Source organism: Sciurus carolinensis, chromosome 11, assembly GCF_902686445.1.
Source record: "Sciurus carolinensis chromosome 11, mSciCar1.2, whole genome shotgun sequence".
Classification (NCBI taxonomy): Eukaryota; Metazoa; Chordata; class Mammalia; order Rodentia; family Sciuridae; genus Sciurus; species Sciurus carolinensis.
The window spans coordinates 25,396,289-25,468,377 of record NC_062223.1 but is presented as its reverse complement, the minus strand read 5'-3'; the positions used below and the strand labels follow the sequence as shown (position 1 = coordinate 25,468,377).

General features: G+C 35.9%; 2 protein-coding genes and 2 pseudogenes across 2 annotated transcripts; 2 read left to right on the top strand and 2 right to left on the bottom strand.

Moving 5' to 3' along the window:
- The first annotated feature begins 9,389 nt into the window (after window positions 1–9,389).
- Window positions 9,390–11,257, top strand: LOC124960318 (olfactory receptor 4C16-like; annotated as a pseudogene).
- A 2,431-nt stretch (window positions 11,258–13,688) lies between these two features.
- Window positions 13,689–45,270, top strand: LOC124959262 (olfactory receptor 4S2-like). Its single transcript, XM_047517826.1, is given in 4 exon segments — window positions 13,689–13,740; window positions 14,791–14,972; window positions 44,298–44,855; window positions 44,857–45,270. Coding segments are annotated over 4 exon segments (1,206 nt in total).
- Window positions 45,271–53,126: 7,856 nt separating this feature from the next.
- On the bottom strand, window positions 53,127–54,065 carry LOC124959261 (olfactory receptor 4C16-like). Its single transcript, XM_047517825.1, has one exon. It carries the CDS (start codon window positions 54,063–54,065, stop codon window positions 53,127–53,129), a length of 939 nt encoding a protein of 312 aa, XP_047373781.1.
- A 9,213-nt stretch (window positions 54,066–63,278) lies between these two features.
- Window positions 63,279–64,076, bottom strand: LOC124959260 (olfactory receptor 4C11-like; annotated as a pseudogene).
- Between the last annotated feature and the right edge of the window lie 8,013 nt (window positions 64,077–72,089).

The window sequence follows — 72,089 nt, the reverse complement described above, 5'->3', positions numbered from 1 at the left end:
CTAGTCTCCACCTCCTAAAAGTTCTGCCACCTCCCAGTAGTGCCACAGATTGAGACCAAGTCTTAATACCTGACTTTTGGGGGAGTAACCAGCTCAAAACTATAGCACCCACACAGGTGGGACAGAACTACAAAAGCCCTACAAGGTAATATTATTAGTTTGTTACAGAAGGATAAAACAGGCTTCCATTCTGTATCAATTAGGTGTTAAGTTTAAAAAAGTGAAGGAATAAAAGATTGCACAATTTCATTTTGTGTGTGATACAGTTAATATTTGGTCCTGATGTGATGTACCATCAGTTGCAGCTGTGGCTATCATGCCTGTTTTTGCATTTCAGGAAAGAGGTTCATCTTGTTATTATTCACATTATAAGAGTGTCAATCTGGTTAATGTTTTGTATCCAAAAAGAAACAAAAACAGAAAAATAAAACAAGGGAAATATTCTCTGCAAGTTACAACTGTAATATTTACCAATACTTGAGAGTGAATATTCATGTATTGCCAATTAATCTTACATGAATGACTAGTAATAAGAGTGACATCATGCAGATTAGATATGATGATAACCTACACAGTTGTATTTCTGCATGTCAGGGAAAACAGAAATAACAATCATGTAGGCATTTATCTCTTTGGCCTGTCAAATGTTGAGGTCTAAGTGACACTTTGGAAACAAAGGATGAAATTGAACTTCAGAGTTTCCCTATTCTGTCACCAAGAACTTAAATTTGAGAAACAATTGTCTGCTTCTTATGAAGGTGTTCTCTGATGCTGTATATATAAACAATGGAAAAGTCCAAGGGACATGCAAGTCTTGAGTGAGGATGGAGATGTGAGAAGGGATGAGAGTCATTTCAGGAAGATGCTCTTGCAGAGGCAGAGAATTGGCATGAGAATGGGAGAATGGAAAGAGGTCCTAGAGACAGTTCTTGAAGAGACCAGACACTGGAGGCAGAAATGTCATGCTGGTCACTGATTTAATGACTTCAGAGAATCTTTTCCTTTGTTGAGGGAATTGGAGTCTGCTAGTAGGACCCATTTTTAATAGTTCATTAGTAGGATTCAGCTTCAAAGCTTCTTGCCAGAAATTGTTGGCTGCTAGAAGTTATCACTGGGGAATTGAAAAACAACAGTACCTGTTAGTGTAGAAATGGTTTTGGCAGCAAATATTCTGAATAATTAAAGCATTTCAACAGCTTTGGAGACCAAGGGACCATGTTGGAAGGAGCTATTGACCACAGCTTGACATTCACCTCAGGGAATGCTCCTTTCCCTTACCAGCTTCTCTGGCCAGCAGTCAAAGCTGGTTTCAAGGGATCTGTAAGTTGGACTGATCTAAAGAATGCATCATTGTCATCAGCTCAGAATAGTTTATATCCCTAGGAAATTACACCCTAGAGAACCACTTGGCACATGGCTGCAAGCCTCTAAATATCAGCAAGTTCATCATTTAGGTTTTTTAATTGTGAAACAGTATGAAGATAAATCTTTGATTAGACAACCACTTTGAATATTTACTTTAAGTTGTTTCTTATAGACAAATGTATCTGCATGCAGTCTTCTATTAGAAGGTAGCAGGTAAGACTCAATGTTCTGAAAATTCATCTATTTTATTTTTCAATTGCATAACAAATCAGTAAAACAATAAAGACAGTACATCTCATTATCATTTTTCAAATGGGAGATCTAATTCTATTTGGCTAGACTTTTGATTCTAAGCTCTGCTCAAGAAAGAAAGAATACTAATTTGCCATATGAAATTCTAAGATTCTTCATTGTTATGTCTCTGATAATATGTGCAAGTCATCTTTTATTAATGTAAATATATAGAAGTAGAAGGAAATTTCTTATGAATATGCTTGTCAATAATAGGATAATCACAAACCCTAAATCTAACTTTCGAGGTCACATATTTCAATGTATTTAATAAATAATTGTAAGTCTTCATGACACAAAGGACATCAGTCTAATTCAGTGTTCAAATATTTTCTGCTAAATATGATACATATCAACTGATATTTAAAAATTAACATAAGAAATAAACTCAAGGTTTTTGTGGATTACTGATTTATCCATATATCTAATTAAAGTGACAAAAATTAGAGGAGTTTTAGTAACTTCTAGAGGAGTTTAGTAACTTCTCATAATGCAGAAGTTATTAAGTTGTTTCACAAATATTCTCGGTCTCCCTCCCTCTCTCTCTCTCTCTCTCTCTCTCTCTCTCTCTCTCTCCCCATTTTTGGTACATAAATTACATTTCCTAGACTGTGGAAATGTCTATTATACTGCAAAGCTGAATATTGACATATCCTGCAAGCCATCCATTACATTCCTAGCACTCATGTTTAAAATATTTGCAACTATAGTTCATAGGTGTTAAATACCCACTGACAGGATATTGGATAAACACATGTTAACATGATCACAATGGCATAAGACAACTACAGTGAAAATGATTCTGGAACTACATTCAACAACTGATCCAGAACTTAACAACTTAATGTTGAATGATAAACCAAAAGCAAAAACAAAAGCAATTCCCCCAATTATGTATACTGCATGCTCAATTAGTTAACATTCTAAGTTACATAAAAGTCTAAAGATATAAATACGTTTTAATTTATTTGTAAGAATCAAGATAATTATGCATTAACATCCTGATATTGGTTACTTTTAGGAGGAAGTGGGGGCAGAATAGAAAAAGGAGTAAAAGCAGATATAAGTTTTGGTAATATTTTAGTTTTTAGCATGATACTAAGTTTACAATATCCTTTATATTATTTAAATAAATGTACAAAAATCAACAATAACAAATAAGTGAAGTAAAGATGTTAAAATAGTCTGGAAATGGCTGATTTCTACAGACATTTTAAAGTTAGCATTGTTTCTTCTGATGGTTTGTTGCTCTGCTTCCTCTTGGGGTTCCATATTTGATCAGCCCTTTCTGCTCATCTGGTCTGTCCTCTCAGAAACTCTATTAATGGGGGAGAAAATAATGACTTTCTTGACTTTTCTAATAACAAACCAAGTATTGAGTTTGCTTCTCCTTTGATACTGGATTTATAGTCCTGGGAAAATGTTTTCTGATTGAGTCATAGGAGTCATATTCCCATCCATGGGAGATAATATGACCCAAACCTACATACTGAATATGAAGAAGTTGTGGTTTCTTAGAGGAAAATCAGTTTTCATCCATCGAAGAAGAAACTGGACTTCTATTAGGTGTAAACCATCAGGGTTCATTGAACGAATTTTAACAATTTGTCTTTAGCCATCTCTGTGAAGCAGACTGATTGCATCTACAAAAGTGTTCCAATATTTGAATTCATTATCCTTACTGATTCTGCCTTTCAACTGTACATCATGAAAAATATACTCCATTATAGAAACAACCTAACACCTTCAATATCCCATTTTATATTTTCCAGTTCTGTTCCTTTTGCTTCTAAGACAAATACCTGAAAGAAATTTCTAGAGGAACATTTGTAGGTGTCCCCAAAACCTGCACTTACTTCATGTGCTGTTTTCAAGATTAGTACTTCTACTGCAATTTGGAAAGAATTCGAAGAGTTTATTTCATTTACCTTTAAGGAAGTAGTTTTTCTGAAGGAATAATTATACACTATCATCAAATTTGTTTTAATTTGGTTTATTTGTTTTATTGGTTCTTTCACTTACTAAACAATTGATTATTAATTTCTTACTCTAACATAGTTTATAAATGCATACTATGGTTAATTTGGTGGTGTGAGCAATATGCATTTATACTTTGCAGAATTTCTTAAGAATTTAAGGAATAAAATAAGAATTCTTTCCTTGTTTCCAGCCATTACACAACACTGTCCTGTTTTAAAGTTCTCTAGGTCTTGATCAACTTCAATCAGGACTTGCATGTGTGTTTCAGACAGTAGAACTTATGTGGTGTTATGCAGAAAATTCATTTACTCCCTCCTGGGAGTCTATTTCTCCAGGTTCCATGAGGGTACATGTTCATGATCTTATCATGACTCTTTGATCATGACTCCTAAGCTCCTTCAAGGATTCTTTAAAATGTTGGGGTAACCCTTTATGTTATTATTGACTGACTTCTTGATCTGCTTCCTTTGAGTCACTTCATCTAGTTTATGATTTAAAATATTATTTACAAAGAATGGTTTCCAAATCAGTTTTCTCAGTACTGACTTTAAATTCATACTTTTAAAAATATTGAACTGTCTACTAAACATTTTTGCTCATGTATCCCATGCTAGCTGAGTTTCAATTTGACCTCACAGCCTTACTGTTAATTCTAAGTGCCTCAACCCAAGATACCAGTATTCAGCCATTGGAAAGAGCCTCATCATCATGGCCCTCTAGAACTCTCTGGTTTTCAATTCATCCTAGTAGAAGCAAAATGTGTGGTAAGAGGTAAAAATACAGATTAAGACACTCAATAGCACAGCTCTCAGTACTGAAGTTACTGAACATATGATCTGAGAGAGCTGCTTATCTTATGTGAATTTTAGTTGCTCTTGTAAGAAATGCTATTATTTACACCTACTTCAGGGTAATTATAGTTATATAAATTTATATTTATATACATTAAAAGATGTAATTTTTGTGATAAACATTGTCTATTTTGTAATCATATTTGTTGAAGTAAAATTATTTCAATTAGATTTATTCCTTAAGTTTTTTATCTTTACTGACATGAGTTAGAAAAACAAATGAAATGAATTTTTTTTAAATATGAGTTTCAGTACTAACTTGGTATATATATTAATCCTCAGACCACATGTTATGTATATGCCTAAGAATCATTTGAAAGATGGGTTTGTAGCCTATGGAATAGAGCCTCTGGTTTGAGGGCACCACACTGCTTTCTTTGGGTGACACTTTGCCAATATGCTAAAAGTGCATCACAGGCTCTAGAACAGTTCCCCTGAGGCAGGCAGTGGTAACTTAGGACACTGGAGGGAGCAGACCCATTTCTTGGTGAGTCCATTTCTCTTTTACCAGTGGCACTACTTTTTCTTCTTCCTGTTCTCTATCACCCTCTCTTCCACACACATTCATTATTCTTCTTTCCCTGGTGCCTTTGATGCCTGAGGCACCTCCACACCCTTCTTTCCATCTGGTTCTGGATTATGAGGAGGCTTGACTTGCTTTTCTTACAAGCTAAATGGGCAAACCTAAATTTAATTTATGATAGTGTCCAAGATGCTTTTCAGTAGAAAAATAAGGGAAACTTTAGAAACTTTAAGGAATAATACTTTTTTAAGATGTAATATACTACATTTTTTTGTGCTAATAATTCCCTCTGGAATGCAGAAATAACTTTTTTTTCTTCTTTTAGTATTCTATGGAAAGGCTACTTTCGAAAGGGGACAGATGATGCTAATTTAGAACTCCTCTAATTGGTAAGTGACACATTATTTCTGCTTTTTGAGTTGAGAGAGTTATTACTACAGGATAATTTAATATATTTGCATATGTCTTGTATCACTATCATTCCCACACCCTATGAAAAACATAGAGGATAAACAATGAATAACCTGAGTTTTTAAGATTTAATGATAATGAAGAAAATAAACTTAATGAAAAAAGCATTGGGATAAAAACTATCCTTTGAATGCAACAGATACTTTGTAGGCACCAGGTAGATAAGAAACATCAATGTTGTGTGGAAAGAGAAGGATGTATTCCATGTGCAAAAATTTATCATAACTTTCTGAGATGGCAGAGCATAGAAAAGTGTCCAAATGCTTTTCATGTGAGGCAGCTGGGCAAGATAACCCCTCAGTAAGTGCTTAATAAGGCACCAGAATATTAGAAGAGATTATGCCTGATAAACAAAGAAAAGGTTAACACACAGTAGTGACCTGGTCAAGTTTCTGGAGGATGTGATTTTTTTCATCTTCAACTGATAGTTATACAATGCTGTATTTCACAACAAGAAAATATTACTCCTTGCCTTTTTCTTAAATGACCTCATGAGAACCTAATTTGTAATTGGTTTACATCTAAGATTTAGTTTGAGAGGCTGAATAACTTCTCAGAGAACATTCAGAGCAAACACGAATATAAGATTAAATATAATATACACTATATGAAAAGAATATAATAATATGACTTTAGTATATTATACAATGCAACATATGATAGCATAATACTTCATGGAAATATAAATATATGTTGAGAGTAAAATAAAACATGCCAAAGATGTAATATGGGTGATCCTGAAAATACTTTGGGTAACTTTTCCCTTTTCCTCATTGTTTGTCCCTGCCCAGCTTGTTTTTGTCACTTTATCTACCCTCCCTCCTCCATAATGTTCCTGTTCTCTCTCCGGTAAGACTTGGAAAGAGGAACAATTGAACATTAATTTCATGACAGTTAAGGCAACCAGATCTACAAAGTGTAGGTGATGGCATTGAGTTTTTGATGGCCTCTGCTCCTCAGCTGGGCATCTCTTGACCAGACAGCAGGAATCATGGGACTGAGTTACAGAGAGAGGAGATCGAGGAGGGTAGATTATGTCACTCATTTTGGCTTGGAAGAAGGATCAAACAGTGTTTCCACCCTCATCTGTCTTTTCTTGATTGCTTTGTTTCAGCTCCTGTCCATTAATTATCTCCAACAACAATACACTGTCTGTTGACTATTGCTTTGACCAGTGTATCCATGCTAAAGTTGGCCAATCTTATTTGGTGAACTGAGGTAAGTACAGCAGTTACTAGAAGAATGTTATGTCACTGGTGCTGTTTTCTCTCCAGAAGTTTGTGACCCACTTTGTGTTTGTTTTAAGAATCTGATAGAAGGTATTACCACTCTTTTATGGGGGTGGGGAGGACATAGTGTCATATTCACAGACACCCAAAAAACTGCTCCTCAGTAGCAGAAGGATGTGAAAAATATCACATTGCTCATTGCATCTCTTAGGGTTATGGGTCCATAAAATATAACAACAAATTCTTAGGATGAATGATCATTTAATGGGTGTCAGAGTCCCAGAGACATTCATAAAGGGTGGTACTGTGCAGACCACAAGTTTTACTTAGGTTGTGGGATGATTAAATATGTTATTTGACTCCTTTTAAAAATATTTGAATCATATTTGTTTTTTCTACCACACATAATGGTTAGAAAGTCACTGAAAATTAATGACATGAATCTGTTTTGCAATCAGAAGAGTATTAAAATAATCAGATACATATTATATTTTAAAAGGTAAGACTGTTCAACTTAGAAATGGCACCCACAAACTTAATGGACACCTGCATATGTAAGACATTGGGTAAGGTATTGGGTTTGATACAGTGGAAAAAGTATCCTGAGAACAGTTATATTTCCAATATGCTCATTCCAGGAAGGAGAGTACAAAATGCATATACATAACATGAGTAAGAAAAAAGAGAAAAGAGAAAGATATGAATAAAAGCCATAAAGAGTAGAAATAATTTCCTTTATCATTTAGCAATCATTGAAGGAAGCTTTTATACAGTTGAATCTTAAAGATCCAAGATGGTTGAAATAACTAGAAATAGAGTTCCAGAAATAAAGATGGCTATTGGTTATTGATTAAACTATTGAGTAAATATGTGATAAAGGTCTGCAACCTTTACCAATTAATTAAATCATATGTATTTATTATCTTTAATTAATCTTAAAAATCCATGTCTAACTGTATAACACAAACAAGCTTGTTCTAGCGATTTATAGTCTAATGGGATCGGTAAAAATAAATCAAAATTTAAACACTCAAAGGAGTTGTTAAAATCAAAGACTATTGGAGGTTCAAAAGTCTTTTACATTTTCATGCTCTCAAGGCCTACTGCATTTTCAAGTACAATCATTTCATGATGGAAATCTCTTTCAAACAAGTGAAGGAAAGAATTAGCTTCTTGTGAGGATTAACACATCACAAGTGTGATCCACTCAGATTCTTTATAGTTTAGGATCCTTTCCAAAGATTGCAGAGTTAAAAGTGACTAACTTTTGATTTGATTTTGGACATTTTAAGTGTATTGAGAAGAAGAAAATTCACCAAGATATAGGAAAAATTTACCTAAAGGTAATTTTGTGTCTCTTCTGTCTATCATACCCCATGCTCTGGACAATTCACAACTCTCAACACAACATATGGACAGTATAGTTGGGGATAGGGAGGAACATAATGGACCAAATATGTTTTCCATACTGCATTTAAGTAACTTGCACTTCAGTTTATGGTTTTACTTCCCTATCAGTCTTCTAAGTTCATTTGACAAGAAGGTTCTAGAGAAGAGGTTTTGCTCTTGAAAATGAAACCCATGATAATATTATCACTCATATTAAAATAAATTTTCATTACAAGAAGTGCCATTTCAAAATTGAATAATCATTGATTTTGCAGAACAGAAACAAACCTAAGAAGTCAGGTAGTATCTACTATTCCTCTTCTTTAAAACAACATGACTTCCTTTTTCTGGATTTCTGGTCTGTTCCAAGAACATGGAGTTTTCAGATTGGATAATAAAAATTCTACTTGCGATCTTGTGATTACAAACATGATCTGGTCCTATGCCAGCTGTCTGATGATGTCCTTCCAAACCACTCCAGTTCTAAACATCTTAAGCTAAAAACGTCAATGACAACAATATGAACAACGGATAGTCATATGCTCCAATACCATTTCATTTAAATGTAACCAAGAGACTCCAAAGTCTCTTTATATGGTCACAGTTAGCTTTTGGCTTAATATTTGTATTATGAAACTCTGAGGTAGTCATATATATATAAATATTTAGTCATATGTTTGTAAAAGATGGGTCCTGATATTTACTGACTATCAAAATAACAAAGTTATTATTAAATTGATCCATACCTCTTAATTTTACATTAATTTGGCAAAAAATTGATCAGAATCATGTCAAAACTAAGCATCACTTGTGTATGAAGAAGGTTATGGGAAAGCATTACATATTTAAGAATATTTGATACTCATAATACAATGAATTGGTTAATAAAATTGAGAAATGTGTGCTGAAGTGAGTTATTAAGAAACATAGCTGGGCATGGTAGTTCAAGCCTGTAATCCCAGAGACTCTGGAATCTGAAGCAGGAGGATGGCAAGTTTGAGGCCAAACTTAGCAACTTAGACATTCAACAATTTAATGAGACCCTGTCTCAAAATAAAAAAAAGAACACATAGGATCTAGCTCAGTGGAAAAGTAAGAGAAAGAAAAGAAAAAAGAAAAAGAAAAAAAGAAAGGAAGAAAGAAAACAAAAAGAAACCAAAGACAGAGGGTCCCTGATGATAAATATAAATTTTCCTTAAAACATTCTATTACATAACATAGCACATTATTAATTAATTCCTTTACTTTTACAGATTAACCATCTCACACCTGCCCCTCATTCATGAAACCATGCAGCTGAACAATAATGTGACTGAGTTTGTCCTACTTGGGTTGACACAGGATCTATTTAGGAAGAAAATAGTATTTGTCATATTTTTGCTTTTCTATTTGGGGACTTTGCTGGGTAACTTGCTCATTATCACCACCATCAAGACCAGTCGGGCACTCGGCAGTCCAATGTACTTCTTCCTTTTCCACTTATCCTTATCTGATACCTGCTTCTCTACTTCCATAGCTCCTAGAATGATGGTGGATGCCCTTTCAAAGAAGACCACTATTTCTTTCAGTGAGTGCATGATCCAAGTCTTTACATTCCATTTCTTTGGTTGCCTGGAGATCTTCATCCTTATCCTCATGGCTGTTGACCACTATGTGGCCATCTGTAAGCCCCTGCACTACATGACCATCATGAGCTGCCATGTCTGTAGTGTGTTGGTGGCTGTGGCCTGGGTGGGGTCCTGTGGGGGCATCTGGAATTCCATCCAGTGCTTGACAAAGATCCTCTGGAAGATGATTGCAAAGGCTCATCCTAAAAGGAATTGCCAGATATTTTGCTCCGAAGCATGGTGTTTTTTCTGCTGTTTTTCTGATAATATATTACTCATTTCAGTCTGAACGGATTGCTTAAGGGGACAAGGGGAATACAACAAAAATTCCAGAAAATATTACCTATAATCTGAAAAACAGTGGGTCTTTAGCACTAACAAAATTTAAAAATAATTTTGCAACCATGCAATGAGTCCCTGAAAGCCTCTGGAGAAAATAGTTATAGATCTGCCTTTGTCTCCAACAGGCTGGTTAAATTTTAATGATGGTTTTGTTTATGTGTGGTAGTAAGGTAAAAAAATAAGGTTTCACAACATTCCTTCCTTCCTACAAAGAATATGTCACCCCTATAATAAATGTTGGCACACAGTAACCATTGGGACCGCTGCCCTCCTCTAACCCTTAATGCAGCAATTTAGATATTAACCAGAGGGACCTAATAGAAAAGGTCACGTGAGATTACTTGTCTATCACTTTAACCATGAGAATAATAAGAATAGTCTTAGGTCACATAGAGTTTAGATATTAAGGAAATAAACATTGTATTAGCTCATCGACATAGTTAGATATTCTTAAAACAATTGTGATTAGGTAAGGATGATCTGTGAGGTTGCTGTTTTCTGCCTATGCTTTGGAAACTTCTTTAATATTAACCACAAGACTGCCATTATAGCCTGAAGAAAAATGTATATAAACCCAGCCTTGCCCAGAATAAAGTGGGAGTGATTGCACCAGAACTAGAGTCTGTGTCTTTCATTCTCCATCCATCACTGACGCTGTCTCCCTGCGCCCTGTTTACCAGTGTGGAACCCATGGACTCCTGCTAGGGCTGGACCCCGGCAGGGTCCTGTGTGCACTCTTTAGCTCAGATTTTTCTTGCCTTGCGTTTGCCTTTCTGTGGTCCCAATGCTATCAACCACTATTTTGGTGACTTGCAGCCATTGTTGAAGCTTGCTTGTACAGACACATATGTGACCAACCTACTCCTGGTGTCCAACAGTGGAGCCATTTGTACAGTGAGTTTCATCATGCTAATGTTCTCCTACATCATCATCTTGCATTCTCTGAGAAACCACAGTGCAGAAGGAAGGAGAAAGACCCTCTCCACCTGCATCTCTCACATCATTTTGGTCATCTTGTTTTATGGCCCTTGCATATTTATATACACATGACCTGCAACCACTTTCCCCATGGATAAAATGATAGCTGTGTTTTATACCATTGGAACACCTTTGCTCAACCCTTTGATTTACTCGCTGAGGAATGCAGAAGTGAAAAATGCCATGAGGAAATTGTGGAACAAGAAAAGGATCTACAATGACATGAGATAAATATCATTGTGGTCTATATTGACCTGGAAGAAGAAAATAGAGAATATTATCTTTTTATTGTTTGCTTAGTATGCTAAAACCTTAGCTTCTGTGGATTAGTTCCTTCTGGAAAGAAGGCAGTGTAAACACAGACACTAATTAATGTTGAGTCAGTTGTATTAGAGGGAGGGGCATCTTGAGGTACAGACAGGTATATAAGATTTATTGTTTCTGATGTTACTGATTGCTGTGTCTCTGCCTTTCTAAAATACCTAGCATCACTTGTGGTTTTGGTGTGTGGGTTTTCTGCCCTCCTTTGTGTGGAGTTCTCTGATAGTGCTACCCTTCTATGCAACCTAAGCTTAGATCCAGAGCTTGGCGAGTTATTACTCTCCCAAGCAGTTTCCTTCATTAGATACTTGGGTCTCATCAGGCCTCTTCAACCTTCTTGTTCTACCTGGCTCAGTGAAAAGTACCAAATTCATATAATTGTTGAGGTTTCCTATCATAAGGGATAGTATCTATACTTTAGGTAGACTCTTTTCTGATTTCAGGACACACTCTGAAATCTTATGTGGGTTTACCTAGATCCTTCTAAGACAGTGATGAAAGATGGAGAGAAAAGTCATCATTCTGAAAGAGACCTTCATCTTAGGAGTGCTCTGTTCTCTTTTTGGGGTTGTAGTCATGCAATGATTCCTTTTGTAAAATTTATTTTTGCCCCTAATTTTCTTCCTTTTAATTTTGTTGAAGTATTTCTATTTCTTTTGAATTTTGATGATTATAACAATTTGTTTATAACAAATGGCAATTATGATTGTAGAACATAATAATCCAATTAAAGTAGAAATATGTACTTGGGCTAGAAATGTAGAGTGCAATGAGTTCATGGTAGCAAATTTGGAAATATTAAAGGTTAGTGTCAGGTGTGGTGTCCCACAGCTGTAATCTCAGTGGCTCAGGAGGCTGAGGCAGGAGGATCCCAAGGTCAAAGCAATCTCAACAACTTTGAGAGGCTCTGATAAATTTGGCAACCTCTCTCTCTAAATAAAATATAAAAAAGGGATAGGGATATAGCTCAGTGATTGAGCACCCTTAGATTTAATCCCTTTTATAAAAAAAAGAAAGAAAAATATTTCAACATGAGAGAAATAACTGTGGTAACCCTGGAGAACAATTTTAGGTTTTGAAACAAATAGTTGTATTACATTTATCAAATATTTGAGTGAATTATCAGTACATCCCAAAACAGTGACTTTCCCAGACAAGAAGGAAATATTTAGATGAAAAGTATGTTACTTTAGCAGAGATAGATATATCACCTTTTGTCATTATTCATTAACACCTCATTCTGTAGTAGCATGGACTCTAATAATCTTTGAATTTCAGGTTATTTCATTCGTATATTTACCCATATAGAACATTAAACATATTTTGTATATGCTTTATATTGGGGATTTTCATTGCCATTTATAAATTATAAAATCCTATAAAGATTACAAACATTTTGTCAAATTTTTATTCCAGAAGTTTTAGAATTTCTTTTTTTTATTTTTTTAATGTTGCTTATTTAGTGACTTTGTTTTTAAAATGTTTTTAAGATTGAATTATCATTATATATAATAGCAGGTTCCTTTTGACAAAATCATATGTGCATGAAATATAATTTTCTCCACCTCAGTGCCCAGTGCTTCTTTGTTCACCTTGAGAAAATGATCATCATTTCTGTGTTTGGGAATAGAAAACTAGATTCTTCAATGGACTATAGTGACATGTATACATCCCTGCTTTTTAGATTGTGTGAATTTCAATATGAAATCCATCTCTAGTTTATCATTGCACAGCATCAGAGGCAGTTTGGTTTTGCTGTTGCAGAATTTGTAACATAGTAGATTCCAATTAAGAGTTATGCTTTATAACTTATTTACTTAAGTGATTTCCCAAATATGCTCCATCTAATGTGTTCTGGATTTGCATTCCACACATAGACCACATGTCTACTGTCATATCCTTTGCAAACATATTTTAATACAAACAAGTTCAGTATTTTAAAATAAAGATGCAGAAAAGACTGAATGTGCAACCTCAACAGATAATTTGATTGAAATCAGTGTTCTGATAGGTAAATAATGGGAGTCTGAGAATTAAAACAGAAGCATGATTATGGGGAAGGGTAAGAACCATTAACTGTTAAGGTATCTGCCATTCTCTGGATGAAAGAAGAGTAGACTCTTCTCCCTCAAAGGGAAAAAATAGTCTTCCCTTTCCTAGACAATGTTATTGCCCTATTGGAAGAACTTTTTATGCAGTATTTGCTCTCCTTCCAAGCTTGCTCCAATGCCCCTTATTGATTTCAATCTATCAGAAGAAATCTCAGGAAATTCAAAAAGGAAAGTAAACCTTGCTCTAGGTGGAAATGACACATATAAGAATATTGTAGGAATTAGTCAATATGTCCTGGTGTGAACCAGAAGAGAGCTTCAGCATGGGAGTGGATCTTGAAGGTATTAACACAGGTAGACTGAATATAAGTCTAGAGATTGAAAATTTTTTTTACATTAAGGTACTCACTCATGACTTGAGATTGGTTGTTGACCAAGAAAAAGGGATGTGTTGACACCCTGATCCCCAGTACGTTAGAATGTGACCTCATTTAAAGAGAGGGTACTTATATAGGTAATCAGATTAAAAATGAGATTGTTAGGGTGAGTTCTAATATAATAGGCTGGTGTCATTATAAAAAAGGTAAATTTGGGCATAGGGAGCTCTTTCCATCTTTCAAAGTCTTCTTTAGTGTCTTTCTGTAGTGTTCTGTAGTTTTCATTGTAGACATATTTCACCTCTTTTGAAGGCTGATTCATAAAATTTTTGCAGCTATTGTGAATGGGATTGTTTTCCTAATTTATTTTTAAGTAGATTAATTATTGGAGTAAAAAATGCAATTGATTTTTGAATATTGATCTTGTATCCTGCTATTTTGCTATATTCATTTACGAGTTCTAGAAGCCTATTGGTAGAGTGTTTTGGTCTCCTAATGTAGCGTAATGTCATTAGCAAACAAAGATAATTTGACTTCCTCTTTCTATTTGAATCCCTTTACTTTTTTCTCTTGCCTGATTTTTCTGGTTAGCATTTCAAGAACTATGTTGAATAGGAGAGGTGAAAATGGACATCCTTGTCTTGTTCTTGTTTTCAGAGGAAATGCTTTCAGTTTTTCTCCATTCAATAAAATGTTGGCTTTTTTTTTTTGTCATATATGATGTTCAGGTAAATTCCTTCTACCCCTAGTTTCTCTAGTGTTTCTAAAGTGAATGAGAACTGTACTTTCTCAAATGTTTTCACTGTATCTATAGAGAAAATTATGTGATTGTTGACCTTGACTCTATTCATGTGTTGAATCTCATTTATTGATTTTTCTATGTTGAAACAGCTTTTCAACCCTGGGGTGAAACCCACTTGGTCATGGTGCACTATCTTTTCACAATAGCTAAGCTATGAAACCAACCTAACTGCCCTTCAGTAGATCAATGAATAAAGAAAATATGACGGAGAAGCTGCCCAGCGAGATGCTTGGGCGGGGAGCAAAGGTCCAAGGACCCTAAGTGGCTTCTCAGAGGAGGAGCTGCCTCTCACTCCCAGGACTCGGAGCGATGGTCCCGGGACCCTAGGCAGCTTCTCAGAGGAGGAGCCCCCACTTAGACACTTCGGTGCAGGGCAAGGTTCCCTGGCCCAAGAGGTAGGTCTGGGCCCCTGGGAATGTTGCAGAGGAGGGCTGCTGAGTCCAGGCAGTAGTTCTGGATAGAGGGGAATGTCTAGGAGGGCAGCTAACCAATGGAGACATCACCACTGGGTGAGTCTTCCCTGCCGGGCAAGGCTTTCCCACAAGGGCAGTAGAACAAGATTCACAGGTCCACACTAGCCATGCCTCAGACCACAGTCTAGTTTCTCTTTGGTTGACCATCAGTCAACAAGTGGAGGCATCTTTGCCCACCAGCAGGGAATATACCACACCTGAAGGCCACCACTCCTAGAGGGACAGCTTTCTTGTGGAGCACTGCATTATCAAGTTCCTCCAAGACATCAGGCTATTGAAGGCTAAGAGGTGATACATTGGAATTCTATAGGATACTGTAAGTCAATAGAGGAAATCTGTAAAATCTCATTGTTCCACTGATACCTGAACAATATGAGAAAACAAGGGAAGAAAATATCCCAAAAAACTAGATGTTACATTAATAAAATACAATGACAGCATGGCAGAAGAAATGTCAGAAAGGGAGTTCAGAAGGTACATAATTAAATAATCAGGGAAGCAAATGAGGAGATGAAAGATCAAATGTGGCTTTGAATGATCACACCATTCAACAGTTCAAAGAGCAAATGTGAAGCAAAAGATAATTTCAATAAAGAGTTAGAGATACTGAAAAAACAAAGCAAACAGAAATTCTTGAAATGAAGGAAACAAATTAAGAACTGCATAGAAAGTATTACCAATAGAACACCCAGAAGACAGAAATTCAGACATTGAAGACAAAATATTTAATCTTGAAAACAATATTTAATCTTGAAAACAAGAAACAAACCAAAGGAATAAACAATCTATTCAATGAAATAATATCAGAAAATTTCCCAAATCTGAATAATGAAATGGAAAACCAAGTACAAGAGGCTTATAGGACTCCAAATACACAAAATTACAACAGACACACACTAAGGCATATTATAATGAAAACACCTTACATACAAAATAAAGACAGAATTTTAAAGGCTGTGAGAGAAAAGAATCAAGTTACATTCAGGGAGAAACCAATATGGATATCAGGAGATTTTTCAGTCCAGACCCTAAAAGCTAAAAGGGCCTGAAATATTTTTCAAGCCCTGTAAGAAAATGGATGCCAACCAAGAATCTTATACAAGGCAAAACTTTCCTTTAGATTTGATGACAGAAGAAAATCCTTCCATGACAAACAGAAGCTAAGAGAATTTACAAAAAGAAAGCTGGCATTATAGGACATTCTCAGCAAAATATTTCATGAGGAAGAGATGAAAAACAATGATGCAAATCAGCAAAGGGAGGAACTAGCCTAAAGGAACAGTAAAATAAAGGAGAAACCAAGTTGTGTCTAAAAACAAAAATGAGCCAAAACACAAATTATATCTCAATACAAATCATATCACAATAATGCAAATCATATCTCAATAATAACACTGAATGTTAATGGCCTGAACTCATCAATCAAAAGACATAGACTGGCAGATTGGATTAAAAAGAGAGATCCAGCAATATTCTGCCTGCAAGAGACTCACCTCATAGAAAGAGATAAATTAAAGGTGAAAGGATAGAAAAAAAAAAAAAAAATACCATGCACATGGACTCAAAAAAAAAGCCAGAGTATCATTCCTCATATCAGATAATGTAGACTTCAAGCCAAATAGGCAGAAGGGATAAAGAAGGACATTTCATACTGCTGAAGGGAAGCATAAGTCAACAAGACATAACAATCATAAATATCTATGTCCCAAACAGTGGTTCATCCATGTACATCAAACAAATCCTTCTCAATTCCAGGAATCAAATAGACCACAACACAATAATACTAGGTCTCTTTAACTCACCTCTCTCCCCACTGGACAGATCTTCCAAACAAAAATTGAACAAAGAAACCATAGATCTCAATAACACAAACAGTAGTTCAGACTTAACGGACATATATAGAATATAGCATCCAACAAAGAACGAATACACTTTCTTCTCAGCAGCACATGGATCCTTCTCTAAAATAGACCATATTTAATGTCATAAAGCTAATGTTAGCAAATACAAGAAGATAGAGATACTACTTTGTATTCTATCAGATCATAATGGATTGAAATTAGAAATAAATGACAGAATAAAAAACAGAAAGTAATCCAACACCTGGAGATTAAATAATACACTATTGTATGATGAATGGATAACAGAAGATATCAGGAGGAAAATAAAAAATTCTTAGAGGTAAAAAAGAACAAAGATACATCATATCAAAATCTCTGGGACACTATGAAAGCAGTACTTAGAGGAAGATTTATTTCATGGAGTGCTTTCAATAAAAGAAGAAAAAATCATTAGATGAATGACCTAATACAACAGCTCAAAGCCCTAGAAAAAGAACAGAGCAACACCAAAAGAAGTAGAAGACAGGGAATAGTTAAAATCATAGCTAAAATCAATGAAATTGAAACATAAGAAACAATAGAAAAAATTGACAAAAAAATAGTTGATTCTTTGAAAAAAATAAACAAAATTCATAAACCCTTAGCCACACTAACAAAGAGAAGGAGAGAGAAAACTTAAATTACTAAAATTCAGAATGTACAAGGAAATATCACTACAGACACGAGTGAAATACAAAATATAATTAGAAGCTATTTTGAAAATCTATTCTCCAACAAAATAGAAAATATTGAAGTCATCAACAGGTTTCTAGAGACATATGAATTACCTAAACTGAATCAGGAGAACATACACAATTTAAATAGATCATATTCAGGTAATGAATTAGAAGAAGTCATCAAAAGCCTACCAACAAAGAAAAGTCTGGGACCAGATGGGTTCTCAGCTGAGTTCTACAAAATCTTTAAAGAAGAGCTCACTCCACTACTCCTCAAAGTATTCCATGAAATAGAAGAAGAGGGAACCCTCCCAAACTCATTCTATGTAGCCAATATCACCCTGATACCTAAATCAGACAGAGACACATCAAGGAAAGAAAATTTCAGACCAATATCCTAAATGAACATTGATGAAAAAATTCTCAACACAATTTTAGCAAATGGCATACAAAAATATATTAAAAAGATAGTGCACCACGATCAAGTGGGTTTTATCCCAGGAATGCAAGTTTGGGTCAACATCCTGAAATCAATAGATGTAATCTGCTATATCAATAGACTTAAAGTCAAGAATCACATAATTATTTCGATAGATGCAGAAAAAGCATTCCATAAAATACAGCATCCCTTCATGCTCAAAACATTGGAAAACAATAGGGATAGTGGGAATATTCCTTAAGATTGAAAGACCATCTATGATAAGCCCATGGCCAATATTCTTAATGGTGAAAAACTGAAAGCATTCCCCCTGAAAACTGGAACAAGGCAGGGATGCCCTCTTTCACCACTTCTGTTCAACATTGTCCTTGAAACTCTAACTGAAGCAATTATACAGACCAAAGAAATTAAAGGGATGTGAATAGGAAAAGAAGAACTCAAACTATCTCTATTTGCTGATGACAGGGTTATATATTTAGAGGAACCAGAAAATTGCACCAGAAAACGTTTAGAACTCATAAGTGAATTCAGTAAAGTAGCAGGATATAAGATTAATGCTCATTAATCTAATGCATTTGTATACATAAGTGATGAATCTTTGGAAAGAGAAGTTAGGAAAATTACCCAATTCACAATAGCCTCAAAAAAAATTACTTAGGAATCAATCTAGCAAAAGAGGTAAAAGACATCTACAATGAGAACTACAGAACACTAAAGAAAGAAATTAAAGAAAACCTTAGAAGATGGAAAGATCTCCCATGTTCTTGCATAGGCAGAATTAATATCATCAAAATGGCCATACTACCAAAAGTGCTATACAGATTCAATACAATTCCAATTAAAATCCCAAACATACCTCACAGAAATAGAGTAAGCAATCATGAAATTCATCTGTAAGAATAAGAAACCCAGAATAGCTAAAGCAATCCTTAGCAGGAAGAGTGAAGCAGGGGGTATCGCAATACCAGATCTTCAACTACACTACAAAGCAATAGTAACAAAAACAGCATGGTATTGGCACCAAAATAGTTAGATCAATGATACAGAATAGAGGCCACAGACACAAACCCAAATAAATACAATTTTCTCATACTAGACAAAGGTGCCAAAAATATGCAATGGAGAAATAATAGCCTCTTCAACAAATGGTGCTTGGAAAACTGGAAATCCATGTGCAGTAGCCCCTATCTCTCACACTGCACAAAAATCAACTCAAAATGGATCTAGGATCATGGAATCAGACCAGAGACCCTGCATCTCATAGAAGAAAAAGTAGGTCCAAATCTTCAACATGTAAGCTTAGGATCAGATTTCCTTAACAGGACTCCCAAAGCACAAGAAATAAAAGCAGGAATCAATAACTGGGATAGATTCAAACTAAATAACTTTCTCTCAGCAAAGGAAACTATCAGTAATGTGAAGAGAGAGCTTACAGAGTGGGAGAAAATCTTTGCCACTCATACTTCAGATAGAGCACTAATTTCCAGAATATATAAAGAACTCAAAAAACTCTACACCAATAATACAATTAACTTAATCAACAAATGGGCTAAGGAAATGAACAGATACTTCACAGAAGAAGAACTACAAGTACTCAACAGATATATGAAAAAATGTTCAACATCTCTAATAATAAGAGAAATGCAAATCAAAACTACCCTAAAATTCCATCTCAGGTGATTATCAAGAATACAAACAACAATAGGTGTTGGCAAGGACGTGGGAAAAAAGGTACACTCATACATTGTTGCTTGGTTTGCAAATTAGTGCACCCACTCTGGAAAGCAGTGTGGAGATTTCTTAGAAAACTTGGAATGGAACCACCATTTCACCCAGCTATGCCACTCCTTGGCCTATGTCCAAAGGACTTAAAATCAGCATACTACAGAGATGCAGCTGCATCAATGTTCATAGCGGCTCATTTCACAATAGCCAGATTGTGGAACCAACCTAGATGCCCTTCTATTGATGGATGGATAAAGAAACTGTGGTATATATATATAATGGAATATTACTCAACTATAAAGATTAATAAAATCATGGCATTTGCAAGCAAATGGATGAAATTGGAGAATATCATGATAAGTGAGATAAGCCAATCTCAAAAAACCAAAGGACAAATGATCTCGCTGATAAGTGGATGATGACACATAGTGGGAGGTGGGAGGAGGACAAGAATGGAGGAAGGAGGGACTGTGTAGAGGGAAAAGAGTGTTGGGAGTGGTGGGGGGGAAGGAAAAAATAACAGAATGAATCAAACACTATTACCCTATGTGAATGTATGATGTACAAATGGTATGCCTTTACTTCACGTACAAACCGAGAAACAATATGTATCTCATTTGTGTACAATAAAAATAAATTTAAAAAATAATAAATAAAAAAGAAAAATATGGCATACATACATATTGGAGTATTACTCAACCCTAAAGAAGAATGAAATTATCGCATTTGCAAGTAAATGGATGGAACTGGAGACTGTCATGCTAAGTGACATAAGCCAGTCCCCCAAAAATAAACATGGAATGATTTCTCTGATATAATGACACTAATCAAAATAAGATGTGTGTGGGTGTGAATTATGAAAAAGAAAGAAAGAGTAAAAGAAGGAAAAAGGAAATTTTATTAAATTAAGAGAAAGATCAATAGAGTATATTGATCATGCTTGATCTTGGTGTACAATCTTCTTGTGTTTTTAATTATTTGCTAATATTTTATTAAGGATTTTTGCATTCCTTAAATATAATAAATGCTGGTGAGGATATGTGGAAAACACTATTTACTGTTTTTTAAATTAGTATAGCCACTATGGAAATAAATATGTATGTTTCTTAAAAAATAAAGCTGGACCTACCTTATGATCCATCTCTAAATGACTCCTCATCACTTATCAAGGCAACATTCTTTAAAAAATGCATGTATATTCATCTTTACTGTGGCACAATTCTCAATAGCCAATTTATGGAATCAGCTTAGGTGTATCTATTAACAAATCAATGAGAAAATTACATACACACACACACACACACAAACAGTACAGTTTTAGTAAGTCATAAAGAAGAATAAAATTATGCAATTTGGAGGAAAATGGATGGAACTGGAAAACATCATAATAACTAAAATCAGGCAGATTCAGAAAGACAAAAGTTATATTTTCTGTTTTGGTGAGCCTTTTTTGCCACTGTGACCAAAAGACCTGACAAGAACAATTTTAAAGGGAGAATAGCTCATTTAAGGGTTTATGGTTTCAGAGGTCCCAGTCTGTAGTGAACTCGCTCCATTTTGGGGGTCTCCAGGTGAGACAGAACATCATTGTAGAAGAGTATGCCTGAAGAAAGCAGCTGGTGATGTGGCAACAGGAAGGAGGCAGGGAGGAGAGACAGAGACACAGAGAGAGAGAGGACTCCCTTAATCAGGGACAAAATATATACTCCAAAGGCACATCCCCATGACCCACCTCCTCCAGCCATACTCTACCTCTCATAGTTACTATCACCCAGTTAACTTTCATCAGAAGATTAATGTGCTGATTAAACTAAGGCTCTGATAACCAAATCATGTCACCTCTAAAGTTTCCTGCACTGTCTCACACATGAGCTTCTGGGGGACACCTCATATCACATATTCCACCCCTGGCACCAAAAAGCTCATGGCCATTTTATGATGCAAAATACATTTAGTCCTTTCCAAGAGTCCCCTAGCCTCAACAGTTCCAGTTCAGCTTGTAGGGACTCTGACCCTGATGCACTTTGCCTGATCTCTCAGGCCTTTGAGATCTTGTTGGAAATCCCCATGACCCCCTAACCCAGCAGACAGCAATCCTGAAGAACCAGCACCATGTAGATGATGCCAAGGTCTGCTACCATTTCCACCAGTAGCCAAACTTCCAGGGTCCTTGGCTTCAGTAACCTCCAAGTGCCTGGGTGGATGAGCATGGTGAAAAATCTTTCTAGGTCCCTTTGTGAAAGGAGGATGCCTCATTTGTCTGGTCAGGGGATTTTTTTTTTCTGATTTTTAATTTTAATTAAATGTTTAAAAACTGGTATTTGATTCAATTATTGGAAAATTTAAGCATATTTGAAACATGTATATACATTTCACAACAATAATGATCCACTTTGTAAAAAATAGCTTATTTGAGTATAGAAAAATATCATTTCTCACTTATTTGAATGGCCAACTTTGTTTTAAAGCCTGAGGCAATGTTAATATAGGTATCTCTTCTCACTACCAGGGGAAAAAGTATTCCATTTCATAACTCAAGTCTAATTTAAAGTGTAAATTACATATCCTGTCTTTAAGTAGTCTTCAATCACATATAATAAGCATCTTAACATTTATAGACTACCTAAAGAAATACAATTGAATTCACAGAAGGATGTATTAACTCAAAAGCATATGCCAATACCACCAAAATGGTTTTACTTTTGTCATTGTCAACATGTACAGCATTGGAATTGTATCATTTTTGTTTTATTTCTTAAATATTACTTAAGTATGCATTAAAAATATATGTTTAAAGCCAGGAGCCGTGACACACACCTAATCCCAACTCTCTGGGAGGCGGAGCAACAGGATCACAAGTTCAAGGTCAGCCAGGGCAATATCACCAGACCAAGTCTCAAATATATAAATAAATAAATAAATAAATAAATAAATAAAAAGGGCTGGGGATGTGATTTAGTAGAACACACTGGGGTTCAATCCCCATTATCACCAAAAAATATTTAAGAAACATGACACATTAAGAAGCCCTCTGTAAACATAATCCTTTCTCAATATATTTTTCCATTTTGCTTCATATGTAAATAATTTAATCTATAAAATCACAAATAACATTATGTGTTCTTATGGCCTGGAAGTACTTACATGTTTTGGAGTTTGATAATAAATGTTCTCTTTGATTTATAAAAACTATGCAGTATTTTCAGTGTTTAGTATCATTCAAATACTTATCACAGATTCTTATTGTCTTCCTAACTTGTTCTGCTAATAGACCTTTTCAATTTACTGGTAAAGATGCCATGAATTAAAAGTTATAATGGTCAAGCCAAGATTAATTTAGAAAAAAAAAAGGGGGGGTGCTGGGGATATAGCTCAGTTGGGAGAGTGCTTGCCTTGCAAGCACAAGGCCTTGGGTTCAATCTCCAGCACTGCGAAAGAAAAAAAAAAAAAGTGGGGGCAGAGAAAGTGCCTATCTAAATTCACTAAATCTTATTAAAGCTGCTTCAGCTTGTATGAACAACAAATAACATTAGTGAAGAATGAATACCATTCATTTAAAAGGTATCTAATAAAATCTAAAATTTAATCAACAGAGAGATTAAATTCATATTAGCCTTGCTAAAAAAAATTCCACTAGATTCTGTTACAGTAACAGAACCAATAATAACCTAAATTTTCTAAAATTTATTTTTGAATCATCATTTTGATGAGTTAGAACTTTAAAAGAAAAAATGACACACAAATGATTTTAGAAAGGCCTAAATATAATTCCTGATACAGTTCATCATAGAAATCCTTATTCAGAAAGTATTACACACTCATTGAAACACACCACCTACCTAGTGATTTTTTATACATCCACATCATATTTATTGGGTAAGAATTCCAATTACTTTTATGTAATAAAAGTAAAAAGGAATTTTGCATGTTGCCTATGCTCACTTTATTTTTAGGCCTTTATTTATAGAATACAAAATTAGAAAAACATTCTACATTAATGTTCTTATTAGAAGTAAATGACTCAAAATACAAACAAAACTAAGCTAAGCACTATTATTACTTTTAAAATCTAAGTTTCTAGAAATTTTATTTTTTAGTCAATACAAAATTATGTAGTTCACACTATTAACTGTCCAGAAACTGTTTAAAAAACTAAACATACTCTGTTAAACAGCAGATTACAAGAAATGTTTTCTACGCTCCTATTTTAAAAAACAAGATTCTGGTATGCACAGGGAATTTAAATACAAATTCATACATGGTGGCTAAAATCCTGTCAACTTTTAGCCTGATACAACATAAATCAACAGTTATTATGCATAAACAATTCAAAATTAAAGTTTATAATGGAAATGTCAACAAGTCATAACTACAACACATCAATACTGATGGGTTCCCACTATACTTCAACCAGGCACAGAAGATGTGCACAGCTGATAGACAGACTGCTTAGAAAATTAAAGCTATCAGAGCCATAAATAAGGAATACATAAAAATAAACAGCAATGCCAAAATAAGAGGGCCATTAAAAAAAAGTGAATAAGATGTGATGCAGACACATTTGATAGTACTCTCTGTAAGCCACTTTCCACTGATTTATAAAGCTATGGTTTTATAATTCTTTTTAAATGGAAAATTATTCTACAGTGCTGCATGCAGTAATTTCACTGTACATTCTTGACTACAATGCAATCTTCAAATCCTCTTGAAGAATTTGACATATCTAATTAGGATGTCTCCAGATAGTCAGCTTGTCATATTTTCAGGAGCCTTTAGTGCTTCAGTAGCCTTGCAAAGTTTCTTAATAACAGATGATAAAGCTTCTGGGTTATATCCTTGTTCACAAAGACGTACACAAATAGACAGCATTTCCATATCTAAGCCAGTATTCAAAATTCTTGAAATATCAAGTAGAATGTCCATGGTCTCCCTCACCACATTCAAATTGGCAGCTGACGACGCTCACGCCCCACCACGACGCAGCTGCCACTCGCCATAGCGAAGGCTGAGGGATGCAGGAGAAGGGCCTGACTCAGAACTATAGCGCCTTCCTTTCTCATGGTCAAGGGAATTTTTACTTTTACTTCTTCAAATTTGAGATGGGTGTGTTCTTATAAATTCATGAGATTCCTCAAGTCATCTTTCTTATTGTCTTTGGGCAGTCTTTGGTTTTTCTGTGGTGGCTGTAATGTCATTAACAACCACACATTCCTTAGTCCAATTTTACTTTCAGTTTTCTGGCCAAACTTCGAGGTTTTCAAATCTTCCTGCTTTGCTTCTGCTCCTGATTATCAGTATGAAATTGGCTACAAGCTGCCAATAGTATCGTTCATTGCCACTGTCTGAATACTATACTGCCTAGAAATTGATTTCCACCTGGTTAAGAAGCCCATCACCTTTAAATTCAGCCTTAAACAGAGTCTCAGGACAAGGGGGAAATGTAAATGGTTTATGTGGGGGCTCACAGTTTCAGAGATCTCAGTTCATAGGCAACTGACTCAGATCATCATTTTGGAGGAGTGTGGCAGAGGAAAACAGCTGGAGATGTGGCACCAGGAAGCAGAGAGAAGTGGAGAGGCAGAAAGACAGAGAGAGAGAGAGAGAGAGAGAGAGAGAGAGAGAGAGAGAATCCCCCTCACCAGGGGAAAAATATATAACCTACAGGCATGCCCCAATGACTCACCTCTGTTGAGGACAAGATGTCTTGGACAAGATGGTGCCTGGCAGTTTGCCAAAGGGCACTGGATACCAAAATAAGGAAGTACCCATAAAGGTTGCTTGCCTACTAGTTCCTTGGAGACTTATGACGTGTTCACGCCAGGCTCTAGGATTGGTTATCTAATATCATGCTGTGCGTGGACAGTTCGTGATCCATATAGTACTATACTGACATTCCTCAGCATGCTCTCCTGTGTGAGAGAAAGCTTTGCTATAATTGACTGATAAGCTAGGAGCCTGGGGGAGGAGAGAGGCAGAGGGTAGAAGAAGGGAGATAGTCGAAGAAGAAAGGAGGCAGGAAAACATGGAGGACACAATAAATCTCGTCAACTAAAGATTGGTGGTGTCTCCTTTCTCCGCGCTGGTTCCGCTGGATGGAACAAGTGGTGGCCCATACGGGGAGCTTCTTTCTCCTTCTGTGTCCTCCCAGCTAAGTAACTTAAGGTAAGTTATAGGAAAAGTAAGTAACTTAAAGTAAGCTATAGGAAAATTGTAGGATAACCTCCCGGAAATCTCTGGCCAGAGTGTATAAGGGGGAGGTCACATAGTCCCAGTGAAGGGACCCCACAGTCCTGGTGAAAAGGACCCCACCCTCCCGGTGAAGGGAACCACATAGCTTGGTAAAGGGAGTCTACATTACCCCAGTAAAGGAGGCCACATAACCCTGGTAAAGGGAGGTCTCATAACTCCAGAATGGAGTTACAAGTGTCTAGAAATCAAATGATAAGAATCATACGAGATGTATTTAAGGCTCTTGGGACTGCCATAAAATGATCTTCTGTGACAGCACATGTAACCATGTTGGCCAAGGTTAGTCCTTGGTTTTTGGAAGAGGGAGTCCTACATATTCCACAATGGGAACATCATAAAGAGGATCTTATCAAAGCAGAAAAGCAATCCCCTTTACCAAGAGGTACTTTTCCCATGTGGCAGCTCATTAAGGAATGTCTAATATCTAAAAAAGGTAAAATAATAACTTTAGTAAAAAAAAGGAAATATGTGTCTGGAAGAGATAAAGAAACAAGTAAGTGTAACTTCTCATAAAGAGGAAGCAGAGGAGGAGGGGCTTACTGGGGAGGAATTAGAAAGAGCATCAAGGACACTGTCGCCCCCATCAGTTATATCAGGAAGGAATACCAATCCCTTCCTGGAGGCAGCAGCTCCCCCCCAAGCAGCTTGCTCCCTATATCCCCCAAGGTACCCTTGGGAGGAGTTAGTTCATGCTATAAATCAGATGGGTTTTTCAACGCAAGGAGAAGAAACTCCCCTTAAGGAAACCTCAGCAGTCCCACAATTCTTCCCTGTACTAGAGGACCAAAATAGACAAAGATTCCACCAACCTCTGGATTTCAAAACAGTAAAAAATTTTAAGGAGGCAGTGGCTACATATGGTCCACAGACCCCATTTACAATTAGTATGTTGGAATCTGTATCGGGGCTAAATCTAGTGCCAGAAGATTGGAAAAGGCTATGTGAAGCTGTGCTATCAGGGGGGCAGTACCTAGTGTGGAAAATGGCATGGCAGGAAGCCTCATTAGAAATGGCATGCTGTAACGCTGCCACAGGCTTTCCCCAAAGAAATGTAGAAATGCTAACAGGAGAAGGAAACTATGAAGGTATTCAACAGCAGATTATTTATGATCCTGGGGTGTACACACAAATTGCTGCTGCTGCCACTAAAGCCTGGAAGTTAATTAAAGGGTCAGGAGATTTACAGGGGCAGTTGTCCAAGGTGATTCAGGGAAGTAACGAATCATTTGCAGATTTTGATAGACTAATCCAAATGACTGCTAGAGTATTTGGGGATTCAGAACAAGCTATGCCCTTAATAAAACAATTAGCTTATGAGCAAGCAAATAGATGGTGTAAAGAAGCTATAAGACCACAGAAAAATAAAGATTTAAGTACTTATATAAAAGTCTGTGGGGATTCAATGATACAGTCATTACAGTACAAGTAATAGCTGTTGCTCTTCATGGGCCAAATCAGGGGCAATCAAGAGCTAAAGCAATAATATGCTTTAAGTGTGGTCAAGGAGGGCACTTCAGAAAAGACTGCCCTGAAGGACCCATAGGATTAAAGCCTAGGGGAACACCTAAGACTGGAGAACAACAAGGGACAAATCAACCTGCCCGAGGTCTATGTCCTCAGTGCCGAAAAGGAAGGCACTGGGCGAAGTATTGTACATCAAGATTTGATATAGAGAGATATCCTATGCCAGCCCAGTCAATAAATGATGAGGGGGGCCCAACCCGGGGACCTCAAACATATGGGGCCTTTCAGAATCCCATAGTACAGATCCCCACTCTCAATCCTTTCTGACTATCTCCTCGTAGTCCCGAGGAACATCAGGGAGCGGGAGATTGGACCTCTGTGACTCCACCCGACTCGTTTTAACCCCAGAAATGGGAGTACAAGTGGTCCCCATGGATGTACATGGACCACTCCCTGAGGGCACAGCAGGATTATTGTTAGGGCAGAATTCCACAACTCTGTCAGGATTACTAGTATTGCCAGGAGTCATTGATTCTGATTATACTGGAGAAATAAAGATTATGTTATCTTCCCCTTGAGGGGTATCTGTTGTTTCTCCAGGAGATAAAATAGCACAAATATTGATATTGCCTAGCCATCATGGGACTTTTCCCAGTTCACAAAGACTGGAGGAAACAACGGGTTTGGATCCACAGGTTTGGGTGTCTTTTGGGCACAATCCACAAAAAATAGACCTATGCTTAAATTGAAAGTTAATGGTACTCCCATAGAGGATCTAATAGACATGGGTGCTGACATTTGTATTATAAGACAGAAGAACTGGAACAAATCATGGCCTGTTACAGCATCCAGTACTACCTTACGGGGACTTGGATTTGCCCAAACCCCATTACAAAGTTCAGCTGTATTATCTTGGGAGGACCCTGATGGGAAAAGGGGGACATTCCAACCTTATGTATTAGCTCACCTGCCTGTCACTCTTTGGGGAAGAGACATTTTAACACAGATGAATGTTATCATTTCTTCCTCAGTTGAGCAAAATATGTCCTGTCTAAACCCAACTGTTTTGCCAGTCATGGTGGGACAAGATTATATCCCTGGAACAGGACTAGGCAAAAATTTACAAGGTGTTACCTGCCCCATTCAAGTCGAAGGACAAACAGGGACTGAGGGGCTGGGTTTTCCCGAGAGACCACTGAACCATTAAAGATAACATGGAAATCCAATAATCCTATCTGGGTCCCCCAGTGGCTCCTTTCTAAAGAAAAAATAGAAATAGTATATATGTATGTATATATATATATATATATATATATATATATATATATATATAGTTAATCAACAATTGAAGGAAAATCATATCATTCCTTCCACTTCCCCTTGGAATACACCCATTTTTGTCATAAATAAGAAGTCTGGGAAATGTCGACTTTTGCAAGATCTGAGAGTCATAAATTCCAGTATGCAGATTATGGGCCCGGTGTAACTGGGTCTCCCCTCATTAGCTGCTGTTCCAAAACATTATCATATCGTCTCTATAGATATAAAGGATTGTTTCTTTTCCATTCCTGTTCATCCGAGGATAGCCCTCGATTTGCCTTTTCCGTTCCTTCTTTAAATAATGAAGAGCCTAATACTAGATATCAATGGGTGGTCCTTCCCCAGGGAATGGCAAATAGTACCACTATGTGTCAAATATATGTTGACCAGGCTATATCACAGATTAGACAAAATTATAAAGAACTTTATTGTCTCCATTATATAGATGATATTCTTTTGGTTCACAGAAAACAGGAGACTTTAGGGCATTTGACAATATTATTGATACCTTAGAGAAATGGGGATTACATGTGGCCCCAGTAAAGGTGCACACCCACAGCCCTATTACCTTTCTAGGACATCAAATATTAGATACCTGTGTTAGGCCACAAAAAATTCAATTAGCCACAGGAAAGCTTAAGACTCTAAATGATTTCCAAAAATTATTAGGTGATATAAATTGGATAAGGCCAAATTTGGGAATCACCACTGGCCAACTTAAGCCTCTGTTTGATATTCTCCAAGGAGATTCAGACCCTACATCCCCCAGAAATTTAACTCCTAAATGTAGAAAAGCCTTGAGTTTAGTAGAACAAGCTTTAGAAAATGCTCATAGTGATAGAGTTGATCTATCCTTGCCTTTTAATCTCATAGTACTAGATTCTAAATATACTCCTACAGATCTATTGTGGCAAACTGGACTCCTGATATGGATCCATTTGCCAGTGTCCCCCAAAAATATTGTTTCCCTGTATCCTGTGATGGTAGCAAATCTAGTTACATTAGGACTTAAAACAACCCTTCGAGTTTTTGGAGTTCATCCTCAGACAGTTATTGTCCTGTACACGGCAAAGCAGATTGAAATACTAGTTAACAATAATGAAGATTGGACAATTGTCTATTGTTCCACCTTGGCCACATTTGATAATCACTTGCCAAGTTCACCTATTGTCAGCTTCTTCAAAAGACATCCTGTTATTTTCCCTCAGGTTGTTAAGGCTCAACCTATCCCAGCAGCAAATACAATCTTTACAGATGGCTCCTCCTCTGGTACAGCTACAGTAGTTTCTGATAAAGTACAGACTATCATTACTTCTCATAAGTCTGCTCAAAAACCTGAACTAGAAGCAATAATAACTGCCTTACAAACATTTCCTGGGGAATCATTAAATATTTACATTGATAGTCTCTATATTGCCCAGCTTGTGCCACGGCTCTAAACAGCTGGATCCAATAGTCCTCAATCTACCTTACAACAATGCTTTTATCAAGTACAAACTCTTCTGTGGGCTTGCATAGAACCTTTATATACAGGCCATATCAGAGCACATTCAGGCTTGCCTGGGCCTTTAGCTCAAGGAAATTCTACTGCAGTCTCAACTACTCGTGATCCTCATGTGTTTAATATTGTACAAGAAGCAATTAATTTCCATAAAGATTTTCATGTCAATGCTACTACTCTCAAAATAATATATAACAATACAAAAGAACAAGCCAGAAATATAGTAAAACTGTGTCCTGCCTGTGTGCCTCATTTATCTGTTCCTCATTTTGGAGTCAATCCTAAAGGATTCCTTCCAAATCATCTATGGCAGATGGATGTCACCCATATCCCTGAATTTGGTACTTTAAGATTTGTACATGTAACTGTAGATACCTACTCAGGATATATATTTGCTACCGCCCATACAGGGGAAAAGACAAAAGATGTAATCAGTCATTGCCTTCAAGTCTTTGCTACTATGGGAAGGCCAAAATCATTTAAAACAGATAATGGGCCTGCATATACTTCTTCTTCATTTCAACAGTTTTGCTCAAAGTTTAATATCTATCATTCTACAGGATTGCAATACAATCCACAAGGACAAGCTATTGTGGAAAGGGCTAATCAAACATTGAAAGTCTGCTTAACTAAACAAAAATGGGTAATAGGGGCATTAACCCCTCCCAAGAACAGACTTAACCTTGCTTTTTTCACCCTCAATTTTTTAACTTTGGATGGTATGGACTGTACTTCGGCTGATAGACATTTTAGTGGAAAGTCTGGTGGCCATCCACAAGCAATGTGGAAAGACATCTTGACTGGGTCCTGGAAAGGACCTGACCCAGTATTAATTTGGGGGAGAGGATATGTTTGTTTTTCCTCAGGACCAACAACAACCTATCTGGGTCCTGGAGCGCTTGGTAAGAACTATCCATAAGAAAGAAAATGGCACCGAAACACCGAAATGATGGTGATGGTGGTAAGCCTGCTGTTGTTAGCTCTTCCTAAAATTTTTGGGGATATATCACTCATGGCACACAAGTTTTCCCTCAATTATTTCCTAGTACAGAACTTCTAGGTATCCCTTACCTACCAGCTGGTTCCACTGTATAGGCACTTATTTACTCCTCTAAACTTCAAGTTTAGAGGTAGTCTTTGCTTCCTCTGGTTAGCCACCTCAGAAACTGCCATGATACAGGGAGGCAATCTCTCTCTCATTCAATAAAGGTGCAGTCAAAAGCAAGCCCATATAAAGGGAAGTAATACACCTGTTTATAGTTATACAGGGTGCAAGACCATTTACTCTTCCTTTTATCAGGCTTTCCCCACTACTCCCGTATGTGTCATGTCTCTGTGTTCATTCTGTCTAACAGTTCTAAGTTTAATATTAACATTACTAATAACAATGATAATGATACTGAGGTCCTTAAATGTGTTATGTGTTAAGAGTGTTATGTGTTAAGAGTGTTATGTGTCTAGTTATTGGGATGCTTCACTATTTCCTCTGGCTGTGATTGCCAGGATTCCAAAATTCATTCCAGTCCCAGTGACCTTAATTCATAGTGAGTGGAATTTCCTACCCCTGAAAGCAAAAAGAGATTTTGGTATCTCAGTCATTATAACCTTCGCTGTTGCTGCAGTGGCTACTGTGGCTGCTGCCACTGCTGCTGGACTTGCCCTAGGAACTGTTATTCCTACTGCTCACGTGCTCAACAATCTGTCACAAGCCACTGCCAAAGCATTGACAGCCCAGGAAAACATCAATGTGCATCTCACCACGGGAATCCTGATTCTAAACCAAAGAGTGGACTTACTACAAGAATAAGTGGACATGTTGACTGTTACCGCACAGATGGGCTGTCTAGTGCACGCCCAAGCACTATGTGTTACCCCTAAATCCTATTCTAATATTACTGCTGCTACAAATCTGTCCAAATAGCTTGGAAGCATGCTTAATGGGACATGGGACTAAAGAGTTTACTAATTTGACTACCCTATTAAGAAATTCTATATTTGTGGTGAAGAGTACTCAGGTCAAGGTCCCGGGTATACCAGAAGCCATTAGTTTCTTAGAGTCAGCATTACAACTTGGTAAACAATGGATGGGAAGTTTTGCTATGATGGTATTGTTGTTCTTGCAGTTATTATTGCTGCTCAGATATCTGTTGTCTCTAAGGAGTCATCAAAGACGGCAAACCTTAGTGGTATGGCAAGCCCTTATGGCCATGGGCCAAGGCTCTGATCCTCAGATTTGGCTCTCCCAATTACAGGACTGGTAGTCAAAGATGGGTAAGCACACAGTGGACTTTATACCAACTTAAGACAGGGATGAAAGCATGCCAACAGCTCTTTGACTCCCAATGACGGGTAAGGATAAAGTCTGACTCTGGCACCTAAGACAGGCATAGTCGCAGTCCTTTTCTTTTTATAACAAAAAGGGGGAGCCTGTTGAGGGCTGTCTTGGACAAGATGGCACCTGGCAGTGAGCCAAAGGGCACTGGCTACCAAAATAAGGAAGTACCCAAAAAGGTTGCTTGCCTACTAGTTCCTTGGAGACTTATGACGTGTTCACGCCAGGCTCTAGGATTGGCTATCTAATATCATGCCGCGCATGGACAGCTAGTGATCCATATAGTGCTATACTGACATTCCTCTGCATGCTGTCCTGCATGAGAGAAAGCTTTGCTATAATTGGCTGATAAGCTCGGAGCCTGGGGGAGGAGAGAGGCAGAGGGTAAAAGAAGGGAGATAGTGGGAGAAGAAAGGAGGCAGGAAAACAGGGAGGACGCAATAAATCTCATCAACTAAAGATTGGTGGTGTATCCTTTCTCTGTGCCGGTTCCACTGGACGGAACACACCTCCTATAGCCACACCCTACCTACTTATAGTTACCACCCAGTTAATCCCTATCAGGGGATTAATGCACTGATTGGGTTAAGGTTCATAACTCAAATATTTCACCTCTAAATTTTCTTGTATTGTCTCACACATGAGCTTCTGGTGTACACCTCATATTGGTACCATAACACTCTCATAAGTGTAAGCAAGAGGGGAAGGAAAACAAGTGATCTCATGAAGGTAGAATGGAGACCCACATAGTGAAGGAACAATATCAGAGGAAGGGAGGAGGAGGGGAGGACAAGGGGTACTGCTGGATATTAAAATTAATCAAATTATGTTATATGTATGTATATTTTGTGATGGGCTGACAGATCTGATTCCATGAGAATGTTATAGGCCAGACTCTAAGGGAAATGACTAAACAGACTCCATTTTGCTCTGAGACTCCATGTTATGTTGGAAATAAGCTTCTCCCATGGGAACACCCCGCCTCTGTACCCATCATCAGTTACTTGGTGTGACATGTTTAATAATATACAATGGCAACTCCTATGTAGTAAAGAATTGCTCTCTTTTGATTCCTATTGCTCCTGAACAATGTACCATGTAAACAGTGATTGTGTGGATGTTAGTAACCATTCTTTAGTTTGTACCTAAGTAAGGGTCATTTTGACCCACTTCCCCCTCTGTTGATGATCTTACGATGTTTGTTTGTAATTTTGAATCATAGCAACAGACACTTACGATTGATGTGATTTTTGGTATAAGAACCCCTACAACCCTGTGGTTGGGACTGTTCTCCCAAAAGCCATTTTTTTGGCCATTGTGTGAGACAGTCAGCCAGCTGGCTTAATAAAGACTCTCAAATTTGGACTTCTCAGTGGTGATCGGTCTGTTCTTAAGTTGCGCCCCATAACATTTGGAGGCCCCAGTGAGATCCTCGCTGCCTGGTGAGCAATTGCCACTCACCACTGACCTGGAAACTCCTGCGGAGGGAAGAGGCCACAACATTGCTCCTAGGGGAAGGCCTCTGAGAGACGTTCCTCAGTCCCAGGCTGCATGGTCTGTGGAGATCTGCCCCAGGACTGAACTAAATTCTTTGAGAGTCACCTGTTTCTGCACCCCTGGGGGACCCGTAAGTCTGTTTCTGGCAGATCCGAATCTGGGGACTCTGAGGAAGGCTGGACACAGCATTACTTCCCAAGTCCGGGACTGGCAAGATGTTGCTCAGTTCCTCTGGTCTGGAATCTGGAGTGGCCACTTGTCCGTGTCTTTGGTGTTTTATCTGTTCTGTGTTTGTTTGTCCTTTTCTGTATTTTTTTTCACCCTTAAGTGTAAGCATGAGTCAGTCTCCCTTACATTAGTCATGGACTCCCCTCCAGTGCATGTTAACAAATTTCCAGGAATTGCAGAAGAGAGCCAGTGACTACAGAACCCGCTGTGATGTCTTATCTCTCTCTGAATTCTGTGAGAGAGAATGACCAACTTTTGAGGTCAGATGGCCTCCTCAGGGGACCACCAAAATGTCTTTGGGAAGCCTGAGCATCTTGATCAAATGTTTTATATTCAAATTTGGGAAAAAATGGTTAAAAAGGTTTTTAACCATGGTCACTGAAGCTTACATTAAAATGTAAACTGCTGCCAATAGGAAATTCCAAATATTGGAGTTGGTCCACCAAAATGCCAGGCTAAAATTTTGATGGCTACTATCCAAGAGACCAGAAAAACTGGTTTAGAACAATACCCCAACCTGAGGGGGCTCTCCCAAGGAGACCAATGGAAGCAGCTTCTTTGCTGTCTCTTTGGGAAACTCCTTCAGGGAGGATAGGGCATAACCTTGTCCATATTCTCTTAATTCTTTTTCATCTCAGGATGGAGGCCAAAAAGACTTTTAAAATTCTATTGTTTTTGAGTTCATAATTTTGATCTGGTGTGCCTAGGTTAATTTTTGATCAGACCTATTTTATCCAACTATAAAGTTTTCTTAATGTTCTGTTTCATTCAGAGGCCAGTGTACAAGGGTTAACTCTAAATCTAATGTGTTTTAAAAAATAAGCTATAAGGTCTTTGTTCATCTGTTTATTTCATGTATATGTACACTGGTGTATTGTCATGTTTACATATATTTGGTACCAAAATTGACATATGAGCTCATAAATTAAAATTTAAAAAAATGAATCCAAATGCTTTTGATTTACATGATTTAAAAGGTTTTTATATTGGGTAAACAAAAATATGGCTTTCAACTTACTAACACAGTTTTGATTCCAGGTGGTTGAAAAATAAATAAAATGTTAATTTTATAAAATGTCTAATATCCATTGTTTCTAGGTTTTTCTTCAACAGGAAAGAAATGACTGATATGGTGCAATACAATTCTCTGATATCTTGGCTTTTAAAAAATAACTAAATTAGATTTAACATATATGGAGTTGATCATGGATGTGTTTTTTAGAGACATCTGATTGGTTTAAGAGTTAAAATGCTAACTGTTAAATACAACATCAAGTACTCTTAACTCCTTAAATTCCACAAGGTAACATACTTAAAACATTTTGGTGTTTTCAAAAATTGGTAAATAAAAAAAGGGTTTAAATTTACATTATGTTATCACCAAAAACATAATTACTAGAAGTCTTAACAGGTATTATTCTATATAAAGGGTCCAAAAGTTTCAACTGTATTTAAATAGTGTTCTATAAGTAACAAAGTATTTCATCAGATTAAAATGGAGTAATTTATCTGAATTCAGAAATTCATAAGGGTTGTTTCAAAATATAAATTTTAAAAGGGAGATCAACAGATTAAAACATTACAAGGTTTTAGATATAAATATATATTTAACAAAAATGTTTCTAGATAAAAAAGTCTTTATGTGATAAAATAAGGCTGTAATATATCTAAGTAAACAACAAGAGTGTCTAATTAAGTGATTAAAAAGTGTTAATTAAGGGTAAATTTTAAAAGGTTTATGTGTAGATATAAGTAATACAACAGTTAAAACTATTCAAGGTTTTTTCCTAAGGTCAAATATTAATGTACTGATATAAACCAAATTTCAGTATATTTGCTGAAATGACCAATAGTTCTTAAAACATTAATTTACTCTTAACATTGTATCTGTTATGTTTTATTCTCTAGAGCAACTAGTCTTAAAAATTGTGGGTTTGTACAACTCTGGTTGAACAGCAACTGTTACAGCGTTGTACTACATTACAAAGTCTAAATTTTCTTTAAAAGTTAATCATGGTTAATAACATCAATGTAATTATCATACTATTTTTCTTATTCATATATTAAATGTTTTCATAACTTCCAGGTATACAAGTCTTTAAAAAGTTTAAAAGAACATTTCATCAAGCTGGTTCTCTCCAACCTAAAGTTGTAATGATAAATTTAAACTTATCAAAATAAGAAATTTTATTGGGGATTTATTTATATCATTTAGTGTTCTGTAACTGAACCTGAACCTTGTTACCTTCTGCACTGGGATAAAAATGTAAATGTATTTCTAAAAGATAATGAGAGCCTGATCTGTTTAAAAGTTAATATCATGAAACAGGAAAACATTTTGCCACTTTACTACACAAAAGGAAATTTAAAACCTCTTTCAGCTTTCTTTGATTCATGTTTTTGATGTAATATCACATTGTAATATCACATTATATGTGTAATATCACATTAATTAACATTCAAATAGACTTGGAAAAATATATGTAAACTTTATAAAGTGATATTTAAAAAGATAAATGTCAGCTTCAGAACTAGGACTGCTTTACCTAAGATTTATGAAGAACCCTGCCTTACCTGAGATAAGGCTCTGCTTCCTACCTTACTACATGTTACAATGGCTCCAAACTAAGTCAGAACAACCTCTCAGCTCTTCCACCTCCTGGTAAGAGATTATTAATTTCTATCTGCTTCATGATATTCATTGACATGTTCCAGATACTATTCATTTTGTACTCATGGTTTTTTGTTTCTTTCATATAACAAGACTTTTAGCCCTAGAAAGGAACTTTTTACTGCTTGGCCCACCACACATTGCCCCCTCTCAGCTTGAAGCATAAAAGCAGTCATCACCCTTTTTCCTTAAAGCAGTAAAAGGTCCCTAAAATTAGAGGGGTCATAATAAATTTTTTTTAAAAAGAGAGTCAATATAGATAGGTAAATTGGGTTAAATCACAAAAATAAGGGCCAGTTTGGGTCCAAAAAGTTGGAGACAAATGACCTCTGAGAGATTAAAATGTTAATGCTTCCAGAGCCCTTCTTCTACCCTTCCCAAGAACCTGCTCCTGTTCTAACCTGTTAATTCTCTCCAACAGGTTCAACTTATGAGAGAAAGAGCTCCAAGAGACTACTGATTTCCAACACCCATTTCAGTCAGAAGACTATGTCTACATCAAATGGTTCCAAAAAGGACTAACACATTTTCTAACACATGAGCTTTTGGGGTATGCCCTCACATCCAAACCATAATAATGATGTGGAATTACACCCACCATGTTATTATATATACACATAGGGTAATAATACTGGACTCATTCCACTGTCTTTCCCATACCCATACCTTTTTCCCTCCTTCCCCTCCCTTCACTTCTCCCTTCTGTCTAATCCAAAGTAATTATACTCTTCCTTAGGCACCCCTGATTGTGAATTGTATTCTGCATATCAGAGAAAAAATTTGGCATTTTGTTCTTTGATACTGGCTTATTTCACTTATCATGATATACTCCAAATCCATTCATTTACTGGCAAATGCCATAATTTTATTCTCCTGTAAGGCTGAATAATATTCCATTGTGTATATGTACCACAGTTTCCTTATACATTCATACATTGAAGGACACCTAGATTGGTTCCACAGTTTAGCTATTATAAATTAAGCTGCTACAAACATTGATGTGACTGCCTTACTGTAGTATGCTAATTTTAAGTCCTTTGTGTATAATCTGAGGAGTGGGATAGCTGGGTCAAATGGTGGTTCCATTCCAAGTTTTCTGAGGAATCTCTATACTGCTCTCCAGAGTGGTTGGACTAATTTGCCATCCCTCCAGCAATGTATGAGTGTACCTTTTTCCCACATCTTCAACAATGTTTATTGTTTCTTTTATTCTTGATAATTGCCATTCTCATTAGAGTGAGATGAAATCTCAGTGTACTTTTGATTTGTATTCAGAGAACTATATTTCAAAGTCTTAATTTTATTTGAATCCTACCCATATGATTCAAAATTTAAACTTGACTATGAAATAGCACATTATTTGGTTTATCATATTTTATACTACAAATTCATAAATTCTTTCTATGTGTCTACTCTTTTTAAAGTGTGAGCATTCAGTTATTGTAGTGTTAATTTAGCATCTGAGTTGCCTTGACTTATCAAATTACCTCCTTGTGCTTCTGTGAAAATATTAACAGTGCTATATAATTCATAAAATTAAAATATGTGTGTTAAATTCAAAATCATTTTATAGTGCTTTTCACAATTTCCAGTACATTTTAATGAATGTTTACAATTAATATAAAAAACTAGAAAGGGTAGATCTTAATGTCATTTGATTAATAGTCATTTGAGAAAGTAAGAGAAGAGCAGTTTAATTAAAACAAAACACAAAATTTAACTGTAAAAGAACAATCAAGTGATCTGGAGGAGTTAGTCATTGGCACTTTAGTGAAATGTCTTGCAGCATGGAATTAGGTTTTAGGGAAGGTAATATAATAAGGAAAAACTTTATGGAAATGGGAACATTTAAGTTTGACCTTAACTGTGATAAGAAAAAGAAAAATTCCTTCACTGTTAATATATGATCAGCCGTGATAGCAGAAGAGGAAGATTATTAACACATATGATGAATACATAAAGATTTATTTTCTGCATAAATAATACTATAACTACTTTTAAAAAATTTTGGTTACTAATCATAAAGCCTATTCTAAGTATTTAAAATCACATATTTAAAACAATTTTATATACTTTAAAAATCATATTAAAAAGTCAAACCCTAACTAAAGTGATGAGAGTTTCTTATTAGATTTGTCCAAGAATTTCCATAGGGATTGCCATTGGCTTGCATCCAGATTCCTCCAGTGTGTTTAAATAAGTCTCCTAGCTCTATGTGCAGCTACTTTAGGAGCCTCTAGACTCCATGCATTTAGGGAAGTAATCTTGTATACTCATTATTGCATGGAAGGAAGAAAGAGCAAAAGACCCCTATGCATCTGATTTTTCTCTTTCAGTATTGTGATAAAATTCTTATTCTCATTCTGAATTGTCAGAGGGAAATTTTAAGATACAATTTTACTTTAAACATAATTTAAAAGCTAGATACAAAGAATGAGAGCTTTTTCACTGATTTTCTGTGTAAGATATTTGCTTCTTATTTTAGGTTAGAACTTAGATATTTTTTATTTTTTGTTATGAATTCAAGAATAAAGGTATTGCTTCAAAGACTGGAATTGAATGAAGACAAATGTGAGTTGTTATTTTCATATTGTTTTTCCATCTTCCTTTGCTTTTTCTTAAATACCTGCTATGTAAAAGTCATCATTTTGAATGATCATAACATCATGTATCCTTATTTTCCTGTTTTCAAGAACATTTTCCCTCTTGGGTAAATATTCTGAAAATATAACTGTTTGGCAACCTTTGTGTAACTTTTAGATTCTTCTAACTTAAGTAACTATTTTTAATTTTCATAGTTTATCAGACAGTTTTAAGGAATCTGTTCTAACAGAAAGTTGACAATGAGAATACTGTATCAAAGTGCTAGTTTCAAATTTGGGACTCAGAGCCTGCATAGGAGGCTAAGATAAACTGTTGAATGTTTTTGCTCTCTTTCAGATAGAAAAGGAATGCCGAAAATTATGAACACCTGAAACTATTGACAAATAATTAAATAAAATGAGCAATGAACAGAATAAATCAAGAAAATTATATAAACTCTTGATTTTGAATAATTGATCAATTATTTGACTTTCTTTCTTTATTCTGTGGGGTTACAGAAGGAACACAGCATTTGCAGATTGTACACAAGTGCCCTGTCACTGAGCCACATCCCCAGTTATAGCTTCCTTAATTTCTCAAGATGAAAGAGAGGCCAATAGAGTTGAGGAGTGAACTTTTCCTAAATTAAATGATGTGTGTGGCAGATGAAAGGACGGTGTCTGTTCCTGGTCTTAGTCTATTATATATTCCACAAAATTTTGGCATTGAAGTTGAATGTGGTTTTACAGAAGAAAATTTCAGTAGCCACAGTTGAAGTTCAAATTATAAAATAAATGATTATTTCTTTAAAAAATGTAGAATATGTATAAATATATAAGTACATATGATATACAGGTATATATATGATGTGCATATATAGGATGTATATACACATATATGTATCACTTCTTTAACAAAGGGAGAATATAATCTATGAAATAACCTAAGTATAATATAGAAATATTATTTTCCAGAAGTGTTTCATTCCATTATTCTTCTTTATAAAAGAAGGATTCCCTATAGATATTTTATTAGAAGTCTTTTCAAATAAATGTGTTAGCTTGATTTCAGTTCTATCTGTGAAATGAGAAATCCTATTATATATACCATATCCTGGTAATTAGTATTCACTGGAGTAGTTGTAAAAGTAATTCAAACCTCTGTAGAAATCTGAATGCCAAATCTAATGAAGAGAATTTATATCCTGAGCTTCCTTGGTCTTAAAAATTTTGAGAACATTAATACTTTTAAAATTAAAAATAAAGGAACTGATTCTTGTTAGTAGTTATAATGTGTTAAAGTCACATATCTTTACCTATTTCATGTGAACATTTTTGTTTGATTTCAAAGAATCCTATGTGTTAGATAGCATTACCACTCTCTTATAGATGAAAAAACCCAGGATCAAAGAATAATGTAAACTGCTTAATTATTCAACCACTAAGCCTAGATCATATATTGGAATCCATTTAGTCTAAATGAAGCAGCACATTCATCCCCAATGATAACCTGTGTGATACACCCTGAGAATTCAGCATTTGAAACTATGCTAAGAGATAGTGTCAGTTTGACAAAAAAAAGACAAAAAAGAGAAATTTGTAAATTGAGTCCTCAATGTCAGCTATTATATTTCAGAGAATACTCATGAAATTGCTTCAAATCCTATTAGGAATTTCAAAGTATATTCAGAGTTTACTCTCGCTTATACTAAAATCATACTCAGATATAGGTGTACAATGAGATGCAGATATAAAGATATTCCCTGTTTCCTTAAATCAAATATTCCCTGTACAGGTGTAGGGCACAGGAATGTATCTGCCTAGGTATTTTACATTTTATATGGCAGTTCATAAAATATAATTTTAGGTATTAGCATCTTTATCTATATTCATTTAAGTAATTGAAGAAAGGATTTACTGAATTTCAATAATCTTGAAACAATATTTCATTCATGTTTAATTATTAATAAAGAAATCTAAATAATCTATTTTGATTATATTCCCATTTGGATATTAGTCCCTGAATTCCTCAGATGTACATGTTTCCTTCCATACTTTTTCCTTTTTATTCATAAGCACACAGGTACTCATTTAAACTCCTTAGTATTCCTTTCATTTACTCAAACAAAATTGTCATATTTTTCCTTTTATGTGTATCTTGTTTGCTTTCTGCTCAACCATATCTCGTAATGATTTATCCAAGTTATGTGTCCTGTGTCGACCCACTTAAGACAATTAAGTTTCTATCTATTATTCTATGATAAAATATATCACCACTGGTTTCCCATTCTATTATCAGCAGGTATTTAGATCAATTCCCTTTTTCAAGTACGACCAAGGCTTCAGTGAATATTCTTGTGAATTCTTTGTGGTTTCCCTAGATCAAAGTTTATTCTCTAAACCATTATCATATTTCTATAGATAGGCTTTTGCATTTTATTTTTACAAGGCTGATGAGTGAGACTATTATCTCAATGTTGCTTAATTTTTATTGCCATGATTGTTAATGAGTGGGAGAATTTTTATATATGTTATTACCCCATTGTAATTTCCTTTCTGTGCATTACCCATTCAAATTTTGCTCTTTCAGTAAAATTGAGTGACTTAGATTCACATTATAGATATGAAGGTGTTATAAAGATTTATTACCATTTTCTTACTTCTTAAAATACTTTCCCCATATGAAATTTTGTTGGATATAATATTTAAGTATATTACACATTTTATTATGAATTTTTTTGCTTAGAATTTTTCCTAGTCTAAGCTTATTTGCCTAATTATCCCCTAAATATTTGTTCTAGTTTTATTTGATACATTTGCATAGTTCAACCATCTGAAATATATTTCTTGTGACTAAGAAGAAATTTTCTTTTCTTTCTTTATGGGGGTTGGATGGGTACAGGGCATCTTCTCAAGTGGAGTCAAGTTCTAATATTAGTAACAGAAAAATCCTGTATTTTTAGATGTTACTTTAAACATAGATTAAATCCAATGTATTTATGTGCTTGTTTATTGCCTGTATTTGCATTGTCATCTGTATTTAATAACACTTCTTTGTCATATATTTTTATGTACTTCAATATCTGCAAAGATATTTTTATTTACCTATGCTGGATATTGACTAGTGCTGAATTTTGGAAACTTACTTTTCAAAATTTAGTACAAACTTTGTCACAATTTTAGTTTATAATTATTGATGGTATTGGTTAATTGGGAACAAATTAAGTTTTTTTTACTGCATTCATCCTTCCTAACCATAAATCATGTATACTGGTTTTAATTTTTTTAATTTCTAAGAAAATTCCATGTTTATGAAGAAGTTTCCATTTTCAGCAATGGTATATATAAAAATAATTTTCAAGCTTTTACTCAAAAAATTCATATGACTTTTCAGGTCCATTGCAATTGGACTTTTTCAACAATTCTAGAAAGTGTCCCCTACCCCTCCAAAATAGAAATTAAACCAGAAGTTGTTAACTTAAGGTTCATACATGAACTTAGACCCACACATCCATCATATGTCTAAAGTCGTATTGAAAATCTCTTTGTATATCAAATGTGATATTTCCAAAACATTTTTCACTGGAACACATACAGTGCAAAGGGCATGATTTCCTTGCTGTTCTAACTCTTTACAAGCTTGCTGACAAATTTTTCTCAGTGATTAGAATTTATTTTCTATAAACCAGGCTTGAGTTTAGCAGTTGTGACTCCTTTTAGATCAAGTTACTTCAAGTCGCAAAAAGGAAGAAAGAGATGTAGGGTGGTCATTTGCATCAAATAATAAATATTTTTTTAATGACATATTCCAGGATTTGACAATGAACATATAGCCAGCCTGTTGAGGGAAAAAACATGATTCAATTCTGAGATCCAAAACAGTACAACAGATGAAGTGAAGAAAAATCTCTGAATGCAAGTGTCTCTGCAAGTTTGCTATTGCAAGAAGAAATGCTAGGAAATCTGACAACAGGGCCCACATTATGAGAACTTGAGAACTCCTGGATGAGACAGGAAAAAGAACTTGGAGAAAAGGAAAAGTCTAGGAGGCAATAACCATTCTGGAGGCCCATATGATGGATTAAACCTCTTCTCCACAGATTGGTTTGTTGCTCTCTCTCTCTCTCTCCATTTTTTAAAAACATTTTCTTAAGTCCTAAAAGGACTTGATGAGATTGTTATCCAGAGGTTTAATATTTGCAAGAGTTTGCTGAAGTATGTTGTCACTAGACATGATCGACTTTTAAATTTATCAGTTTAGAAGAACTGAGAATGAGAATATCCATCCTGCCTTTGAAGAACAGACAAACTATTGGCTTTCTAAACACAGTGGAGATTTCAAAGCTACTAATAAGTTGTAAACACTGAAACACCATCTTAAATTGAACTGAAAAACTGTGTTTTGTGCTTAGAGTATTCACCCTATTGTTCATGGAGTGAGGATATGGGATTCATCACCATCAGGATTGATTTTCTGTGCTAATCCTGTTACTAATGAGTCTGCTCTAATGACCTGCATTCTACTTGTGAGTAAATATTCTACATATTTTATCCATTGCTGTATTCCTAGTGCCAATTATACTGATTGATTCATAATAAACAATCAATATATGTATTTACTGAACACATGATTTTGAATATAAATCAATGATTTCCAATGTTCCAATGGTCTAGTGTTTCAGGTATATTATCCTCTCCCTTTAAATAATCAAGTCCATGAAAAAAAAAGGGAATATGAAAACATTACTGAATTTATTCTTCTGGGACTATTTAGTAATGCAGATGTGAAGACTCCCTGCTCTGTGATATTTTCACTTTGCTATCTTGCAATTCTTTCAGGAAACCTGGCCATTCTTCTCACCATCAGGGGAAGCCACCTTGGTGAGCAACCCATGTACTTTTTCCTCAGCTACCTGTCCTTCGTGGATGTCTGTTTTACTTCCACAGTGGCCCCCAAACTGATCATAGACTTACTGGTTCAGTGGAACACCATCTCCTTCAGTGGCTGCATGTCCCAGATGTTTCATGCCCACTTCTTCGGAGCCACTGAGATCTTTATCTTGGTGGCCATGGCCTATGATCGCTATGTAGCCATCTGTAGATCCCTTCACTATGTGGTCATCATGAGCAGAAGGGCATGCTACATCCTTGTGATGACTGCTGTCATTGGAGTTTTTATCCATTCACTGATGCATGTGTTGATCATGATTCAACTTCCCTTCTGTGTCCCCAATCAGATAGGACCACTATTTCTGTGACGTCTTCCCCCTGTTAGAGTTGGCCTGCACTGACACAAGGCTCTTGAAGATCATAATCGTTACCACCACAGGGGTGCTGTCCATTCTGACCTTTGTTGCCTTGCTAATTTCTTACATCATCATCCTGTCCACCTTGAGGACTCGCTCATCTGAGGGCCGCCGCAAAGCCTTCTCCACCTGTGGCTCACACATCATGGTTGTGCTCATGTTCTTCTTGCCCCTCACCTTCACCTATGTCCCCATGGCTGATTCTGTCAGCAATGACAAAGTGTTTGCTCTGTTTTACACCATGATTGCCCCCTTGTTCAACCCTCTCATTTACACAATGAGAAATGCAGACATGAAGAACGCCATGAAGAAAGTGTGGGACCCACACAAATTGCTGGAAGGGACTTGAAGCCTTGGGGTTGGTGCCCTTGGCCTGATCTTGTTCTCTACACTGAATCAACGTCAGTAAACAGGGAAGGTGCAGAGAGATGGTATGTGTCACCCACAGCAGCACGTCTTGAAGAGAGAAGATCCCCTGGCAATTCTCTTTCTGTTACTTTACATTTCTGAGACCGTACACAAGAGAAGGGAAACCAGATGATTTCCAGGTTCTTCCTGGCTCTGACATTCCAACAGTTAATCTGTCTTCCATAAACCAAGACAAAAGGAACATTATGTTACTGGTATTGATTCAATTTAGAAGTGCTTCGTGTTTTGTCAGTTGTGCCCGGTCTCAGGAAGCAGGTTTCTCAACTGAGACATCTGCTATAGGTACAGACAATTAAGAACTTCTTTATTGAGGCTTCCACTGCAATTAAAAACTGACAAAATAAAAGAAAGATATATCTGTTGCATATTTTAAGGTTTGAAAACAGTGCGATGCAATGTAGTTTTTCTATTCACATTGTAATTGATGGAAGATATTGTAAGTGATTCTTAATAACCTGTTTTACTAATCAGAAGTTTCAAATTGAGGCTGCCATTATGAAATTGATGAAATAGAAACTTCTAGCACTCTTCCCCCTACAGAAATATCAATTTGAACAACCATCAACGTACAAATATCCTTTCACAAGAGTTCAGAAACCATGTGAGATTTTATAATATCTGAGTGTAACACAGACATTAGAAAAGATGAATTGGAAAAGGCAGGAAGAAGAGTTTTCCCTTCTCTGAATCACCCTTTTTCCCAGCCACAAGCATGAAGAGCTATACTTTCCCAGTCAGGAAAGATGAGGAAAGTGAGCACTGAACTTGGCCATAGACCCCTACGTGGGGTCTGCCTCAGTAAAATCTAGTGCTGTGCAGACTCTTTTAGCACCAGAATCTATTCCCAGTACCTGTGGACTAACCTCTAGCTCACTACAGCACCAGAGGCCCAGACTCTAGGTCTGCCTTCAAGTTCTTGGGGCCTGCCTCACCACTAGCCCAACTCTACTAGCCCGTGGCTCTACACCAAATACATCAAAAGACTGACCTTGGCCCCAGGTGTTAGAATGGTCCCAGGATCCTAGTCATCAGGCTGGTTCCTACAAACTCAGTCTTCAAGCAGACACTTCTGATACAAGCTCCAAGCTGGCACCCATGGATTGAACTTCCAAGTCTGCCCAACTGCCAGGCTAGATTCTGCAGCCCAAAATCCAAGCCTGTCCCATAGCACCAGGATTCAGGACCACTCCAGCACCAGATTTGTCCTGTGACCCTGTTCATAAGGCCATCATCATCACTGAATCAGAGTGCAGGACAAACCCTGCAGATATAGACTCCAGGGTGGTACCCATTGTCTGAACTTCCAAGCCCTCCCTCCTGCCAAATAGGATCCAATGACCCCAGGTTCTAGTCCAGGATTGTCCCCCTGGCCCCAGGCACCACACTGGTGCTGTGCATACAGCTCCATGTTTAATCAGTGTCAGGTCAGTCACCATGGCCTCATGCTCAAGGCCAGACCCTGCACAAACAACAGATTAAGAAGCCATTCTTGTTCTGGTAATTCCCATTCCTGGACCAGTTCCCAGAATCTCAGGTTCATGGCCATCCTTTTGACCCAGGTTCCAGTTTGTCCCCAAGGGAACTAACCTCCAGATCAGCTAACATGCATGCTAGTCTCAGTGGTCTCAGGCTTCAGGCCAATCTTCAAAGTCCAGGTAACAGGCTAATATCAGACTGGTCCTAGGCTATATGTACCCAGTCTACATGCCTAGCTCATACCAGTTTTGGGCTCCAGGATGGTATATGGTCCAAGGTCCTTTAGTATTTAGGATCTATCCCAATTCCAGAATACCTAGTGTCCAAGTTCTTCTCAGCAGACTCCGAAGACAGAATGTTTCCTATGAACTACAGTTCCAGTCTACCCTTGTAGACCCAGGCTCCAAACCAGTCACCACAGACCCACAATCCTATCTGGAGATTTAGTCTCCAGGACAAGCCATAAGCACTGAAGCCACAGGTTCATCTCAGTTTTAGAAGAACAAGGCCTAATCCAGTTCTTAGAATCACCTATAGATCAGAATGTCTCCTGTGGACAAAGACTGAAGTCCATCCACTATGCATATAATCAATAGATCCATCTCAGTGTGTCCAGGATTCAAGAAAAATTTCATGGACCTAGATAACAGCCTGCCAATTCCTTCTTATATTTCTCATCTATTCTTTCAGTCTGTGTGCTCTATCCATGAGAACCTTGCTATGGACTGAATGTCATGAATTCACAACTCACAAGTTGAAATCCTAACCCCATCAGGATGCCATAAGGAGATGGAGGCTTAAGGAGGAATTCAGTTGTGAAGGCAGAGTCCTCAAGCATGGGACTGGTGCCCCAACAACAAGCGAGAAGGAAGCTTGAATTCCCTCTCTCTGTGCCCTCTGCCATAAGAAGACAAGGCAGAAGATGGACATCTAAAAACCAGCAAGAGGTCCTTCCCAGGAACCAAGTAAACTGGCACCTTCATAATTTTCCTAGTCTTCAGAATTCTTGGAAATGAATATCTGATTCCTGCAGTCTATTATTCTTATGTTCTAAGAGCTTGAAATGACTAAAAGACCTCAGCATTCTAATCATATTTGTTTTGATTCCTGACTTGAAAATACTAACATCACTGCCAATCTGGTTCTGGTTCTACTGTCTACATTGTCTTTAAACTGTGTTCTTTGTTTTTGTTTTGCTTTGCAAATAAAAATAACTTTTTATTATGCTGTGTAAATTTTTCTCTATAGGCATATAAATATCTCTTCAGCACTGTGGGTTAAGTTGTCAGGGAGGAGAAGCATACTATAGCCTCATGACAGGTCTCAGTGTAGCAGTGAGCCTGTTTCATGGACTGTGGTTCACAAGTGCTTCATAGCCCCCCTTCTGATTTGGACTGGATGGCTGATGGGGCTAGAGTTGGATGTTTCCATCCCTTGATCAGTTGACTCTGATAACACCCCAGCAGGTTAGCCTATTAGCTAATTTTTCCAGAAGGCACACCTTGTCAAGGCAGACAGAATTCACTCCAGTATTCAAACTGGTTCCTTTATCATCTTTCTGACAGGAGGACAAGGGAATTTCCTCAAATGCTTAAAGTGGGAACTCCTCAGTGTTTCAGCAGGTAAAACTCACAGGGGATGCTCCTGAAGTTCATCTCTTGTCTACTCTGAGCCTCCCAATATGTCCCAGTAAACCACTGATGCTTTCCTACAACAGCATTGTTAATGCAGACCTTCTGCCCTAGCAGAAGCCTGTGATTCCACTTCTTTCACTCTCTCCCATTTTAGAGTAATAGTGTGAATTGTAACCTCATATCTCCTATGGATCCAAGAAGAGTTGACTTTTAAGCTTATTCATATATTTACTTTTGTTAACATAGAATGGGGATGCCGAGCTCCTTGCAAGCTGAGCTAGATACCAGAATACTTTTGGCTCTAAAATGGCACCTATCCTTACTGTTCTTTTAGGTTTTTTTTTAGTCTTTGAGATTATAATAAAATATTATAGTGATGGTTAATAAATAACATAATATTAAGAATTAAGTACATTTTGAATAAAATATATTATATGTTGAATTATTAAATTTTATATTGAATTAATGGAAAACTACACAATATGTAATATAAGAAATTTAAAAGGTATAATTCCATTTATACTTGTGATTTTTGCTTTTATTGACATATTTGCCTGTCATGTGTGATTTAAAATTTACAAACCATTCTTTACTTTTGAACTTTAAGTGGTCAACTATATAAAAAAAATTCAGGAAGAAAAGTACTGTGTAGTTACATATTCTAGTTCTCTCCATTTTTTCCTGGAGTTCTGAATGTCCATCTGGTGTGTCTTCTCTTCCAAACTGTATAGTTCTTTGGTCATGTGTCTCTGCTTTTGATTAGTAGGTAAGGCCATTGTTGTAGCTAGTTTTGCAGGCTGTCTTTAATTAATACAGATCTCTGTATTGACATTGTTTTTTCCTTACCTAAATGTGCTATTCTTTTGAATATCACCTCCCCAGTTTCTAATAGAAGTAAGCCATCATTATATAATACAATATGAATTTTTCTTGGCCTAATTTTAAGATTAGTCCTTTATACTTAGATTTCCAGTTTTTCAATGTCATGTACATATGTATGACTTACTTTCCCTTTCTTTTTTTCAAATTTTTTTTATAATTAGTTATACATGACAGTAGAATACATTTTGACATATCATACATAAAAAAGACTATCACTGGTCATTATTCTGGTTGTACATGATGTAGAATTAAACTGCTGCTATAATAATGTATGTACATAGGGTAATAATGTCTGATTCATTCTACTATCCTTCCTATCCCCCTGCCCCATTTCTTCCCTTCACTCCCCTCTACCTTATCCAGATTAGCTCTTTTCTTCCCTAGTCACCCTGCTTTCCTGTTATTGTGAAGTAGCATCTGCCTATGAGAGAAAACACTCAGCCTTTGGTTCTTTAGGATTGGCTATTTCACTTAGCATGATATTTTCCACCTCTATTCATTTATGGGCAATACCATAATTTCATTCTTCCATAAGACTGAGTAATTCCATTCTGTATATACACCACATTTTCTTTATCCATTCATCTGCTGAAGGGCACCTAGATTGGTTCCATAGTTTAACTATTATGAATTGAGCTGCTATAAACATTTATGTGGCTGCCTCAGTGTAGTATGCTGATTTTAAGCCCTTTGTGTATAAACCTAGGAGTCACTCAAATGGTAGTTCCATTTCAAATTTTCTGAGAAATCTCTTATTTTCTTTCTTTTTGACCACTGATATTTATAATCAAACAAGGATATATTTTAAACGTTCCTTCAAATATATTTTCTGTGCTATTTTCTCTCTCTCTTCTCATAGGACTCTACTTTTGATAAGGTTAGGTCATTTGATATAGTTCTACTTGTCATTTATTGAGTCACAATTTATTTGTTAATAATTTTTTTCTCTGAAATTTAAAAATTATTTTATTTCTCTGTGCATTCTTTGTTTGTTTGTTTTGGTACTGGGGATTGAATGCAGGGACACTTGACTACTGAACCACATCTCCAGCCCTACTTTGTATTTTATTTAGAGACAGGATTTCACTGAGTTACATATTTTTTTATTAATCTTTAACTAATCCTTTCCTTTGAATTGTCCAGTACTGCTGGTTATACTATTTGATTATTACTTATTTCAGATATTTCTTCTTTCTAATGTATGTATTTAAAGTATAAATTTCCTTCTTGGGATTGGGGTTGTAGATCAGTGGTAGAGAGCTTGCCTAGCATGTGTGAAGCCTTGGGTTTAATCCCTAGCATAAAAAAATATATATATATATATACTTAAACCTACTTGACTCTGGCCAACAAGTTTTGATATGCTGTACTTCCATTTTCATTAAGAGTATTGTTTTTAAAGTTGAGTTTCTCTTTGTTATGAAGGGTATTTAGGAGTGTCTTTATTCCAAACCTTTGGAACTCCCTGCTATCCTTCTGTCATTGATTTCTAGTTTATTTACCCTGCAATTGGAGAGCATATTGTCTATGATTTTAAAATCCACCCACTACTGTTATGTCTCATCTCATAATCTATCCAGATTTACATTTTGAAGACAGATGAAAATAGTGTTACTCTGCTGTTGTTAAATTGAGCATTCTATAGGTGTCAAATAGTCAATGGTGTTGCCTTCTGTGCACTTGGTGATTTTTGATCTTATTCTATTAATTGTGAAGAAACAATTCTTTAAGTATCTTTTTCTCAACTAGGCTAGTCTTTGATTTTTATATCTGGCAGTCTCTATATAGTTATATACACACCAGGGTTCTTATGTTACATTTTATAATTGAAATCTTCGACTTCTTATAAAATCATATCCTCGTCTATATTCATTGAGACAGTGAAAAGCAAAATAGACAGCCATCATAGTAAAGGAACTTTTTAGATAACTAAATTTGAACATACTAACATCTTCCTCTGAAAAGTAATTAAATTATTTTAATGCAAATTATTCAATACTTATGATATTTAATAATTCTCAATATTTAAAAAATGGTGCACAGAAATTATAGTATTGTGTATTTAATAATGGCATGTGTGTCATTTGCTTTGCACTGTAGGGAAAATTTTGGGTGGTTCGAGGGTATCAATATGTTAATAAAAGATGTACTTATACCAAAACTTTGGAAAAAATTTCCAAAAATGCATTTTAAAATACTATGATGGAAAGTTGGGCTTTCTGTTGTGAGAATAACTTTAAAAAATGTACTTTATTTTTAAGGCAGTTTTAGGATCACATGAAAATTTCACAGAAAGAACAAAGAATCCTTAATACCTGCACTCTGCCCCTTACAGTTGCCTGTCAACACCTCTTGCATTGGTATGGAACATTTGTTACAGTCGTTGAACCAATATTAATAAATGCTTACTGAAATTTACAGATTATGTTACTCTTTACTCTTTGTATGGTTGAGTTTATGACACACGTGTTGTCGAGCATCTACCATTACAACACCATACAGAATAGTTCACCCTTCTGAAAATGCTGCATGCTTCACTTAATCACTTTTCTTCTCCTTCTGAACCCCTGGAAACCACTTTTTGCTTTGTTAGTCTCCTCGGTTCTTCCTTTTCCTGAAGGAAAATTCATAGTTCATATACTTACAGTAAATATTTGTAAAAAAACTTGAGAATTCTCTCTTTGGTATTTCATACTTTGATGAAATCTCTTCATATTTCAAAATTCTTTAACATCAACTATATATAATTTTACTTTGCAAAACTGGGTGTTGAATCAAGAGGTGTACTACCACTGAGTTACAATACAGTCCTTTTTAAATTTTTGAGACAGGGTCTCACTAAAATGAACGTCTGTCCTTGAAATGGTGATCCTCCTGTCTCAGTCTCTTGAGTCACTGGGATTACAGGGGTGCAGTAGTACATCTGACTCAACTGCTTATATTTTTTGTTTCTAGTCCATGTAAATATACCATTTTTCATTTGTGCCATCAGTGCCACAATTGTAATAATACCATATTATGAGCAAATTTCCATAACTGTAAATTTTTAAACAATTTTGATACCACTCTCTCAAATTAGAAGAAATCAAATTAGGAGTACAAAGTATATTTTAGAAAAAGAATAACTTTATTAGCAAAAGAAAAGAAAACAACAAAGTCTCACTAAGATCAAAATACTCCTTTGGAAGGGTAAAATTTCTGCCCATATTCTGTCACTGTTCTGGAAGTTTCTATGTAAACACATGGTAAGAGATCAAAGTATATATACTTTCAATTATCGGTTTGGGGAGTACCTAGATGGTCTATAATCCATGATAACAGGATGCTTTCCCAATTATTGCACATGGTACATTCTGCTGAGTCAGGAAGAACAAATAAGTTAAGGTACATGATCAGATATAAGAGGTTGAAATGTCTAACAAATAAGTCTATTTGGAAGAGAGAGAAAGTGCCCCTCTGTGGATTTGAGCATGTGGAACAACATTGCTAGCAGAGAACACCAGGCACCAATGTGAAAAAAGGCAAGAAAAACACTAGATAAATTCTACAAGAGATAATATGCAAATAAGAGACACAGAAGTGAAGAACATTTAAGGTAGTAACCCTTGAATACTTGTTTGCACCTCATCCTGTCTCCTTTTCTACGTAGAGTCCATTTAAAGTAGTCAGTGTACACGTACACATGTCATTTCCTGAAGGAACTCTCATTCCCCTAGGGACTATTCTGTTAAATCTGCAATTAGAAGTTAAATTTTTCGATTTACTTCTTCTATTTTAATCCAAACTAGGAATAAAACTGGTCATCTGAGACCAATTTTTTGCTCCACAACTTCCTCATGGCGTTTTTCACTTCTGCATTCCTCAGTGTGTAAATCAGAGGGTTCAGCAAAGGTGTTCCGATGGTATAAAACACAGCTATCATCTTATCCATGGGGAAGGTGGTTGCAGGTCTTGTGTATATAAATATGCAAGGGACAAAGAACAAGATGACCACGACAATGTGAGAGATGCAGGTGGAGAGGGCCTTTCTCCTTCCTTCCGCACTGTGATTTCTCAGAGAATGCAAGATGATGATGTAGGAGAACATCAGCATGATAAAACTCACTGTACAAATGGCCCCACTGTTGGACACCAGGAGTAGGTTGGTCACATATGTGTCTGTACAGGCGAGCTTCAACAAGGGTTCCAAGTCACAGAAGTAGTGATCAATTTCATTGGGACCACAGAAAGGCAAACGCAAGGCAAGAAATATCTGAACTAAAGAATGCACACAGGACCCCACCCAGGCCACAGCCACCAACACACTACAGATGCGGCGGCTCATGATGGTCATGTAGTGCAGGGGCTTACAGATGGCCACATAGCGGTCAACAGCCATGAGGATGAGGATGAAGATCTCTAGGCAGCCAAAGAAATGCAATGAAAAGACTTGGATTATGCACTCACTGAAAGAAATAGTGGTCTTCTTCAAAAGGGCATCCACAATTGTTCTAGGAGCTATGGAAGTAGAGAAGCAGGTATCAGATAAGGATAAATGGAAAAGGAAGAAGTACATTGGACTGCCGAGTGCTCGACTGGTCTTGATGGTGGTGATAATGAGCAAGTTACCCAGCAAAGTCCCCAAATAGAAAAGCAAAAATGTGACAAATACTATTTTCTTCCTAAATGGATCTTGTGTCAACCCAAGTAGGATGAACTCAGTCACATTATTGTTCAGCTGCATGATTTCATGAATGAGGAGAAGGGGCAAGTGTGAGATGATCTATCTGCAAAAGAGAATGGATTTCATTTATGGTGTGTTCTTTTAAGTTATGGAATATTTTGAGCAAAATAGTTCATGGTTCTGTGTATGATTATGAGATATTCAAAGCCAATATAACATTAATCTTTGGGTACCTTCCAGATATGATTTCTTAATAAGTCATCTAACACTTGATTCCTCAACTTCAGTACTTGACTTAGTAGGATGTCATTTTAAAATAAAGATTTGAGTATGATGCTTTCCTACAAAATTCTTCAGATACAACTCTTCCTTACCTTTGGCAAAATTCTGAATGATTTTGCTCCTTATATATTACCCCACATTGATGTTTACTTTATTTTTTTCCATATCTAAAACTTGGCAGGCCTGATAGGGTGGTGCACACCTGTAATCCCAGCAGCCCTGCAGGCTGAGGCAAGAGAATTTTGAGTTCAAAGCCAGCTCCAGCAGCAAAAAGGTGGTAAGCAACTCAGTGAGACCCTCTCTCTAAATAAAGTAGGGCTGAGGATGTGACTCAGTGGTTGAGTGCCCCTGAGTTTATACCTGGTAGCCCCCCACCAAAAAATCATGGCAGTATGCTTGCATGGTGTAACACACAGCATTTAGGACATGTTTTATTGCCATTGGAGTTCATGATAAAAACGTAAATTCACATAGTACCCTCAAACCCATATAATTACTTACATGGGTTTATGTATGATAGATACCATATTTATTAAACTTATTTACAAAAATGTGTATTATTTATAGCTACATAATATTTCTACTTCTCTGCATATTTCCCAAAATATATGCCAGCTTGAAAATGATTTTGTTCAGCCTTCAAGTATCTTTAAAATATTTGGCATTTAACATATAAAATGAACTGAAATGAATGCTTTTCCATGGTTTGTTACAACTCAAAGATTCCAATTATATTTTTATTTCTCCCATTTCTGCCAAGTAATGTTAGAGCCCTCAGAGTCCCAAAAGACATTTCTAACATAAAGGGTGCACATTATTCTACTTGATATTTAAGTGTTTTCATGGTTCAGGCTTTTAACTTAATTAGACATGAATGGGTTATGTGTGATGGTTACTATCAGTCACTTGGTTAGGAACAGATCAGGATTTTAATGTTCCAAACCTCACATTCCTGCAGCACACCAGAAAAGAATAAATGACAGGAGATGTGGTTTAAAAAGAGACACAGTAGTCAGTAACGGATTTCAATCAATTTCTTTCCATCCCTGTCATACTCAATGATTATTCACCACTTAAATGTCAATTTAAGATAAAGTTTCACTTGTACATTATAGTTGTGCATAATAGTGGAGCTGACTTTGACATTATCCCACATGCATGTAATATAATTTGGTCCATTTCAGTCCTAGGTACTTTTCCTCCCCCCTCTCCTCCCTCCCCACTTCCCAGTCCTCCACTCTATTCATTGTCTTTCTGTTTATTTATTATTTTAAATTGGTGCTTTATACATATACAGAAAGGTAAAATTTACTGCAGGATATTGAAATATGTACATACACTTCTTTTAACAAAGATTTCCTTTTCCATATTTGGAAAAAAAATCTTATCATGAACTTTCTAGTCAAGATGATGTTTGAAGGAAAATTCTGTAAAGATATAAGCTGAAATGCTGTGTATTTAAATAAAATACAGAAGAAGCACTTAACCTATTGTCTTCCCCATACCTCATTCATAACACCAATAAATTATTTTGAAAGTTGTGAGTTGATCAAAACAGATACTATGATGGACTAAATTGACACAAAATTTTGCTTCTGCATATTTTTTCTCTCTTGGTGACTCATAATTTCAATAGACATTAATACAATTTTCTCCAAATCAAAAGCACTCTTGGGAAAGTATCTGATGAAGTTATTTTGAGAGGAAAAACAAAACAAAACAAAACCCTTTTTAATATATTCTCTTGGTCAAGGATCTTAACTACAGAGGACCTGAGTCCCAACACCATAACCATTATAATAAGCTCATTTTCTCCTTTATCAATTTACAAAAGGATTGATGGCAAATATTGACACTTGAGTACTAAGTAGGCTTTGGTAAGTAAGACAAAGTGAAAGTGATGCCTATCTCTCCAAGATTTTAGCCACCTCTATCAGTGTGTGAAAATGTGTGTGTGTGTGTGAGTGTGTGTATGTGTGTGTGTGTGTAATCATTATATATATATTTTATTTTTTTAAGTTGGTGTTTTATAGGTATTCAGAAAGATGAAATGGGAATTCTTCATTACATACGTATATAGCATCAGTCCCATTATCCTATCCATTTTTAGGGAAAGCTTATTGTTTTTTACTCTTGCACATATATTTTAAAATAAATTATGTGTCATAAATGCATATGAATTATTTAACTTTTTAATGATTTATGATCCTTTTCAAATATGTAATCAATAGCATCAGAATAATATTTAGTTGTCAGCAACATCTGTAGCCCCAAAGCCTATTTCAATCCCTTTATGTTATAGATAAACCATAATACATTCATCATGTATCTCTTTATATCTTTGAAAACCTTTTCCTGTGCCCCCAAGTATATTTCAAGGATTTATTTTACTCTGAAATAGAACTTATTTTGTAATCTACAATAACCTGCAGTTGAGAAAATAGGGAACATAGTTCTCAAATCATCAATTATTTACTGAACTACGTTTTCATCACATTAAGTTCAGCTGCTTTGGAAGCATACTGAAGGTTGATATTCACATTCCATGGGTTCTCTATTATGGGGAAACTAAGGATCCAAATGTTAAAAACACAGAGTGTAGGGTATCCAAGCTGGTTTTGCTTTCTCCTTTCTAGGAGTGCCTTTCAATTTCCATCTGGTTAACTACAGGACTTACATTCTTTTTGTTGTTGTTTTTAATTTTTAAAATTTGTTCTAAAATGTTGTATATGACAGTAGAATGCATGTATACATTTTGATAGATCATATGTAATGAAGTGTAATCTCTCATTTCTCTGATTATACATATTGTAGCATCACATTGATCATGCAGTCATATATGAGGTAATAATGTTTGTTTCACTCTACTATCCTTCCTACTCCCCTACTCCTTCCTCGGATTTATATCCTGAGAAAGATCTCCAAGGCAGCTTTTAATAATTGTATTATGATGAAGGAAATTCTTATTCCTGTTCTCTAAAATCTTTCTTTATAGCTTGTAAAATAACATCACATATTACTACTTACCACTTACTTACTTCTCCTTCCTAGAATAAGAGTATTGGGAAAATAGGTGTTATCAGGATATTATTCTCCATGTTTCAAATCAACACCTGTACAATGTAGGTATCCTCAAAATGGTTTTGAATTAACCACTCTTTACCACTTCTGAATTGCAACAGTATTTGTCACTGTTGTAGTACTGCTCGCATTACAAAACACATTCACATCATTAATTCACTGGGGCTTTCTATCTATCTTGTATGTAGAGACAGAAACATGCTCCTAATTTATAAAGCCAGGAAGAAAGCAAAACAAAAACCTAAGACCGATTTTAAATAAGTTTGTAAATTAACTCTACAACCCAAAGTAGGAGATTTTGAACTTTGAAAAGCATCATGTTGGAATGTAGGACATTGGGGATGTAAAACTCACAAAATGATCTTTTTAAAGTGTTTGTGTTGTTTTTGTTTGTCTTGTTTCTTATGAATATTTTCCCTTTAAGGATAAAGGAAGAGGTTATACATGTCCTCCTGATTAATTCATTCTTTCATGTGTGTATGTGTATGTGTATATACACATAATGGTTTGGAGACAAAATGTCACTAACGATAGGCACGTCCTTAATGCCTGGCACACTGGTGCACACCTTTATTCCCAGCTACTGGGGAGGCTGAGACAGGAAGATTGCAAGTGTGAGGCCAGCTTGGCAACTTAGGGAGACCCTCTGTCAAGATTTTATTAAAAAAAAAAAAGATTTGGGATGTAATTCAGATGTAGACTGCTCCTGCCTTCAATCCCTGGTATCATCAAAACAAGCATCAAAAAATAAATCATCTAAGAACTAATGTACTCACCTCAAATCTTCAGACAGAAATGACCAAATTTTGAATGAAAAATTTTGTCAAAATGACATTAATAAGCAGATAACCTGTTGGTGTGGTTGACACCAGAAGTGCTGAAAGCAAGGGAGGCAGCATTGTGTGGAGGATGGAGGAGGGAGGGAGGCAGTGCCAGGGGTCTCCTGTGATTCCTGCTACAGAGGGAGACCACAGCCAGGGCCTCTGCTGCTCCTTCAGACCTCTCTCTCAAACTATCCAACCTCTCTGATTCAGTCTATATCTGGAAAATATCTACACTCACTTTATTTCTATTCAAAATTTCTCATTATTTGTGGGAAAACTGACATTTATTCACATATTTTATCCCCCATAACCTCCTTGTGCTCCTTACTTCATGAAACTGAATACCATGATTCCTGCTCACTGGCCAAGAGCTAATAAAATTTAGTGCCATTGCACATGCATTGTTTATCTGGCTGCCCCAAATATCATCACATCAATATACTGTTATTCCTCTTTGGAAATGTCATAGACAGTGCAGGAACACTGGATGAGCAAGGGTAGATGGGACAACACACAGAAGAAATCTGTACAAGAGCAAATACTGAGGAAAAGGGTAGGCTTTTTAATCCAAAATATTTTCAGGTACTTCCTCACATGCTTTATCTATCTATCTATCTATCTATCTATCTATCTATCTATCTATCTATCATCTATCTATCATCTATCATCTTTCACCTTCATTATAGTGTTTAGTCTATAAAGCATCATCATGTTTACTCTGAGCAATAATGATTCAACTTATAAGTCTCAGAAATGTGTCAACTACAAGTTGTGTTCTTGTAATAACATTTAGGAAGCAAGCAAAGAATAGTAATTCTTGACTGATAAACAATGTGCATTCAAGATTGTCACTCAGAGATGGACAAGCTGGCATTATTCAGTAGCTTGTCAAAGTCATTATGTCCTATTTCTCTCAGTTCTGACTAGGCAAGAAGTCTCATTTTCTAGTACCCACTCACCTATTGAGGACATATTCTGCTCAGAAACCTGATTCAAGCACCTTAACAGACTTTTTTTTTTCATTCTTCCACTTTTAGAAATCATGGTACATTTTAATTAAGTCTTCCCTTTTTCCCCACATAATGATGGTTTTCACATGCCTGGTATTTATAAATTATAAGTTGAGCTCAAAGGATCATTTTTCTCCTTAAATTTGTTTTTAATTCATCTATTTTCTATATTAACATTAATCTAAAAGAAGTCACTTAGATGGTTCTTTAAAAACAAAATTCTTCTCTTCCTAGAGTATGTGTCAACAGTATAGTCAGGAGACCTATAGAATTAAATTTCAAATTTACACTGGATATTCTGTAATGATGACTCTTTGTTCACAAAGCTGGAAATAATCTCTCACTCACCTGTTAGAAGATTCTCTGAATTAATGTCAGGTGTGCTCATCCTGTTTTGATAGTGGCCTTTTCATAGGAAACTGGGGGGGGGGAGTCCTCTCTATATTCCAGGGGGGATATTTTAAGATGGAATGATGTAAGGCATTAGTATCTAAGAGAGTATAACCCGCAAAGCTTTGCCTACTTTGCTACCCACTCAGCATCTTAATTACAGTGCCCTAGAGTTTTGGTTTTATACTTTGACTATAAGAATAGCAAACAAATCTTCCTCACAATAAACACTCAAGTAAAAACAAGGGTTTTATTCTGTTAAGTACTCAAGGCTGAACAAAGTTCCAGAGAAAAGAGAAAAATCAGCCATTCATAGGGAAGAAGGGAGTAGAGAAGGGAGATGAGAAAAAAAAAAAAAGTGATATTAGTAAAAATGGAAGTGAGTAATCAGGACTCGACTCTGTTCTTACTCAGTGTCCTATATTGCCTCATCTTGCAGCAGAAGACATGATTTCTAGGTCTTGTAATTTATTTGCAAGCACAATCTAGGGAAGTCAGTGTTGAATTCTGAAATCACAGGTTCCAAGCAGTGGCCTCTACACATCCCCTATTACAGACAACGGATTTATAGCAAATATTCTGAGGATTAATAATTACATTGAACATGGATTGCAAAATAATTTTCTGCAAATTAATTTCCACTTGTTTTGCTAGGTCATGTGAGTAAAAAAATACCTCATGACAAAACCATTTGTGTTGAAATAATTTTATTTCACCAAATATTTATTGACTGCTTTTGTGTATATGTTGTTTGTCACTTTGCAAGTTTCAATTTGCATACATATCCCAAGATGTATATATCCACAGTTGTTCAGGATAGAAAAGTGAAGCTCATAGAACTTAAGCAGCTTGCTCAGCTTGCATGCTTAGTAAATTCAGTAGCAAAATCTGTACTAATGATTGCCTCATTCCATGGGTTTTACAATTTTCCAATTTTTCTATACCAGATAAAATCAAAAAGCAAGCAATACAAGAAAGACCTAGAATAAATTTCTGTTGACTGAGTGATGTAGCCTCAGGTTGTGAAGCTTAAAATCCATAGTAAGTTAATGAGTTCATGTTGAAATTCAGGTAGCCACGGGGTATGCAAATTAAAAGGTTCAGTTGACAAGACAGATGAAGACAGGTGAAGGTGTTTTTATAAGTATGAATTTCCAGAACTGGTTTGGGTAATAATTATTTTAAAATATTAATTTAAATTATGATATTGGGTGAATTCATCTAAGAAACAATTTGAGATATTGGAAAGTTAATCAACTTTAAAAAGTGGGATGACACCAATCACCAAAGAGCAATTTTGGAATGCTACCCACCCTTAAACATGACTGATTTAAAGAGAAACTATGAATTTTAATTGTCCCTGCATTTTAGGATATTAATTTTTTGAAACTCATCTTTGACAGGAGACATGGTTAAAAAATTCTGTATTGGAGTATAGGAATGCATGTGTGTGTGTGTGTGTGTGTGTATGTGTATGCGCGCACATTCACGTGCATGTGTGTTGGTGTTATGCAAGGAGAAGATTAAACAAACCTATGATGGACTTGTATTCCCATTGTCTATTAAATATAAGACTCTCATTATGCCTGATGTGTCAGTTGTAGGATACCACTGGGCTTTATTATGTCTCAGGAAACAAACAAACAAAAAAAAATGCACAAACAGAATAAAGAAGAAGCTACATGTTGGAAAGAAAAAAATGTGAGATTTTTTTATATGTCAAAAGCACCAGTAGTCAAATTAAAACTGAGAAAATAAGCCAGGCATGGTGGCATATACCTGCAGACTCTGGTCATCTGAAGGTTGAAATGAAATGACTAATTGGACAAGGAGTTCAAGGTCAGCTTGGGCAACACAGAATGACCCTGTCTTAAACAAACAAATGAACAAACAAACAAGCAAACCCAAGGTATGAAAGTGAAGTAAAATAATTGTTTAAAGTTCTGGGACACCATATCCATTCAAATCACAATTTTGGAGTGACCACTCACCCTTAAACATGATTAACCTTATTGGAAACTATGAATTTTAAATAACTCTGCATTTTAGGAACTGAATTGGTTAAATAATCACCTTTGACAGTAGACATGGTCAGAATTGACCATATTTTCCCATTTAATAATGCTGACATTGGCTTTGAAGTTGAAGCCCTCCTGACTCAGTTTCCCAAGTTGCAGGGATTACAGGCATACACCTCTGTGCCTGGCTAGTGAAGAACAATATTAAAAATGGGATGGAATCTGATTAACAGTTACTGAAGTTGGGGTGCACTATAATATACCAAAACTTAGGAATATTGACTTTTCATGATACAACCCAGGGCTTGCAAAACTAACACGTAGCTGTTAATTTGCTCTTCACATCTTGGGCATAAAAACTCCATTAACAATTCTAACTTGTACATAATCTATGCAAACACTTTTAAAATAGCACACTTATAATTCCAGTGGCTTGGGAGTCCCAGGCAGGAGGATCATAAGTTCAAAGCCAGCTTCAGGCCAATTAGTCAATTTAGTGAGACCCTGTCTCAAAAGAAAAAAATAAATAAATAAAGAGGGCTGGGGATGTAACTCAGTGGTAAAGCACCCCTGAGTTCAATTGTAGAGCAGTTGTGTGCTCTCCCTCATCTCACTGAAGAGACAAGCATTATGAGGGTCTTCTGGATGCCTGTGGTCATTTCACTTGTTTCAATGACATTAGCAAATTCTAATAATACAGATCATATCATTTTTATCTCCACACCAGGTTATACATTTTTGCCCTTCAGTCTCTGAAAGTATCCTGTACCTTCAGTATAGTTAAAAAAAAAACTTTCAGTTTATTTTGTAACATCTATTATTTTACTTTCCTATTTCTTGAGTTACACAGTTTTGTGATTATAGCTTCAATGCACTAATTACTTAAGGAGCTGAATAGCTCAAGATTTTTCACTATTGTATTTACAAATCTCATAAATAGTGTGTCATTGATCTAAATAGCCAAAGGAAACAATAAAGAAAAACAAATTTAAAATTGTAGAATATAACGAGTAAAATTTGATTTAAAAGAACATGACTTTTAAAACATAAATGAGTGATGAAATGAAATGTGAAGTCCTGATACATTGAATCCATTCCTTGGCCCTAAAATCTTCATGAGGAACATTTGATGGAAATCTGCTATAGAGAAAATTAAATATCAAGAAGTGTACATTATAGGTGGATTCTCACAAGTTTGAACAGTTGAGATTTGATAAATGTCTTCCTTCTTACCAAACCCGTATTCAGACAGTGTTGTGAGATGTAGCTCACAGGCAGCAACACCAGAAGTGAGCTCTCAGGAGAACTATGAGTCAGAATAGAGATTTCAGGGAAGCTCCTGTCTAAGGGTCAGGAGCATAACTCATCAGTAAGGAAATCGAGTGTTATATTACGGTTCAAAGGGGAGTCTGGTTAGTGGAAAATAAAAAGACTCTAAAAAGTCTCTTGGAAAAATATTATCTGAATACTCTATCTCTGACATAATAAAAACATGATTTAAGAATTAATATGTTCTATTAACTAAAAAACAAATTAGAATCCCAAACATGTGCAATGATATTAAAATACATTCACAATATTGAGACATGATTGTAGTCAATATCTGTACTTTTTCATCAAATCACAACTAAATAAGTATTAGACTTGGCCCTCAATTCATCCCTTGCTTTAGGATGCAGTTTTAACATGCCACATCTTTCTCATGGCATTTTTCACCTCTGTGTTCCTCAATGTGTAGATGAGCCGGTTGAGAAAAGGCACTCCAATGGTATAAAATACTGCCACCATCTTGTTCATGGGGAATGTGGTTGGGGGACATGTATATAGGAATATACAGGGACCAGAGAACAGGACCACTACAATAATGTGAGACGTGCAAGTGGACAGGGTTTTTTTTCCTCCCTTCTGCACTGTGGTTTCTCAGTGAATGCAGGATGACAATGTATGAGATCATCAAAATCATGAAGTTGCTTGAGCAAATTGCCCCACTGTTAGACACCAACAGCAGATTGATCACATACATAGTCATGAAGGTGAATTTTAACAAGGGCTGCAGATCAAAGCAGTAATGGTCAATCAAATTGCCACAGAAGGGCAATCTCAAGGCCAGGATAATCCAAGCAGTGGAATGCATAAAAGACCCTATCCAGGCAAGAATAATCAAGATGAGGCAGACCTGCCTCCTCATGATCTTTGGGTAATGCAAAGGCTTACAAGTGGTCACTAACAATCGGTGGCCACAAGGATGAGGACAAAGATCTCCATGCAGCCAAATAAGTAAAGTGCAAAGACCTGTGTCATGCATTCATTGTAGGATAGAACTTCCTTTGCAGAGAGAGCATCTACAATCAATCTAGGGACTGTGGAAGGGGGAAAGCAGAAATCAGCCAAGGACACATAAAACAGGGAGAAGTACATGGGGTTACCAAGAGCCCAGCTGCACTTGATGGTCACAATAACAAGCATTTTCCCACTACAGTTCCCACAAAGAAAATTAAGATTAAAAACACCATTTTCTGCCTCAGAAGGTCCTGTGTCAATCCTAGCAATATGAACTCAGTCACAGTGTTCTTTGCTGCATCATCTCATTTGATGTGGGGGCACCACAGATTAGAAACCCTCATTCTACAAAGGGGGAAAGAAGAAAATGTAAAATGAATACTAAATATGTACTTCAAATATAAATTCTCAGTCATGAACCAGAAACGTTCCAAGAGATTATCATTTACATTATTTTGGTGGGAAGAGTACTGGGGACTGAACTCAGGGGCACTCAACCACTGAGTCACAGTCCCAACCCTATTTTGTATTTTATTTAGAGACAGCATTTCACTGTGTTGCTTAGTGCCTGGCTGTTGCTGAGGCTGGCTTTGAATTCACAAATCTTCTGTCTCAGCCTCCAGAGTCACTGGGATTACAGGTATGGGCCACTGCTCCCAGCTTCATTTACATTTCACATTTTATTCTGAATAAAATTGAATTTCCAGAATTTATTTAATGCATTTACATTTGCATATGAAAATAATGAAATATAAAACTAATAAAAGCAAGGACTTCTTCAAGCATAGTAAACATGACTATTGGATTTAGTATCTGAAGAGAACTATACAAGCTTAATGTGTTTCATTAGTTTTCACTAAGGACCTATCGATATTAGGATGGTGCATTGCAAACCTAGAGAAGACTTACACATTTTACTTCAATAGCCTTTAACATTATTTGAAACTAGAGCTACCATTAAAATATATAGTATTTTGAGCACTCCAGTGATGATTGTTTAAATATTTGAGATTGCCTTCCTTAACCCATTTCTTCCTTTGTCCTATAATAGGACACCTATAAAAAAGTTGAATTGGGCAACTTTGCAGGTGTCCTACAAAATACAGATTTTTATAGATGTCCTACAAGTAATATGATTGGGCATAACAGGTTAATAGAATCTAAGCACAGAACGGGTGTGAAGAAGAGAAGGAAAGAAAGAATGAACATTAAAAATTAGCAGGGTATGACAATTCAATCAGTCTTGTCCAGCAACACTGAGCATTTTAACCTCTTGATTAATTTTTTTTCCTTAACAGTTACTTCTTGTATTTTCTAGTTCTTTTAAATTCTAACTTTAGCTTCTATTTTAAAATACTTTTTTCTTTTAAAATTATACTTGATATTCAACACTAATTTCCCCCATTTGTAATTTTTTTCTGACATCTTCAGGAAGTTTTCATAAGATATAAGCAGACACTGAGACCAATAAGGAGAAAAATAGGGAGAACAGATGACATAAATTAATATATTCCTCTAAATTTCAAGTTTATGAGTGGCACTAGCGGTTTAGAAAATAATTTCTGGATACTTCATTCATAAGTTAAACTTTCAGTGGAATTTTTAGTAAGTATAATCCTGAGTATTCTATATCCTGACTTCAAATAAGAGAAGATAGATATGAAAAGCAAATTAATATTTATTTTTATTCATTCAATACTGAACACACTGATTTTTTACTTTATACAATATATTTCAAAAAACAGCACAGTCAAAAGCAATAGATACATGCCAAAATGGTAAATATATATGTATACACCTACATATAAACATGTTTATATATATCACATTTGACATGTAAATACATAATATCTTCAAGTACAAATTGAACACAGTTCAGTCTTAAAAACCCCAGCACAATTTAACAGAGGGCAAAGAATATATTCCCAAAGAGATTTTTATTTTTATTAAAAAGATGAAACATTTGGACTGATGCTCAATTTCATTCAGTTTAATACATTCAGATTAAAATTTCAGTTGGATATCTTTTGCACATATATCAGATCAATAAAGCAAAACTTTGATAATTGTCTTTTAAATAAGGTATGGAGAAATGTGTAAGAAACGGTCAATTACACCTATTTTGGTGGGAGTTCAAGTGCTTGCAAGCTCTTAGAAAATGATCTCAAAGCCTGCAATCTCACAACTGCATACAGACCATGATCCAATGATTCCTTTCCCATAGACACAGCCACTTGGGCACAAAGAATCATTTTAGAGTTGGTAAACAAAACCAAGAAAGTAGCAGTGAACAAAATCAGTACTGCAACCCTTTCAATGATTGTTAAACAGAGGAAATAACTTCAAGAAACATCAAAATATCAATGAAGACATCAAGGATAATACTTTTATGCAAACACTATCAAGCACACATACACAATTTTTTCTGAAATACATTGTAAATTGTAATTCAAGATGTCAACATAGTATTCTCATAGAACAGTACAATTTTCAGTAAAAGGAAAATATGCTTGCATACATACACATCCTTGTATAAATGAATATTGTTTAAAAGACTACAAAATTATATGTAGGGGGGACACTTCTTTCTCTGCATTCCATTATGTGAGGAGGATCTATTTTTAAACTACTCACTTTGGTAGTATTTGAAAATACACTATAATCATGCCACTATAATAATATTTGAAAAACCTTACCTGATTCCTCACAACTGTGTTCTGTTATGTACAGGAGGAATGTGTTAATTGTAGACAGCACTGAGATCCAGAAGCTTGAATACAAGGTGAGTCTGTATAGAGGTTATGACACTCAGGGCTCTTTAGGTGCTTCATAAACCACCACACAGCCATTAACTGTAGGTTCACTTACTTCCTTGGATATTTTTGAAATATATTATTTATGGGATCTCTTTAGGAAACAGAGATGAAGAAAATATTTTTGACTTCTATGCATTAAGTAATTTAAAATATGTTCATCTATGTCCGTATATCTATTTTCCTTCCATGTTTGTATGAACAGATAGATTTAGATAGTAAGCATCCTAACATATTCGTATATCCCTGTGTGTGTGTATCTGTGTATGTGAAAGTGGGTGTGTGTGTAAGTGTGTATGTGTAAGTGTGCATAAGTATGGTATACTTTGGAGTAAATTAGTATGATAGAATTAAAAGATTTTTATAGATACAAACATACTGTTCCACACCATTCTATACATAGTTACTATTGAAGTAAAGGTATTCCTATATTGCACAATACCCATGGAAACATTTAAAACATCAAAAATATTATTTCTATTTATATCATATAACCCAATCTATCAAAAACCATACCTAGTAGTGCCTAGGAAATACTGTGCCTATTTTTCTTTTCTTTTTTTTTTCTAATTTTACTTTATTGTTATTTCCTAGTTATACATGACAAGAATCCATTTTGATAAAATTATACAAGCATAGGCTATATATTATTAACTAGGACAACATTTGGTGGGTGGGCACAATGAGGGAGTTTACTTAGGTAATTTCATATGTATACAGAGAAAAAAATGTTAGATTTATTCTACTGTTTTCAGAATATCATGCTAAGTGAAATAAACCAATCCCAAAATACCAAAAGTCAATTGGTTTTTTGTTCTGATATGTGGAATGTAAACCACAATAAAGGGGAGTAGGGGAGAAGACAAGGTCAGTAGATTAGACAAAAGACAAAGAATGTGAGGGAGGGTTAGGAATAGAAAAGACAGTAGAATGAATCTAGCATAATTTATTTAAGCCATGTTCTCACTTTGGATTATAAAGTACTCCTAGAAAAGACCCTAAAGGTCCTATCCTTCAACAGGGCCTGCTTTGTTAGATACTGGCTGTTACATTAATCTGATTCATTTTCTACAAGTTTAAATACAAATAATACCAATTTTACCAATTTCAGCAAGATTATGCAAGGTTAGTATGTTCACTTGTCCACTTACCTGAGTAATTTAGAGGCTACTTACTCAAATGAGAATTTGAAAAGTGCTTCTAAATCAATGCCTGATTATTCTGGAATCAGGATGTCTTCTGTCTCACCAACAAGTTGATGTTCTCACCACTTGCTAGAAGGCAAACTAAATTGCTCAAGATTCATTCAGTAGTTTCTGAAATCTGCCCGCACCCAGGATTTTCACTGTGATCTCCTTCAAACAAGACAGTATGGAATGGGGAATGCTACAGAGGGGAAGGAGATCATGGTGCCTCACCAAGTGGGACAAGGTTCCCAGCAGGTGCGGGTCACACTGATAGTACACCCACTGACGTGACATGAAGAAAATGAAACTTTACTTCGTTGATATTCCTCTTCACAAAAGCTCATAATTCCAGGCCTAAGGAATAGCAGGCAAGTAATTATTGAGGACTTTAGATCAAAATGTTTGACTTGCATTCCCAAAAGGTGTCAAAGTCATTGCAAACAAAAGAAGTATGAGAAAGTGTCCCTGTCGAGGTGTGCTAAAGAAAACATAATAACTAAATCAATGTGTCATTCTGGATAGGATTCTGAATAGTAAAAGGAGAGGTTGGAAAAATAAGGTTATCTCAATAAAGTGTGAATGTCTGTTAATGTTCATCTATTAAAATTGATTCATCTGTTTTGAAAAAATGCTATCAATAAATTAGCAAAACCTAAACTGATTCTTCTCAAAAGAAGAAATACAAATAGAAAACAAATACATGAAAAAATTGTTCACCATCTTTAGCAATCAGGGAAATCCAAATCAAAACTACTTTGAGCTTTCATCTCACTCCAGTCAGAATGGTAGTCCTCAAGAATACAAATGCAAGGGTGTGGTGGGAAAGGTACATTCATATATTGATTTGACTGCAAATTAGTAAAACCACTTTGAAATGCAGAATCATAACTCCTTTAAAGGTGGAATCACCATCAATTCAGCTTTCCCACTCCTTGTTGTTTATCTAAAAGAACTAAAATCAGCATCCTGTAGTGACACAGGCACACAAATGTTTATAGATGTGCAATCCACAATGGTCAAGTTATGGAACCAGCCCAGGTGTCCATCAGAAGATGAATGGGTAAAGAAAATGTGGTACATATTCACAGTGAAGTTTTACTAAGTTACAAAGAATGAAATTCTATTATTGGGTGGCAAATGGATGGAAATGCAGAACATCATGATAAGTCAAATAGACCATAACCAGAGTCAAGAGTTGAATCTTTTCTCTCCAATGTGAAAGCTAAGGCACAATAAGAGGAAAGGTGGGGAAAGGATACCATGAAAATAGAAGGGAGATCAGAATAGAGGAAGGAGATATTGAAGCTTAGACAATTGCCACTCCCTCACCCAGATAAGGCAATTGCTGTTCTGCTAAGGTTTTTGACATCATAGATTAGTTTTGCTGCCGGGGTCCAGCCCTAGTAGGATTCCATGGGTTCCACACAGGTAAACGGGGCGCATGAAGACAGCATCGGCGATGGATGGAGAATGAAAGACACAGACTCTAGTTCTGGTGCAATCAATCCCACTTTATTCTGGGGAAGGCTGGGTTTATATACATTTTTCTTCAGGCTATAATGGCAGTCTTGTGGTTAATGAAATTAAAGAAGTTTTCCAAAGCATAGGCAGGAATTGTTCTTAACAAGGAACCAAAAGATTATGAGAAAACAGTAACCTTACAGATTATCCTTACCTAATCACAATTGTTTTAAGAATATCTAACTACATCAATGAGCTAATACAATGTTTATTTCCTTAATATCTAAACTCTATGTGACCTAAGACTATTCTTATTATTCTCATGGTTAAAGTGATAGACAAGTAATCTCATGTGACCACCTCTATTAGGTTCATCTGGTTAATATCTAAATTGCTGAGTTAAGGGCTATACGAGGGCAGCAGTCACAGTGGTATTGTGTACCAGCATTTATTATAGGGGTGACCTATTCTTTGTAGGAAGAAAGGAATGTTGTGAAACCTTATTCTTTTACCTCACCACCACACATAAACAAAACCATCATTAGAATTTAACCAGCCTGTTGGAGACAAAGGCAGATCTATAACTATTTTCTCCAGAGGCTTTCAGGGACTCATTGCACGGTTGCAAAATTATTTTTAATTTTGCTAGTGGTAAAGACCCATTGTCTTTCAGATTGTAGGTAATATTTTCTGGAATTTTTGTTGTATTCCCCTCATCTCCTTAAGCAATCCGTTCAGACTGAAATGAGTAATATATTATCAGGAAAACACAGCAGAAGAAACACCATACTCTGGAACAAAACATCCGGCAATTCCCTTTAGGATAAGCCTTTGCAAACATCCTCCAAAGGATCTTTGTCAAACACTGGATGGAATTCCGGATGCCCCCGAATTTTGCCTCTTACAGAAACTTATATAAATAAAACCATAAATAGTGCACTCTTTTATGGAAAGTTGTTTTTAAATCAGCAAAATATTTTTTGCTATTCATTATAGGTATTGTGTATATCACTGGTTCTCTCCGTTTTCTTTCTGAGGTGCATTTCATTGTATGTATACCGGAGTCTGCTCATTTTTTTCTATTGATAGACATTTGAGTCTCTTCATGTTCTTGCTCATTATTCACAAAGCTGCCTAAATTGTAAAGTGCAATTCTATAGTAATAAAATACTGTAGTTCTTGGACAAAGAGCTAGGGATGTGATTGTATCCCATATGTTTTAAATGCATATTTACTTACTTGATGAGCAGTCAGACTTTAATGGAATCCAGGTCCAGTGGTGCACACCTGTAATCCCAGAAACTCAAAGGAGGCTGAGGCAGGAGCATGGCAAGTTTACTGCCAGTCATAGCAACTTGGTGAGGCCCTAAGCAACTCAGCATGACCCTGTCTCTAAATAAAATGTAAATAAGGGCTGGAGGCAAGTCTCAATGGTTGGGAGTGCCCAGGTTTGTTCCTCAGTACAAAAAAAAAAAAAGAACAGAAAAAGAACTGACCTCACTTGTCATTATTCTCTTTCTTTTTCACAAAGGAAGGGCTCCTTGATTTTCTTCCCACAGAATAAATGTATCCCATTTGCACTTGCTGTTTCATCTGCTTAAAACTCAACATCTGCTTAGAACTCAACCCCTGAATATATAAGCAGTTTGTTATTGTTGGGAAAGGTTTCCTATCCTTAGAACTATAGATATTTGGCGTTAGATCAGAAGTTTGTATCTCTAAGGAGCTGTCTCATGCATATGAGACTGTTCAGCCTTCAACCAAGTCATCTTACATGTATGGCACACATTGAGATGGACCAGAAGAAACACAGACACAATTCACACTTCATGTGACTTCTCCACTAGGAGCTAATCTCCTTCCAGGAAATTCTATTCTCACTCCAGTGAGAGTGACACACAATTTCAGTAGCACTTTTCTGGAAGGGAGAAGCAGCGATCTACCTGTTTAATACACCATCATTTACAGAGTTTAATATGAAGTATACTGATTATCTAATTTACACTAAACTACACTGTTTGGTGTGACTATGAATTCATAATATAAATCACTATGAATCCTGAGTGATGGAATTAATGTAGCATTCATTCATGACATTTGAGATGAAGACAGGAAGGAGGAGAAAAAGGAGGAGAAGGAGGGTTGAGGAGAAAGAGGAGGAAAAGTAGAAATGGGAGGAAGAGGAAGAAGGAGGAGGAGCAGTAGGAGAAAGGAGAAGGAGAAGGAAGAGGAAGAGAAGAAGGAAACAAAGAGGAGGAGGAGGAGGAGAAGGAACAGGAAGAAAAATAATTCTCCCTCCATGTTAATTCAGGACATGTGCTTCCTTTGGGTAATTTACAACCATTTGGAGTTATATGTTTACTTCTGTTTTGAATTAAAAATCAAGGAATTCACTTAGTAGTGAATGTACTCCCCCTTCCTTTTGATTGGCAATATCCATGTACAGAATATGCTTCATAACTATGTCATCCACTTTATTCAGTTGAGGATTATTGAACAAATTGTCCATGCTACTCAGTGACCATTAGACAGAAACTACTTGCATACAGGTAGTGCGTCATTGCAGCCCTTGGTCTTCACCCCTCAACTTTCTACTTCACATATATGCCCACAAGATCACACACCTCTTTTCTGTCTCCATTATTTTAAAACTTGTTTTTCTAATTTCCTATCTTCCAACAGTGCTGTGAAAGAGTAAATGTGAACCTCAATTGAACAATATAAAGAAGGGAGGCAGA

Coding starts and splice junctions, on each gene's coding strand:
- LOC124959261 (XM_047517825.1), bottom strand. CDS start 54,065: ATGCAGCTGAACAATAATGTGACTGAGTTCATCCTACTTGGGTTGACA.